Source organism: Acartia tonsa, chromosome 8 (assembly GCF_053477335.1).
Source record: "Acartia tonsa isolate MP-2025a chromosome 8, ASM5347733v1, whole genome shotgun sequence".
In the NCBI taxonomy this organism is placed as follows: domain Eukaryota; kingdom Metazoa; phylum Arthropoda; class Copepoda; order Calanoida; family Acartiidae; genus Acartia; species Acartia tonsa.
The window spans coordinates 1,894,588-1,966,676 of record NC_137267.1 but is presented as its reverse complement, the minus strand read 5'-3'; the positions used below and the strand labels follow the sequence as shown (position 1 = coordinate 1,966,676).

Below are 72,089 nucleotides of genomic sequence, written 5' to 3'. Positions count from 1 at the left end.
AAAAATTATGCCCAGTTGTATTTTAAAGTAAAGTTTCTTAGCTAGTAAAAATCCAAATGAGATATTATATGTGTTATACAATATATACAAACAAAGTCACCAAATCATCAAGCAACATATGACTTTAAAAAAATATACTACTTTTATTTAGTTTGGTTAAAATCTTGCAACAAAATTAGAACTGTCGATTGGCAAAAAGTTTTATTTTGTAAGATATAATAAGTTGATTCTATGTGTATATGCTAGGTAGTTCTATCTTTAAGAAATTGGTCTAACATAATACTTGAATATGAGACAAATTTTGCAGATTCATAAGTTAGCCCTGTGTAAGTAATATTAAATATAGAATATCTATCTATCTGTGTTCTATACATTTATATTTAGAAGTAAGAACAACTTAGCTAGGAGAAATAAAAACAAAAACTTTTTATACCACTTCTAATTTTATTTTTTAATAGAATAACAAAATTATAGAAAAACAATTTTGCTTTGAATGTTCAAGTAGAATATGAGATAATGAGATCACTTTTAATATTTTCAAATTATGCACAAATTGGTTTTAATTATGCTACCTTAATCTATATAACATTTTATACAATTTTTTTGAATTAAAGTTTCTCAGAAAAAATGTCATTACTTACCTCCCTAACAAAAATAATTTCCTATGTATGTTTATATATAAATTAAAAGTCTTTAATTTTTTTTAGACATTGTAATGCCATAATTTTACAATTGTGAATACAGAAATATATTAATATCAAAATAAATAAATAGAAATTTTAAAAAAAAAATTGTGTGTATTGATTATTTCCTAAAGATAAAAAGGTCGATATTTAGGTGGCTTAACTGAATCATAGATGAATTGTAAAGCCAAACTTTAGTTGATAACAAGGTATTGATAAACTTTTACACTCCACCATTTCAAATCACCAACCATAAGTTTGTAGAGATGTAGTTTGTAAGGGCATTCCCACAAAATTCCTGTAAAGCTCTAACCAACCCCTCCCCTAAAATTTTAATAATAAGTTTTACTTAAATGTGTAGGGGAGTTATTTTTCTATTTTTAACCCAGTAATCTACCATGTACCCTGTTTAACCTGACCTAAAGTAATTAACAATCAGATGAAAACCCCCTTTCCCCTTACAGTTAAACTTTTTTTTATATAAAGTATAATTATCTAATTAAAATGTAAAAAAGCCTAACATATTAAAAGACTGATCATTTATAGAATAATCCTAATTATTATTTATATTTTATTTGACCTCTTAAAGGTAATTCAAAGAATTTGAAAATTAGAGTAAAACTATTCCAAAAATATCTTTGTGAAAGTTTTTAACAAGATTGGTTAGAATTAGAATTGCAAAAATAATATCTAATTAAAAAGGTTTTATTTTTCACTAATCTTCGCTGAATAAAACAAAATCTCCAATGATAAATAGATAAACAATTAAACTATGAATAAATCAAAACTCAAAATAAAAAAAAACTTTATTCTTATATTTTTAAAATTTGATTAAATTTAAGATCTCAAAATTTGCTTATACTATTTTCAAAAGATATTTGTTTTACTGCATCTATCAGGTTACAGACTCTTTAACAAGATAACAAGTAGAGTAGCTATGCTGCTAAAATTTGTATTGAGAATATGAATTTTATGTAGAGGCATAAATTTGAAAACTTTCACATTTGATGACCCATAATCTAGAAAAGTTTAGATTTACTATCTATCTATCTATCCAGCTATTTATCTTTCCATCTACATGTCCATCAATCCATCCATCTACCTATATATCATTCTATCTATATTTCTTTGTTGAAAATGTGCACCCTTAAAGGGATTTCAGAAATACAGACAGAAACTGTTGAATGATAGACTATCTTCTCTGCTAATATTATATGTCCTTTGAAGTAATATTGTGTATGTAGTTTGAATGTTTGAATACTACCTTAATTATCTTCACAAGTAATATGTTATACTTTCAAGGGCGTATAACCATCTTAGGAAGGGGGTAAACTTGTCAACAAAATTTTCAACAAGACCCCAAAAAAAAAGTAGACTTTAGGGAAAAAGCTTGCTTATATATACGGTGTATTTAGATTAGGTTAAAACATTTTTTTAAGCTGAAAACAAAGAGTGGTGTTTCTTTGGTATAATACTAATAAGACTTAACTGATTTAAGACTATTTAAGATAATAACTCAAAACCAAACTAGTACCAGTAGGTATATTCCCTGCAGACTAGACCCTAATTAGTTTAGCGGTTACTGAGATCCTAAGCTTGAGACAGACAGTTAGGTGGATAGAAAGACATTGTTCTATTTTGTTTTATATATGTATTCCTGGATAATGTCAACCTTGTTAATTGTTAATTTCTTGGAGTAGTTATAGAATGCAAAGCTTTTCCACAATATCTTTTTTGCTGGCTTATAACTTTGTGGGATATATGAAATATTATTTAGTTTGGAACAAACTCCTAAAAAACTTCCCTACGAATACTTTTAATGTACATAAGAGGTAGAGGTAATTTTGTTTACTATAATTGGAGGTGTAAATCAATGTATCTTCTATTGGCTTTTTTATTACCTAAGGTCTTTTAATTTTCAGTAATAAAAAAGCCAATAGTTATTGATCTTTGCTTTTGTGGATAATGTCATCCTTGGTACTTGAAAATTAAGGTCGTGTACACTTATAGAATGTTTAATAGTTGTATATATCTCATATAATATTCTGAAAAGCGAAGATACTCCATGATTGGGCCATAATCTGTTTAGGCAATTTCTCATCAGCTGGCCTAAATAAGATAGCTAAATCCAGTTAAGTCGGAGTTATCTCGATTTTTTTGAAAATAATATTCATTTAAGTCGTCATAGCGGATATACTATTTTTTTATCTACAAACTTTGTGTATCATCATTTGGGATGTACATCAATTTATCGGTCATTCTCAAGATCCCTTATATTATACACATTTTTAAAAATATTTACTACAGTTATAATAAAAGAATAAAAAATTTATTAATGCTTCCAATGGTTCTACTTGTCCTTTATTATAAACAATATGAATAATAATGGATATATTATTACTTGGATCTTACACTAAATTTTATGTTCTCTAGTAAAGTTAAAGTTCTAGCTGGCTAAAACAATGATTTTCCCCTTCCACCTCATTTGCCCTAATACCCTCCCCTCTTAACTGATATCCATGTTAGCAATCTAAAATGACGACAATGTTTTCTTTGTCATAATATCCATGTATATTCTACATCCATTAGAATAGTACACATAATTCAAGTCTTTCATTTATGTGTTTCAACGATCATTGACCAAGATAAAGATAACCAAAAAGAATCATCAACTGTTTATCGAGATTATTTATGGGAGCATAGATTAAAAGTAACTCTGAGCAAAAAATGGTCTCAGGTTGGGGTAAAATCAGCGGGTAAACTGAGGATTTTGCAACAACCAGGTATCATGGGCGTCCGGAGTTTTTGGAGGAGGGGCTGGGTCAGATCACAACAAGATTGTGATGTGAACCAGCCAAAAATTCAATCTCTCCACGCGAGACTGGATAGGGAAGGAGGGGGAGATCCCAGGATTAAACCTAAACCTGCCTGAACTAATCATGAACCTACAAAGTGTTGTTGTTTTAATAGTGTTTTCATGTAAAGGGATAATAGGACCAGTTTCACACAGACCACAAACTAAAGAACGTAGGATACGAGTAAACGCAAGGGGTTTTTATTTTTATTATTCAAAGTCCATTCAAAAGGGTCAATGACAAAGGGAGGGAAATGTGAAAAGTTGATATATGTTTAGATGGGAGGTTGCGTGATCCATATTAATCCATTTACTTATATGAGGTTGCGTGATTTTTCCGTATAATATAATCAGCTGGGTTGAGTGTATGAGTGTGTGTGTCTTATGCATACGTGTCTGTATGAAACACGCATGTGTGTGTGTCAGAACTAGTTGTTTGTCTGTCGGTAGTGTACACCAATTTCAAACATCAAATTTTTCTATACAACAAGTGAATAATATTCTAAATGTGTGAAGCGTATATTCTTTTTAATCATTTTTATTTTTCTTTTAGGTTTTTAATAGTTTCTGCTGAGGCTAGTAGCAGCCTAAAACTATTAAAAATTTTTATTTTAACTAACACAGCTTTTAGCAACCCTGACTGATGCTACATCTATAATTTTTACTTTTTGACAGTTCATCTTTTATTAGGACTTTTATCTGGTTGTCTTTCACCTTCTGACTTTCACCTTTAACAGTAAATTTTGACCTACAATGTAAATTTTTAGGACCTTTTTCTCTACTTCCATAAGAGATAGATTCTTTAATAGCCTATTATTAATTTTTCTGATCTCTTACAGACCTTTTTACCATGTACGCTACACCCGAAGGAACTAGTGATGGGAGTGCCAGTGGAGCTAATGGCGCTGGAACTCTCGGGCCCGTCAAGGACGGAGCCTCAGCTACCGTTGGCCATGGAACGCCCCTTGGACCTGGCTATGGGGGCCCCAATGTAACGGCGAATAGTCAGGTAACCGATTGTCGTAGAGACCTATCGAAATCTTTCGACCAGGACACGACAAGATGCATTATGAATGGAGACGGCAGAGACCGGGGAAACCTGGACGCCAAATCCAAGATTGACATCAATGAGAGCCTAAATAAATTAAATTTTGGTGAAGAGCTATTAGATGCAGATGACGAAAATGACTTGACAATGACAGAAACGGACAAAGAACCGACAACTAATGAAAGTGTACTTGAAGATTTGGAAACGACAGGCAAGACAATGGACAGAACTTGGATAGGAGACAAGGAAACTGAGACCAAAAAGAAAAGACAGACGTGCGCAGAGATATGGGAGAAAATGAAAGACAATGAAGGAGAATGGACAGATATACTTAGTAGAGAAGCAAAGAGAAAAATGACAGAGAATAGGACACAAGAGTTAAATAATGATGATAATAATACTGATGATTTTGATATTTTTAAGGGCAGTAAAAGATCCATAGGATACGAGAGACGTATGAGACTCAAGAAGGCTAAGACCTCAAGGGAGATGGAAGTGAGAGCCGAGGATCCACTCCAGCAGGAGGTCATCGATACCTACCTAAGTAAGGAATCTTTCTCGGACATAGTCCGCAAGAAAGAAAGATACATGTTTGAAGTCAAAGTGCGATCTACTTATGCTATGGAAGAAGCAAAACTCACACAAGCACAGTTGGATGAGCTGGATCTCCAACTCCTTGGAGCATACATGGAACATATCCAGCAGTTTGGCGATAACTTTGAATATGATGCGGTTGCAGGCTATTCCAAAGAAACAGGAGTAGGCTGGCTCTCAGCTGGCACAAAAGACATGGCGGAATTCATCATAAATGTAGCCAAAACCCTGAAGTCACCAGAACAAGATGACGAGGTAGATCCCCTGGAATATTACATATACCTGGCGGAGGACCGTGTCTACAGGAACATGTGGACATCTGTCCACGGTAAGTGGACCAACTACACGCTGGAGCAGCTGACAATGAGGATAAAGGTATGCAACCCTATTCTCAAATACAAGGAGGATGGGGTAACTCGCTTCTACCACTTCAAGGTGCACGAAATAGGACCTCTGAACTCTGCTGGTTTCTTCAAGATTGGACTCCAGGTAGATGAGAGGATAATCAACAAGCTGAAAAACCCTGCTATCAACGGTAAGCTGAAATTAGGTTTTAGTGACCTACTTCTTCACGGGTCGAATGTGGAGCAGGAGGTCAAGGCAGCTATAAGACAAAGAATAGTTGATGAAATCGAGACTGTCAGAACTGGCTTTAAGGCTATAGCCTTAGCCCCAGGAAACAGCAGGCACTAATCAACAGCAGATAAGCCCTGACAATCAAGTCAGGGTCACCAGCTTGACTCAGATAAATCTCCACCACTGCTGTCAAGCAAGCCTAACACTAGGAGAACGAATAACGGACTGGACTGGACAAGACGATCAAGCCTCACGGAAAGGATGGGCGCGGGCTATTGCCCTAGTGCAAGAACCCTATCTAATTAAAAATAAGGTAAAAATGTTTCATAATGTTAATATCTACGAAAGTAAAGAGGCAGGTAATAGAGCATGTATTATAACAAACAAAAACGTCACAGGTATAATTTTAACACAGTTCACCAACAGAGATCAGGCAGCAGTACTTTTTAATCTTAACGGTAAGGATACTATTCTTGTTTCAACATATATGGCCAGCGATGAAAGGGTAAGACCAGTAAAACTACCTCCAGAGAAAATTACCAAGGAAGTCATAAGGTATGCCAGAGACAATGGTATAGGTATAGTAGTAGGCACAGATGCAAATAGCCACAACACAGCCTGGGGATCTACGGATATAAATCCAAGGGGAATAGCCCTATTGGATTATATTCTAGACAACCAACTCATGATTATGAACGAGATAGGTAAACCTACTTTTGTAACTAAATCTAGAGAAGAAGTTCTTGATATTACGATAGCCACACCTGAGATTGCAAATAAAATAGTTGGTTGGCATGTAAGTGAATATGACAGCCACTCCGATCATAAATACATAGATTTCATGTTTGAGTCACTACCAAATATTAATACTAGTATTTTCAGAAATGTCAAGAAGACCAACTGGCAAAACTATAAACAAGCATTACAAAGTAAGAGAAATGGTAGACAGAGAATAGATAGTGAAGAGATAGATATAGATAGATTAGATAATGAAGCAGAAGACCTAAGGAAAGACATAATAGAAGCGTTTGAAGAGAGTTGTAGAGAGTCAGAGAAAAAGGGAAAAGAGAAACCAAGATGGTGGGGTAAGACTTTAGAAAAATCAAAAAAAGAAGTTGAAAAGCTGAGGAGAAGGGTAAGAAGGGAAAAAACAGAAGAAAGGTGGGAAGAGTATAGACAGTTAAGAAACAGACATGCTAGACTAATACAAAAAGAAAAGAGTAAAGACTGGAAAAAATTCTGTGCAGAAATGACAAAACTGGACACGGCAGCAAAAGTGCAAAAAATCTTCAAAAGGGGTAAAAAACAACAAATGGGAACAATTAAAAAGAAAGACGGACAATTCACTAAGACGGTAAGTGAGTCTCTACAGGCACTGCTGGAGGAACACTTTCCGGAGGAACCAGAAGGTGACAATGATGTACCCATAGATCATTCAAGTAATAATAAAAGGATAGATATGGATAGTGTAATTAATGAAGAATCAGTTAGAGCTGCCATTAACAGTTTTGGTAATTTCAAATCCCCCGGGGGAGATGGTATTTACCCTGTTCTGTTAAAAAAAGGACTCGACTCAATCCTAAGAGACATTGTTAGACTGTACAGACATAGTGTAAGACTAAGTTATAGTCCTAAGTGTTGGCTGGACACAAAAGTTTGTTTCCTTGACAAACCTGGTAAGAAAGACTATACGGACCCTAAATCTAAGAGACCACTATCGTTATCATCCTTTCTACTGAAAGGATTAGAAAGATGTCTATATTGGAACCTTAATGAAAAAGTTTTAAGAAAGGAAATTTCTAGGAATATTTACAGTTACAAAGAATCAGTAGGAACAGAGGATGCAATACACTCTCTTCTCGCCACAGTTGAAAAAGGGCTAGAGCACAACAACTTTGTTGCTGTGCTCTTTTGCGACATGAGCGCAGCCTTTAACATGCTGACAGTTAAAAGCATGATTAAAAACCTGACAGATATTGGTGCAGACAGGGAAACATGTGCCTGGACAGAACAAATGCTCAGAGGACGAACAGTCACAGCAACAATAAATGGAGAATCAGCGAGCAAACAAACCACCAGAGGAACCCCACAGGGAGGGGTGGCATCAGTGGACCTATGGAACATGGCCAAAAATAATCTAGACCACAGATTTCCAAAAATACATCCCTGCAAAAGAAACATCTATGCAGACGACACACATGTAATCAGTGTAGGAAAAACTGAAGAGGACTGTGTAAGAAACCTACAAAACGACATTTACACACTAGAAGAATGGGCTGGAGAGCACGGACTAAGCTTTAGTCCAGCCAAGACAAAAGTCATGCTTTTTTGCAGGAAAGGCATGAAACCAAAATACCTGGACATAACAATGAACGGGCAGAAACTTCAGTGGGTGGATGAGTATGTATACTTAGGAGTAACCATAAGAAACAACCTGAGCTGGAGGAAACATGTTGAAAAAGCAGCAGAAAAAGCCAACAACACATGGGTACATTGTAACCGCATGCTAAACAGAACCTGGGGAGTCAACCAGAAAATAGGACGCTGGCTTTACCGCAGCATCATTAGACCAACACTCACATACGGATGTTTTGCATGGATAACAGCAATTAACACAACAGAAATAATCAACATATTAAAGAAAGTCCAAAGGAAAGCACTCATTACAATATCAAATGCCATGACCTCGACGCCCACAGCTGGGCTAGAGGTCCTGCTGGGCATTCAACCAATAGACATCTTTATTAAGACGCAAGCCATGGTGACATATAAAAGACTTGCTGTCAACGGAAGCTGGAAAATTCAACCAGGACAACTTCTTAGCAAAAAAAGCCATGCTGTAACACTCATGGACATGGCAAAGAACCTGAAATTAATACATGCCCCTAGAGACAAGATGAACCATACAATCAGCATACCAACAAACTTTGAAACCATCATAGAAAGGAGAGAGACTATCAACCAACAACGACTAAAACCTGGAAAAATTGACAATGAAGACATAATGGTCTTCACAGATGGATCAAAAAGCGAACAAAAAACTGGATATGGATATGTCATCAGTGGAGCAGGACTTAGACTCTACGGATGCAATAACAGTGGACCACTAGCCACTGTGTATCAGACTGAACTACTAGGAATACAAGAAGCAGCCTTCACACTGGTCAACACAGGTACAACAGGCAGGAATATAAGTTTCTACGTGGATAATCAAGCTGTGATAAAAACCCTAGGAAAATACAGATTAAAAGAAAATCTGGCATCAGAAACAAAAAAGATGGTTAACAGATTAGCAGAAACAAACAATATAACAATAAATTGGGTACCAGGACACCAGGGACACAATGGAAATGAGATCGCTGATAGGAAAGCACGAGAAGGAGCAAATATGGAAGTTCAGGGAACCTGGACACACATACCTATGGCAGAATCAAATATAAAAGCTGAAATCAAGAACTGGGGGATGACACTGTGGCAGAAACAATGGGAAGGATTAAGTAACTGCAGACAATCAAAGCTAATGATGCCCATAGCTAACACAAAAATCTGGAGGCAGGTAGCAAACCAACCCAAGAGAAACATGAATATGATAGCGCAGATATTAACAGGTCATACAACCCTGAACAAACACCTCAAGAACATGAAACTGGCAAACGTGAACCAGTGTGAACAATGTGAGGAGGAGGACACAATTGAAAGCATGGAACACTTTTTAGGTCAATGCCCAGCCTTTGCAAGAAACAGAAGAAACACACTAGGAAGTTTCTTTCTTAAAACAGAAGAACTTAACAAAATTAATATTAAGCGTATTTTAAAATTTGTTAAACAAACGCAAAGATTTGAGTACTTCGAATAAGGGAAGTTCTCAAATCTTTGCAAAAAACACCTTTTTTCTTAAGTGAAGGATTTTAATAAATCATAAGTAGCCAAAAGACATAAAGAATGAAAACATACATAAGTAGCGTATAATAAAAATGGATAGACTAGATTTTTATTTCAAGATATAGATAGATAGCAAAAGAAAATTAGATAGGAAACATTTTATCAAATCAAATATTTTGTAACTAAACCCTTCTTGAATCTAGGAGCAGAGATCGTCACCGCCGGAAAGAAGTAATATCTTAAAACTGCATGACTAACTAATATATTTCTTAAACCTAGGCAGAGTCTAACCTCACCGGAATGAAGAAATCTTAATAATATCTATTGCAATTTAGAAAAAGACCAGAGCAGAGTCTCCTCTCACCGGAATGAAGTAATACGTTTAATATTTTTCATATCTAGGACCAAGCAGAGACGAAATATCTCTTAAAACTAAACTTTCAATACTTTTATTTACCTTTTATAGTTAGGGAGAGTCACCTACGCCGGAATGAAGATAAAACTTAACATTTATATATTTTCTTTAGCTAGGCAGAGTTCACATGCGCCGGAAAGAAGTATTCATAATATTTAAGATATCTTTAACACTAGGCAGAGTCTTTTCCTGCCGGAATGAAGAAAACTTAACTAGAGCAGAGTCATTTCCCACCGGAAAGAAGAAATATCTTCCAAAACTGCATGATAAAACTAAAATATTTTATTACCTAGGTAAAGAACTTCTCTAGTCGGAACGGGGAAGAACTTTAAAACACACACGTTTAAAACAATATAGGTTGAGATTTAACAGACACATATTCAACTACTCTGGATACGAAAATAAACAAATTATTTTAGGAAGGATATTCATAAACTTTATTAAACTAGAAATATAACAAATGTCTGATACTAGTTAATAATTTATGAGGTGATTCATCTAGATGGCACGATACTCCTCCTCGTGCTGATTGATCTCCTGAAGCATAGTAGACAGCTCGGCAGCCTGAGCGGCAGCTGACCTCTCAGCAGTAGGGCGACAGTGGCGCAGGTTAGCCTCCACCCAACCATGGTGGTAGAGGCACCTGGTCAGTGCCCTCTTCAATTCGATATCATCAGTATTTGTAGCTCTACTAATCATTTCCTCCTTTATCAGATCCATACGACTTTCCAAAACATTGTACAACTCCTCATTGGCGGCAAAAGACATTTTAACTCTTTACTAGTGAACCGTTTATATCTAACTCTCTATTCAGCAACTGAAACCAGTTTCCCACAACTAGGTGTGGCAAACAAACAGTCAACCACCACGGGCAAACGCAGCTTAACCAACCAACCATATAATTAATCTTCTAAAAACCACTTTCAGTTACAGAGAAAAAAGGATAAATAAGTAATCTGAGCAGAAGCGATAACAGCCGGAGATGAAGAAATAATATCTTAACAATCTAATAAAATATAAATGTAATGAATTAAATACTGCCGTTATAACATGAATATTTAGGATATTTCATTGGGCGCATGAACGGATTTCCCCGCAGTCATTCACAAGCGAGGAACGGATCAAGGTCGCTGCTGAAGGAGACGAGCCTAAGGCAGCACCTCGCCCCCAAGAGGTATTTTCCAGGTAACTCTGAGCAAATAAATTGCAGTTTAAACTATCTTTTCTTTCAATCATATATACAGATTAATAAATTTATACGTTCTTTTTGTGGATGGACAAAGTCATGTAATTAAAGTGAAATTGGCTGATTTTTCTTCAGATAGCATATCTCTGCTTGCTATCTTATTTTGATACAATTTCAACAATGGAAATAATGCATTTGTATGCTATTGCTTTATGTATGGAAATCTCAAGATAACAAGACCTTCAGTTTATTACTCCCTTTATTTGTTACCAGCAGCTATACCCCTAGGCTTTTTAGCAGTAAGGGGGGGGGGAGGGATGTCACCATAACCACTTTTCTCGTATGCATTCGAATCCGGTGGATAGGAACCGGTTCTCATCCATACGAAAAAACTATGTCTAGCATCGTATTGTATCCAGCTTTCTACGAATATAGAAATGTACAATCATAAGATTAAAACCAGTTTTTTTAGCCGGTGCCTTCGGCACCTCGGGGCTAAAAAAAACTAGTTTTAATCTCATAATTGTACTTTCTATATCCGCGGACAGCCGTATATAATACGATGTGTGAAATAACTATTATTTATTTTTGTAAATGAACCAAGTATTGAGCTGCCCTTTTCACCTCGTAGGGCCGTGACTCCTCGTCGATTTTATAAACATCTGCTTATAATGGGTTTGTGATGCTATAACATCAAATAATCATAGGTTAAATAACACCCAACAGACAACTAACCCTTTTTCCGGAAGTCCTAACAGTGCATGTTTATGGACATTCTCCATACTCTCACTATCATTATAACCTGCTAGACATAGAAGCAGTAGGGTTTTAAATATCTTTAGTATAACGCAGTGCCGAGTTTTGAACACCTTTCCAACAATCAGCGGATGCACTACATGTTGAGGCAAAGTCCAGAGCTGGATCTTTAAATCATTTTAGTGGTGAGCCGGATATGGGTGCGCACCCCGATCCAGCCCACCACTAAATGATTTTAAGATCCAGCTCAGATTGTAATATAGTTATGCAACATTGATAATGAATATTTCACTAAAGAGAAAGATAGAAAGACATTAAGAGACAGACATGTTAGAAAAACCACAAACCAAAATTTCTTTGAAAAGGAACTCAGACTTCAAATATAATAATCCATTACTTCTTCTAAAATTTATTCTTTCAATTCCTTTTAATATAAAATTGCAAGTACTTCGGTAAAGATAAAAAAATAGGTTGGACTGATAGCTTTATTTCTGAGGGAATCATCTTTGCAGATAACCTATCCCCTCATCGCTATCCGTTGGCCTTAGCCGCCAAGAAAGAGAAAAAAAAGGAGAAAAATGAAAACGAGTTTAAAAAAATAAATAAACAAAAGCATATGATTTTAAGAGTGAAATAAGTATTAAAGATAAATAGAATTATCTGTAATACAAAGTAGTACGATGTCTATCTGTCTCTTTGTCTAAAGCTTAAGTTCTCAGTAACCACTGAACCGATTGGGCTCTACTCTTCAGAGAATGTACCTACTGGTCCTGTGATGGTTTTAGGCTATTTTCTTGGGGGGTTTCACACCCTTAGTCCCCCACCCCCAAAAAAATGAAAAAATACCTTTCCCCCCCCCCCAACTTTTTTTCTTTTTAAAACTAAAATTAAAAAAAAGGGGATCGACTATCCTTTCTCCTTAAAAAAATATAAAAAACAAAAACCAGTAATGAGGATGGGGGAACCACCACCCCACCATGGGGCAAAGCCCTAATAACCCCCCCCCCCAAAAAAAAAAAAAATATTGAAGGTTGTCGCAAATAAAGTTGTTAAATGTAATTGTCAAAAATTTCTATCAATTAAAAATTGTTGCTAATATAGGAATTATATACAATTGATAAAAAATGAAAGTTTCTGTAAAATGTATAAAATATGGTATTATATAAAATTTGCATAAGATTACATAAAAATCACAGAATACAGGAATAATTCCCATCACTTCTTTGGGCAAAGTCCCGAGAGGCTGAAAGGTTTAATAACGATTTTATGTTGGAGAGGGACATCCCAATACCTCTTTGGGCGAAGCCCCTAGAGGCTAGGGGCGTAGCCACTAGTTATATAGAAAGAGTGATCTAGGGAGTTAGATTGAAATAAGTATATCAAAATAATCAAGTAGAATACCAGATAGCTAGAGAGAAAGAGAGAGAGAGAGAGAGTAAAAAAAAAGGGAGAAAGAGGTAGAGAGAGTTAAAAGTGATAGAAGTAGATAAATAGGGAAGAAAATGTATGTATTAGAAGACAATAAAACAGGAATATACAGATAAAAAGTGATAAAAAGAGATAAAGAGAGAGAAAGAGAGGAGAAAGAAAGAGAGTGAAATAGAGAAAAAAAGATAGAGAGAGATAAAGAGAGAGAGAAAAAAGATAGCTAAAAGTGATATTAGTAGATAAAAAGGATAGAAGATGTATGTATTAGGAGACAATAATATAAGGGTGAAAAGATACATTGATAGATAAAAAGAGAAAAAGAGAGAAAAAAGTTATAGAGATAGAGAAAGAGAAATAGAGTTAAAAGTGATATTAGTAGATAATTAGGGAAGATGTATGTATTAGAAGATAATAAAATAGGAATAGGCCGATTAAAAGAGTTAAAGAGAGAGTGAAATAGAGAAAAAAAGATAGAGAGAGATAAAGAGAGAGAGAGAGAAAGAAAGAGAGTAAAGTGATATAAGTAAATAAAAAGGTTAGAAGATATATGTATTAGGAGACAATAAAACAAGTATAGATAGATAAAAAGAGATATATATAGAGAGAGAGAATGTGAGAGAGAGAGAGAGAGAGAGAGAGAGATTGAGAGAGAGAAAGAGAGTTAAAGTGATATAAGTAGATAAAAAGGTTTGAAGATGTATGTATTAAGACGAAAACTGTGGTTTACATTTCCTTTCAGTAGTAATGTAATAGATATACTAAAGACAACCAGAGATCTAAAGCGATAAGACATTAGCCGATATGTTGATATGCATCTCGAATGATGATACTCAAAATTATTCCTTCTTTAGATTACAATTAATGGTAGCAATGTTTGAACACTAAACTTACTAAACTAAACAATCAAAGCTCAATAAGAGTCCCCAAAATTATTTAGCCAACGAATAAGAAAAATTCATTAAAACTTAAGAGACTAGTGTCTCATTCCTTTCTTATATATAAAAGAAGGAAGAGAAAAACATCAAATGCTTTGTTAAAGTCAATGTGACTAAAATATTTTTAAAAGGTCTACCTACAGTATCCCTATTTTTGAAATATATTTGAAAAAAGAAGATGGGGGGGGGATTTGTATTAGGGTGGGTTCATATCGGAATTAGACAAAGAGGGGATGTGCAACAGATAAAACTAACTTAAATAAAAATTCTGACCGAAAAAGAATTTTAAAAAAATGATATTTAGAATGCGACCACTTAAAGATGTATTTCATTAATAAAAAATATGCAAAGACGACATTCAAGTCATCTCTACTTATTATCTCAGTTTCTATTAGTGCTAGAGGACTAAATATTTTTGTGCATTTCCCCAGTTATAGAATAAATTTCCGACTATAAGTCAGTCAAAGTCCTATTTCGCTTCCTTACCCTTTATTTACCAACCTTTTACCAACGACCAGTCATAGAATTGTGTAGCTATTTGCAAATGATAGTAAAACAAGGATGACAACATCCATAAGTAGCGAAGCACAAAAAATCGTAGATGGGAATACGTACAGGTAGATTTAAAAGGTTTTTACTAAAATCAAGAATAGATTTATTGGATAAAATAAATATGAAACCTTGTTTTATTTTATATGATGACGATGGTCAAAGTAAATTATATTAATGATGCTCATAACAATGGGAAAAATTATTTTGATACTGATATCCCATAAAAGTTTGAAAATTGGATCAAAATAAACAAAGATCTTGGGAAATATGTAAAACATATAAAAATAGCCAAAAACCTGATAAAAGGCAGTCTGGCCGCCATGGTTGTTTTCTTAAAACGACAAAAAATTTAATTTTTAAATCCTTAAAAACTAAAAAAATTTGGATAATCGGACCATATACACTGAAGATATGGAAAAAAGTGTTAAATATATTTATAAATAGCCTAAAACCTGCCAAAAAGGCAGTCTGGCCGTCATGGTTATTTCCTTTAAAGACGGGAAATTTAATTTTAATATCTACAACTGAAAAAATTTTGAAAATCGGACTATAAACACTGAAGATATGGAGAAAAATGTTAAAAATATAAAAAAAAAACAGCCTAAAACCTGCTGAAAGGGCAGTCTGGCCGTCATGGTTGTCTTCTTTAAAAGACGGGAAATTTTATTTTGATATCTATAACTGAAAAAATGAAGATATGGAGAAAAATGTGAAAAATATAAAAATAGCCTAAAACCTGCTAAAAAGGCAGTCTGGCCTTCATGATTGTTTCTTTAAACGACAGGAAATTTAATTTTGATACCTGTAACTGAAAAAATTTTGAAAATCGGACCATAAACACTGAAGATAAGGAGAAAAATGTGAAAAATATAAAAATAGCCTAAAACCTGCTAAAAATCGGTCCGACCTCAAATGATGTTTTATAGTCAATTGTGCTCCTTAATAATGGGAATGTTGTCAAAAAATTTCAGCATTCTATCTTTTATAGGAGCTGAGTAAATTCCATTTCCCCCATAGCGTTACGGACTGTCGGACTGACGGACGGACAGACAAAGTGAATTATAGAGTAGCTTCGCTACTAAAAAATAATTGAATCAGAATGATAGCTTCATGGTGCTCCTAGGAAAGGCTTTGAGGAGTAGATCAGGAACTTTTGTCCGTTTCAAAATATCTCATTCCTAGCCTTAGAAATGACTAAAAAAACACCATTTTTAAAGGTTTATTGAGAATTGTCCAATTTGTAGAGGTTTTTTGAGATTTTTTCAGACTAGGGACGAGATATTTTGAAACGGTCAAAAGTTCCTGATTCTACTCCTCAATGCCTTTCCTGGGAGCACCATGAAGCCATAGTTCTGATTTAATAAATTTTCGACACCCATTTACAAATAGCTATACAATTGAACGTCTGGTCGTTAGCGGTTTTAAGACTTAGGATAAATTTTAAATCATCCAGAGGTGTATTATACTCATAAAAATCGTTTGCAGATCCCCGCTTTGGTCTCAGAAAAAAAATTTTCAAAATCGACCCACCCTAATTTGTATGCTTTTATATTAATTTAGGTTAGGTTTTATCGGGTACAGGGTTGTCCAACAGAGTTAGATCACTATTAGGGCCCTGTTGTTGAACTCCTTACCCCACTTATCTATAGTTTTTTTTTTCCTATCTATAAGAAGGGTGTTTACACTCACTAGCTACTTTGGATTACGCACTAGTCTATAACTAAGAGGACATTAAACTTAAAAAGAAAACTGAATACAATCTTTACAAACACGTTTTCTTATTCATTGGTGTAAGAAAGAAAATGGGTAATAGAAACGTTTTAGCTAGAATCAAACCTAAATTTTCAAATTGTTGATTATGAACTGTAATTTCAAAATTCAATTCAAGGGTTGTTTGTCTTAAAAGTAACTAAAAAAATATCTACAATTAACAAAGTAAAATTTTTAAATGTATGAAAAATATTAATATGTCTTTTCCAAAATCTTTATCAAAGTCAGCGGTACTCTAGTATAAACTACAGATTATGTCAGAAAACATGTGTTTTTGTTCATTTTTCATTTATTTACATCATTTTTTTTTTCTTACTCATATCTAAGAAACAGTAGGGAGGAAGAGGGGCAAAAACAATTCTCCTTACTCTTTCTCTGTGCATCAATGAAAATTGATTAAGATTAACCGACCTGGATAGCAAGATCCTAACGATCTCATTATTAGTTGAAAATATGATTATCATATTGATATTTATGAGGTAATTTAATCCACGTAGTAGACCTATGCATATGGCCTGATTATCAGGTAGTGAGGTGACATTGGGTTGTTTATTTATTTTACTAGTCCCAAAAGTTGTATAATAACGTTTTTCTTAAAGTATTGGGGAATTTCATTGTATTTTGATTGGTTGTTTCAAAAAGTTGAGTTGCCAAATGTTTCAATTATTAATTGTAAGAAACAGAAAGGTTTTTATTTTGCATCATGATGTACATAAATTTATCGGCCATTGTCTTATCCTTTTTGATACTTACACCAGCAATAGATAAATAAAGTTTTAATAATTTTCTAACAAAGGCTTGTTAAAAACCTTGTAAAACTAAATCTATTGAAATAATTTTGGCAATGGAGAAAATCAATCTTTTTACACATACAAAAAAGTTTTGATTTCTTATAATGTAGAATTTATTGTGTTAGTTTGAAAGAAGTGTGTTCAGGGCAGGTTTTAGGCTATTCACAAAAAAGTATTTTATACACAAACTACAATCTATTACACTTTAAACTTGCGTTGAAAAATAGGTTTTGTGATTTTTATCATAGGGTTTATATGATTAATTAAAAAGTATATTTCAATTTGCAAATTTTAACATAATGTCGACAAAGTAAAATCCGTGAGGGAGGGAATATTCGATGTTAAATTATACTAGTACCCAAAGTTTAACAAATATAGGTACGTGTGCAATTGTTGATTTAAAATTTTAGACAATTTAAAAATCTTGCTTGGTTGCATCAAATTAAAAATGTCCATACTTTACAACCAATGATTTCAGTCTACCATAGGATAAATTTGTTTATCCTGATTTATATTAATGTATTATCCGCTAGCAGGTATGACACTAGATGCCTCTAGAGGCACCACAAGAGGTAGTTGAGGGTTGATTTCGACAAACAAATTATTTTACTTTAGTTTTGAAAAAAGGTTTTTAAAATTTGGAGGAAAGTCCATAACCCCTATTTTTAATTTTGGTTTTAAAAATAAAATTGTTTGGTTAAGGAATTTTTTCTATGGTAATTTCTTATGAAGGTTGCTGGTATCCGCCCACAAAATATTGATTTACCTTCCCATGATATAAGATGCTGTAATTGTCTTGTCTCTAAAAATCTTTAATGATAATACTAGTGCATCAGTTAGTTAATGAGGTTTCGGGTACAAGTTTTCTCCATTTCGCCTGACATTCGCTTCGAGATGAATATGTTAGTCCAAAAAAAGACTAACTAATATCTGCGAAATGTAAGGATTTCCAAACAAAGATCATATAATCAAAGATCTGTCATGTTTTAAAAAAATAAAATCCATGTTTATAAAGCATATCTTTATTTGTGAAACTTTCTTTTATTATAATATTAAATAACAACAATTTTATTATTACATTTACTAAATATTAAATTTAACAAAAATTTATTTTATAATGGTTATATTAACACATATTTGGAATGTAAATTTGATAGTAGCACAGCTACTCTACATTTAGGGTTATGTCCGTCCGTCTATTCATCAAAACGTAAAAATTATTTAGCTAAAATGTTTCGTGATTTTCAAATAAAGTAATAGTAGAAGTATTTTCTAGGGGTGATTTCTACTTATGATAAGCTTCACTGTAAAGGAGAACCATTTTGTTTCAGCGGTTAGCGAAATTGTTTGAAAAAACAGACAGACAGACATTCTTATACTTTTAAATGATAATGATGATAATTAAGTTATCTGATTATTACTGCGCTACTTTTGAACATAATTATTTCTATTTAACACAAATGAATATATCAACAACCTAAACAGTATATTTTCATCTTCTTTTTTCCTACTAATTTAATTTAAACTTTCTTTCATGTGTTTATGAAGATAAAAGTGAAAAATTACATAAATTTACTCTTTTCTGATACATTTCTGCTAGGTAAAAGTTTTTATAACAATATAAAAATTTTATTCTTTTATTTAAAAAAAAGTAAATTATGGAAAATTATGGAAATTTTTAATCTTTTATCTATTTATAATTGTAACACAAAAATTGGAATTTATCGAAAAATTTTACAAATATTATTTTTATTAATGTATAATTTTATTTGAAAACCTTGATTTAATTTATTACTGGGCAGTTAAAAGTGATTGGTTGTAATAAAAAGAACTTAAATTATTTCATCTGAAGTGTAAAAAATGTTGTTAAAAAGTATTAAATTCTGATTATCCTTATTTTGTTCCTTTATGTTTAAATTAAAAGACTTATTTTGATTATTTTGGAAGCTAATTTAACAGTAAATTATACAATAAAACATGATAATTGTTTTAATGAAAAAACATAAAATTTTGAACATTTCTTAAATAGGGTATATTTCTTAATCTTTGGTGAATTTATGAATAAAATTTGCCTTTTAAATTAGGTAATGATTATAATCAATATTTACAAATCTTAAATTTTTTGGGGGGTGTAATTCCTGAAATTGTTAGAGAACTTTGTAGGGGGTGTATTCTAGTATTTTTCACATAGGCCAACCTCGCTCTGCATACCAGTGTCGCTCTCTGTAATATCTTCCTCCTGGTAAATAGAATAATTGTCAGCGGTATAGATTTTACCCAAATAAAATTTTACATAAAATACACATAATTTGAAAAAAAATATTGAAAAAAAACAGTTTAAAAGTATATGTATTGATAAACAATTTTATTTCTTTTATCCTGTTCTATTATCTGTTTTTAAAAGAAGCCCTGCTTCCCACTCAACTCTTTACAAATCTTAAAATTTTTGTTAAATGAGCATAGTATTAGGTAAGGGTTTTAAAGGGTAAATTTTTCCAAAAAAAAAATACTAAAATTGCTAATTTCTGACCTTCTAAGGCTAGATTACACAAAACAATTTACATTTAAGACAACAGAAAAGGGAAAAAAAGTATATTCAGATGCTTTTTAAGTAAGTTGCATATAAAACATTTAGGTTTTTTGCACAATTATTTTGGTTCAAATATTTTAGAATATTTCTAAAAAAAATTAAAAATTGGCATCTGAATATCCTCTGTGAAACAAAACAAAAATGATCTGACCTTGGAAGGTCAGAAGTCAGGCTATTAACAATTGATCCCTCCCTTGTCCCTGCAGGTTCGGGTACAGGTGCTCATCACTCATCCATTTATCCTGCCAGATACAAAGATAGATAGTTGGAAAGATAGATAGACAGATAGATATGTAAATAGATAGTTGGATAGATAGATAGATAAATAGATATTTGGAAATATAGTGTGAAATAGAGATAGAGATATATGTTTATATTTTTATATCAGGAAAAGATACAGTCTTGCAACTACAGGAATATGAAGTACATCTTGTAGATAGTTAGTTAAATTCTTAGACATTGAAACTAGGTATCTAGTGGTATATACATATTATGAAAAATGAAAAATAAATCTTTTTTGATTTTAAAATATAGCAGTTTAATTTATTGAATTTTCATAAATACATTGTATCAACTTACTGGTGAATTGCAAAGAACCAAATTGTGCTGTTCATAGTCATCCCTTCCCCCTCCCTGTCCTCCTCTGTCTCCTCCCCTTTCCATGCCGTGATGACCGCCATTTTGAATCAGCTGTTCCTGCTCCGGGTGTGTGGGGGCTGTGTTGGAGGGAGGGGGTGGCAATAGGTATCCCCCACCCACACTTCCATTCCTGCAATTAATATATTAAATTTCTTAAGTTGCTGTTTCATGTATGAAGCTAGTAAATGTGGCGGGACAGATTATGTCGTCAAAAAAATTAAACAATGAGAGGCCACTATAAATTTTACCATTCGTCAATTACAGTGTATACTGGCCTGTCATTGGTTAATTTTTTTGACGTCATAATCTGTGCCACCACTTATACTAGCTTCTCATGTATAATTAAATATGTTTCCTAGGTATCAAAAAACCGTCTATCTTTTCTTTTTGATAATATTATTTTATTAGATTTTCATTTTTAAATCTAAAAAAAATACCTGCTGAGACTGTAGAGGCTTGTCAAACCAGTTTTAGCACTCCCATTAGAAATTCTGGGAATTGTCTGTGAGTGGTTGATCATACCAGGGTGTAACATCACAGGGTCTAGCATAGATAATTAGATAGATAGATAGATAGATAGATAGATAGATAGATAGATAGATAGATAGATAGATAGATAGATAGATAGATAGATAGATAGATAGATAGATAGATAGATAGATAGATAGATAGATAGATAGATAGATAGATAGATAGATAGATAGATAGATAGATAGATAGATAGATAGATAGATAGATAGATAGATAGATAGATAGATAGATAGATAGATAGATAGATAGATAGATAGATAGATAGATAGATAGATAGATAGATAGATAGATAGATAGATAGATAGATAGATAGATAGATAGATAGATAGATAGATAGATAGATAGATAGATAGATAGATAGATAGATAGATAGATAGATAGATAGATAGATAGATAGATAGATAGATAGATAGATAGATAGATAGATAGATAGATAGATAGATAGATAGATAGATAGATAGATAGATAGATAGATAGATAGATAGATAGATAGATAGATAGATAGATAGATAGATAGATAGATAGATAGATAGATAGATAGATAGATAGATAGATAGATAGATAGATAGATAGATAGATAGATAGATAGATAGATAGATAGATAGATAGATAGATAGATAGATAGATAGATAGATAGATAGATAGATATATAGATAGAAAGATAGAAAGATAGAAAGATAGAAAGATAGAAAGATAGAAAGATAGAAAGATAGAAAGATAGAAAGATAGAAAGATAGAAAGATAGAAAGATAGAAAGATAGAAAGATAGAAAGATAGAAAGATAGAAAGATAGAAAGATAGAAAGATAGAAAGATAGAAAGATAGAAAGATAGAAAGATAGAAAGATAGAAAGATAGAAAGATAGAAAGATAGAAAGATAGAAAGATAGAAAGATAGAAAGATAGAAAGATAGAAAGATAGAAAGATAGAAAGATAGAAAGATAGAAAGATAGAAAGATAGAAAGATAGAAAGATAGAAAGATAGAAAGATAGAAAGATAGATAAAGAGATGGATATATATGACTGTTACTGGTTGATCATAGCAAGGTGCAAAATCACAGAGTCTAGCATAGATAGATAGATAGATAGAGATATAGATAGATTTATAGATATGATTTTGAACGTTTGATCAGGACTGTATCAGTTTGTTGAAAATATAAGATAGATAGATAGAGATATAGATAGATAGATGAGAAAGAACATTGTGAATTAATATAAATATTTAAATGGATGGTGTATACCTCTTTGATTAGAAACATAGATGTAGAAGTGACAAAAAATTAGACAAATAGATAGAAAGACATATAGAAGGATAGATACATAGATATACAAATAGATATCTTCTTGTTTAGAAACTGAGATGTATGAGAGATCATTGCGAATAAATGGATAAACAGAAGGATATACATATAGTTTTAAGTTAGATGGATAGATAAATAGACATACAATTAGTTTTTAGATAAATAGATTTTTACGTTTTTTGTATAGAGAATAATATGTAGGAGAGAGCATTGTGAATTAAAGAATAGATTGATAGACAGACAATTAGATAGATAGATTTTAGATGGATAGACATATAGATAGAGAAATAGATAGATAGTTCACCTGTTTGTATAGAAACTGAGATGTAGGAGAGAGCATTGTGAATTGAACATCCCTTCTGCCTCTGAAATAAAAGAAAAAATTGGTGTACCCTAAAATTATGATGACTTTTTGAGAATTGCTCCAATTATTTCCTCTAGGGCTATAGGGCAATTAAGTGACTTTCATGATTGAATATTTGTTCTTTTATTGTTCATATTTCCCCTGATATGATGTCTATAAAAGTACTAATCTTTTTTGCAGAAAAATTCTTGTCAAACAAATTGGATGTCTAACTGCCAAAGAAATGAAACTATATGGCTCATGGGTTAAGATATAGATAGTATAGAAATTAGATGTGTTGCAAAATTATTCTTCGAATGGATATTAAGATATATGCTGATATTATGACAGGGTAAAAATTGTCGTCAAGTTAGGCTGCTAAAATGGACATAATTCAGAAGGAGGAGGTGAGTGGATTAGGTAAAGGGAGTGAATGGTGGCTTTGTTTAATTTAGGCAGTTTAGCTGTGAGCAAAACTTTAGGATATTACCTGAAAATTTAATTCAACATCCAAGTAATAATATATCGATTATTCTATATTTACAATATGTTTTGGAGATATCTAAATATAAATATAAACTCCATTTTTTCGTATTCATTCGAATCCGATGGATAGGAACCGGTTCTTGTCCATATAAAAAACTATGTCTAGCATCGTATTATATCCAGCTTTCTACGAATATAAAAATGTACAATCATAAGATGAAAAGTTGTTTTTAGCCCGCGCCTTCGGCACCTCAGGGCTAGAAAACTGGTTTTATTCTTATAATTGTAAATTTTATATCCGCGGAAAGCGGTTCATAATACGATGAAAGAAATAACTATTACCTTATTTTTAAAATATATCTAAAAAAGGGGGAAGGGTAGCTTAGGTGAGTACAGGCACTGCATGGGTTAGGAATAGGAAAGAAAACTAAACTGTATACTTTTTTTAATTTGTTTTAAAAGCAAGAGGAAGAATTTCTTCAATTTGTAATCAAAATTTGTATAGGGAGTTTTATAGATTAATAGCAATTTTGAGGAAAAGTACGAAGAATTAAACATGGCACATAGCTTTAGATAGTAATAAAAATAAATTTTTTTTTTTTAACTTTTAATTTTCCCAATATCCCTATCTTGTCAAAAAATGCAATACAAATGTTATACAATGTGTAATGTCAAAAAAGTTGAGTTTTAATTTTTATGAAGATTCTTATAGCTATTTTGTTTTAAAATACGTTTGGTCATAGTTATTTTTTATATAATCTGGATTTTAAATACGTTCCAAATTTATCAGGGATAAAATTTATAAGTAAATCTTTTATTTATTAGAGTGAAATTTTAGGTTTTTATTTGCATTTTTACACAAAGTGACTGCTGATCATTGATCACTTTTGATCAATAAATAAACATGGTGTAGGGGATTTTAAATTTGTGTGTAAACTTGAGTTTTGTATCTTGTCCAGTTCACATGTTTTCAAGTGATTAGATTTGGACAAGGGTGATTCAAAAAAATATATAAATCTCTAACAAATTAAAGTTATAGCTGTATAATGGGACCAAAAAAGATCCCTAACAAACCACCTCAAGTGACTCAAGTAAAATTGGACCCAGTCACTAGTGCATTTTTAAGTGAGTTAAAAGTTGATGTAAATAAATTGACATTAAATGAAAATTCTGTTAAAAGTGTTTTAAACACCCTAATTAAAACTATCGGTCAACTTAAAAATGAAATTACCCAGCTTAAAGAGTCAGGAAGTGAGAGTTCAAGCGACGAGGAAGAGTGGGAAGTAAAGGGTGGAAAGGGGAAGAATGGTACAAACTTGCCCAGAGGAGGGGGAGGAGATAACAACAGATGGAAAGGAAATGGTGTTCCCACCAACATACAGGCACAGGTCAGATATAACAGCGATCACATTGACCAGAACCAACAAAGAGCAATGAAAGGTACTTTATTATTTGCCTCACCAGAAAATGCAGCCAAGAACCTTAAGTCTATTCTAAAAGAGCCAGAAGAAATTGGAGAAGAACTATACACCCAGCAAATATGCGACACTATAGAGAAGTATTATGGTGTTCATATTGACCCAGCTCTGGATATTGAAGCATGCCACCCTACATCCAAAGGTTGTGGTATTATAAGGTTTAATAATCGAAGGATGGGCTCAGCATATGCTAAACTATGTTCGGCGATTTTGAAAGGGCCCAAGCCATCACAGCCCAGGAAAGAGGAGGAGATTGTAAGTCAACCTGGGGCGATGGAGGGGAACGAGATGGAGGGAGGAGCGATGGAGGGGAAGGCATCAGTGCAAGGAGCCCAGAAAGAGGAGGTGAGAAAGGTAAAACGACCTAACTTTTGGTTAACTTTCCAACTCACAAAAAGGCGTTCAGATTTAATCAGAAAACTAAAGGAGCTTAAAAGGGATGGAAAGATAAACCATTTTACTTCTAATGAAAATGGTGTTATCAGTGTCACTTTGAGCAAAGGAGCGGCTCCTAAACGGCTTACTTTGGATTACAAAAATGACAACTCTAAAACTTACTATGTGGGTGAGTTACTCCAACTTGTCTCCTGTAAAATATGATAAACAATCCGAAAGTGAATCAAACTAGAATATAATGGTGTAAAAATGGGATGAATATTTTATTTTTGAAAAACCCGAATTTAAAACTAATCTCTATCTGTTATCACTTAATATTTATTTTACTATGTATATGTTCTGTGTAAATTATCATAGCATTGAAAATGGGTTGTTTAATGCTTTTTTTTCTTTGGTACATTTAAACAAAAATAATATAGGCATTCAAATTAAAAATGGATGATGAGTTAGTTAATAATCTTGGACATAATTCTTTGCAATTAGATTCAAATTTAAATCATTCGTGTTCTTACTTTGAAAACCATGAATTTGTAAACTTCATTGGAAAGAGGGAGGAAAAGTTTTCAGTCTATAGTCAGAATATTAGAAGTATAAATAATAAAATCGACGATATACAAGAATTATTATCGGAGATAGAAACTGAAAAATTTTCTTTTAGTATTCTATTATTTCAAGAAATTTGGGCAGCAAATAACGCACAGACCACTAGATTAGAAAATTATCAAGATATTATCTTACAAACAAGGGAAGGAAAAAGGGGTGGGGGTTTAGGAATATATCTTAAGCAAAACTTAAGTTATGAAATTATTGATGAATTATCATATATTTTAGAGGGCGAATTTGAGACTCAATTCATAAAAGTATTTTTTGGTAAGAACAAATTTAAGATTATAGGCAATATTTACAGAATTCCTGGTGGTAACTTAAATAACTTTATAGAATGGTTTGGAGAAAAATTAACATTTCTTAAAACTGACCCAGTTTTAAAAAAATCTGATGAAATTATATTTGGGGGTGATTTCAATGCAAATTTTCTAAACTTTGATTCCCACAACCAAACAAATGATCTTTTGAACCTATTAATATCCACTTCTTTTCGACCAATGATTACTCTACCTACTAGAATTTGTCAAAATTCAGCAACTCTCATTGATAACATATTTAGCAATAAAAAGCAAGAATTTTATGAAAGCGGCCTAATTATATCTTCTATTTCTGATCATCTCCCAATTTTTTACTTAAATGTAACTTGTGAAAAAAATACTTCAAACCAAAAACAATATTATTATGATATGAGTCCAAATAACATAGAAAACTTTAAAGAGAAACTCTCTTCACAAAATTGGGAAGGTGTTAATAATGATAATATTCCGAAAACTGCCTTTGAAAGTTTTGGTAACATATTAGAAAAGTACTTTAAAGAGAGTTTCCCTTTAAAAGAAAAATGTGTAAACAAAGGAAAAGTTCCTATTAACCCGTGGATGTCACAGGAGTTATTAAAAATCAGAAAAGCCAAAAATAGGGCCTTTAAAAACAAACTTAAACATAGGACTGAATCTGCTGAAAATAAATTTAAATGCCTAAATAATAAATTCAAAAAACTTGCTAGAAAAGAGAAGAAAAAATATTACCATGAAAGATTTAAAGATTGTGTTACTGATATCAGAAAGACTTGGTCGCTAATTAACTTAATAGTCAAGAAAAAAAAGTGTAAAAATGACGTGCCTTGTGTTTTTACAGATGCACAAAAATCCTATAATACTTTCTCTGAGATAGCCAATGGCTTTAATGACTTTTTTGTTGATGTTGGGCCAAGACTTTCTGAATCAATACCTCAATCTTCTAAATCTTTCAGGGATTTCTTGGGGGATCAATATGATGAAGAATTTAACTTTCAGGAAGTAAACTCTTTTATTATCAATATAACTTTGTCCAAATTAAAATCAAAATCAAGTGTAGGTAATGATAATATCTCTATGAAACTTTTAAAAGAAATAATGCCAATAATTGTAAAGCCTATCATTCACCTGTTTAACCTCTCTTTAAACACTGGCTACATTCCTGATAACTATAAATGTGCAAAAATTATACCTATTTACAAAGCTGGTGAAAGAGATAGATTTGACAATTATCGTCCTATTTCCATACTTCCAGCCCTCTCTAAATTACTTGAGAAAATTGTTGCTTTTCAAATGATTAGATATCTTGAGGGAAACAAAATGTTATATCAACATCAATATGGCTTCAGAAGGTCAAGAGACACACAACAACCACTGATACATTTAATCAACAAAGTTTATGACGGACTGAATAAGCCCCAATCAGAATACAGTGCCTGTGTGTTTCTTGACCTTAAAAAGGCATTTGACACGTGTGATATACCAATTTTACTATCCAAACTAAAACACTATGGTTTTAAAGGTGTATCTGCAAAATGGTTTGAAAATTATCTAACTAATAGAAAACAGTATGTTGAAATAAATGGTGTAAAGTCCAAAGAAAAAGTATTAACCCATGGAGTACCACAGGGCTCTGTCATTGGACCAATTTTGTTCTTGTTGTATATAAACGACCTTCCAAATTCAACAACCTTATTTTGTAGCCTTTTTGCAGATGACACAATATTTTGTAAAACCTCAAGTAATTTAGAAACCATAAAAACATCATTAAATGAAGAATTAGATAAGGCATCAGTATGGTTTAGGGCAAATAAACTTTCTTTAAATGTATCTAAAACAAAATACATGGTCTTCAGACTTAGCAGTATGCAACCTGTCAATAATAACTTTAGAATCTTCATTAATGGGGAGGAAGTTGAGAGAATCAGCAATGAAAATGAAACAAAGTCTTTTAAATTTGTTGGGGTACATCTTGATGAATTTCTCAATTGGAATGAGCATACAAAAATGGTAAAAAACAAAGTTTCTAGTTCTCTATATGCATTAAATCAAATAAAAAATGTTCTCCCATCAAAAACTTTGAAAACGATTTATTCCTCAATGATTTTGCCTCACTTAAATTATTCTAATATCACATGGGGTCTCTCTAAAAGTAAAGATATTGATCAAATAAGAAAACACCAAAAAAGGGCAATAAGGATTATTGTAGGTGCTAATTATAATGCACACACTGAAATTTTGTTTGGACAATCTAAAATCTTAAAATTTGATGATTTGGTAAATTTAAACATTTTAAATTTTATAAGTAAATTTTTTCATAAGAAACTCCCAGAAAGCTTTGATAACATGTTTAAAGTTCTTTCTTCTCAGAGATCAAAAAAGTTACTGATAAGTATACCTAAAACAAAACATCTTGAATATTTTCCAGCAGTGTCATTTCCAAAACTTTGGAATAACTTGAGAAATGAAATAAGGCTTTCAGACTCTGTAAAGAAATCATTGTCCATGATTAAAAAAGATTATCTTTTAAATTATAAATCATTTCATTGCAACAAAAGAAAATGCTTTTCCTGTAAGAAATAAAATCTGTACCAACTTCTGTAACTGTAAATAGTTATTTAGTCAACCCACTTAATTATTGATCTATTAAATTCGTGTAAATATCTTTATATAATAAATAATTTTTGTAATTTCTGGCTATAAATAAAATGATAAATGAAATCAATTAAAGGGGTAAATTTACGGCCTACTCCAAGGCTTAATTACTCCTTGCTATGCAATTTTTAAAATATGATTTTATATGTATATTTAATAATTTAAATGTATTGCATTAGTTAATAAATTCTATTCTATTCTAACTTTAGGTCAGATTAGTTAGAGTTATATTAGGTATTTGATAGCCAAACAGAGTTAGGGCCCTGCATGTAATGGCCCTGCAGATTTATTGCGTCTCCAATTTTATAATAATAGAATAATTTTGACATAGATTTTATTAAAGATGATGTCATCCTTGTTTTGTTAGAAATTAGGATAACAGAAAAATCTTCGAATTTTAAGATTTAGATTTTAATAGCACAGATAATCTATCAATTATACACCTTTTTATTTGTGGATTAAAGACTTGTTCAGTATAGGTTAAATAAGATACAGAAAAAGTATTAAAGTTTTTATATTTAAAAAAACGATAATATTCATGAATTGTAAAATAGGAGAGGTATCTTTTGTACCATAACCAATGGAACTAGATGTATAAGAAATCTTCAACAAAAAAATCAGCCTTTTTTAAAATCAACAAAAAAGTTTTCCATTTTCTGTTTCAATAAGATATGTATACAAATAAACTTTTTGAATTTTAAAGTAGCCAGCCTACTAAAAAATATAAATCTGTAGTATAAATATTGGTCAACTATTTCAGATTTTAGTTTTTGACTTTAAGATTTGAGATTTAAGTTCACATATTTTAAAAACTTTAATAACCAGTGTAATTTCAAATTCAATTTCCTCTCCCTCACTTGGTAAATAAAAATTATCTAAATCATAAATCAGACTATAAATAAGGAAAAAGGGTAAACTATACACTATACAGGATAAACAACTATTTGCATTTTACATAATTTACATCAGTTTATGTAAAAATAGCTAAAAATTTATATGATAAAGTAAAACAACGGATAATGCTTTACCAGTAACCACAAAACCTTTCAGTAAACTTTAAAACCTTTTTGGGGGTATTTTTTTACCTCGTAGGGGGAGGGCGAGGACCTCCTTGACGTCGATGAAATAATCGTCAATTAGTGCCCTAGTGCTTAAAAATAAGGTGTACTGAACCATGAACATGCCCATCATTCCGGGGTTACCCAGTATATAATATCACATTACCTTAAATTAAGGTTTTTGTTTTTGAGATGATATAAACAATGTCCTCCATCCATGTTATGCATATATTATATAGGTATAGGAAAATTACAAAAGAAAGACAGTACTATAAATTTCCATCAAAACGAAGACAAGAAACAATAGATAACTAAATTCTTATATAGATTAACAGGATGTTTGTTTGTCTCTCAACCGTCAAATCGATATAGTTTGTCATAGGTCCAGGGAAGGTCTATAACTATTTTTGGGAAAGGTACCACCAACCTCCTGGGAAAAATTACCCCTAGACAAACTTTTCTACAATAAATCTTTTCAAAACTGAAATTGAAAGTGGATAGAGGGCGATTCTCCAACAAATCTCGACGAAATCAGACGTAGTAAACACTTTTGTAGAATGTCTGAACTTAATAGGAAGAATATAAATTTCTAAGTCTAAACAAAATTGTATACATATTTATTGTTGCAAAATTGCTTAAATAGAGGATATTTTTTTATGATATTTCTTACTTTTTTAGGATTTGATTAATGAGATGCTTCTTATAGTATTGTACCTTGGTGTCCTAGGAATCATTATTACATAAGTCAGATAAGTAGGATGATTACAGTATGAAAAAATAGTTGTCAATAAAAGATAAAGAACTTGTTTTAAAATGGAGAAATAGACTTTCTAGCAATATAGTTGCTACGATTTTAAATAGTACCTAACTAGAATCAACATGCCATGATTGATACAACTCGAATAATTAAACATGCCTAAATTAACAGTAAGAGCTATCCGTCATGAACGGACCTAGCCTAATTATAGATAATCTTTGCTTTTTAAAAAGAAAAGAAAGGAAACAAAGTGTAGATTTCTATAACCGTGAACATTGACAGGAATCTAAAGGGATAAGACAATGGCTGATAAATTAAAGTACATCCTTAATGATGTTACACAAAATTACAATTGGTGGTTGAAAAGTTTGGACATTCAACTTAATGAAAGTCCCCTAAGTTGTTAGTCCAAAAAATATTAAAAAGTTATCATAAAACTTTGGGGATTAGTTCAATAAATAATCCAATGTCCCCTTCCTCCCTGTAACATTGAACATTAGGATTTTATCGACAGAAAAATATTTAAGGTAGTAACAATAAAGGAGAGAATAGGAGTGAGAGAGGGAGAGAGAGAAAGAGAGAGAGAGAGAGAGAGAGAGAGAGAGAGAGAGAGAGAGAGAGAGTAAGAGAAGGAGAGAGGGAGAGAGAGAGAGAGAGAGAGAGAGAGAGAGAGAGAGAGAGAGAGAGAGAGAGAGAGAGAGAGAGAGAGAGAGAGAGAGAGAGAGAGAGAAGAGAGAGAGAGAGAGAGAGAGAGAGAGAGAGAGAGAGAGAGAGAGAAAGAGAGAGAGAAAGAGAGAGAGAGAGAGAGAGGAGAAAGAGGTAATAAAATGTCGTGCCGGTAAGGTAAAAATACATTTTATTTTTCGAACTTCGACTATTTTTCTTTTTTGCATTTTTTATCATTAAAGTGATAATCATGTTGTGTTACTTTACAGTTAGGGAGTTGAATCCATTTTTATAGAAGCAGAAATATAATCTATGATTATGGTTTGAACCCTCTAAAACTGTAATCTACCTTTCCACTTTCCCCTCTCTTGGTGAAGATATCTTCAACGCCGATACGATTTTGAAATGTAAGATTCTACTTTCCCTTCTCTTGGTGAAGATATCTTCAACGCCGATACGATTTTTGAAATGTAAGATTCCACTTTCCCCTCTCTTGGTGAAGATATCTTCAACGCCGATACGATTTTTGAAATGTAAGATTCTACTTTCCCTTCTCTTGGTGAAGATATCTTCAACGCCGATACGATTTTTGAAATGTAAGATTCCACTTTCCCCTCTCTTGGTGAAGATATCTTCAACGCCGATACGATTTTTGAAATGTAAGATTCTACTTTCCCTTCTCTTGGTGAAGATATCTTCAACGCCGATACGATTTTTGAAATGTAAGATTCCACTTTCCCTCTCTTGGTGAAGATATCTTCAACGCCAATACGATTTTTGAAATGTAAGATTCTACTTTCCCTTCTCTTGGTGAAGATATCTTCAACGCCGATACGATTTTTGAAATGTAAGATTCCACTTTCCCCTCTCTTTGGTGAAGATATCTTCAACGCCGATACGATTTTGAAATGTAAGATTCCACTTTCCCCTCTCTTGGTGAAGAAATCTTCAACGCCGATACGATTTTTGAAATTTAAGATTCCACTTTTGCCTCTCTTGGTGAAGATATCTTCAACAAGAGAGACAAAAGTGGAATCTTATATTTCAAAAATCGTATCGGCGTTGAAGATATCTTCACCAAGAGAGGGGAAAGTGGAAGGGTAGATTACAGTTTTAGAGGGTCCAAACCATAATCATAGATTATATTTCTGCTTCTATAAAAATGGATTCAACTCCCTAACTGTTTTAAATGACATTTTAAAAAATACACAATGCTTTATCTATTTTGAATACAATTCCCTATAAATCACTGGGATTGTTCGTATTTAATGCATTTATTAATCAGTTTTCAGAGAGAGGAGAGAGAGAGAGAGAGAGAAGAGTTAGAGAGAGAGAGAGAGAGAGAGAGAGAGAGAGAGAGAGAGAGAGAGAGAGAGAGGAGAGAGAGAGAGAAGAGAGAGAGAGAGAGAGAGAGAGAGAGAGAGAGAGAGAGAGAGAGGAGAGGGAGAGAGAGAAAGAGAGAAAGAGAGAGAGAGTGAGAAAGAGAGAAAGAGAGAGAGTGAGTGAGAGAGAGAGAGAGAGAGAGAGAAAGAGAGATAGGAAGAAGAAAAAAAAAAGGACATAGGTAGAGAAGAGAGGAGGATAATCCTTAATTCTTGCTAGAAGATGATTAAGAGAGGTAGAAATGTAAAAAGAGATAGAAGGAGAAAAAAGTTTCAATAGGAAAGAAGAAAAAAGAAAGATCTAATAAAGAATAGATAAGAATGGTGCACTAAAAGAAAAAAAAGGGTGAATTTTTTTGTGAAGTTTCTTAATACAGCATTCAGTATTTAAATTACTTTGTCTATCGAACTGTCATATAAAAAAAAACTGAAAATACTGAAAAAATTTTCGTTATTATTTTTTTCAAATTTATTTCTCTTCTTGATTTTAACAAAACATAAAATTCTGTTTAAAACGATGATTTTTTGTGCTTTGCTACTTATGGTGATGACATCCTTTGTAAACAATTTGTCTGTAGATTACAGTTAGTGGTAGAAAAGTTTGTACACTCAATGAACTCAAGATTGAATAAAATTCCGCAAATAATAAAGAAAGATAGAAAGTGACATAAATAAAGTAACTGATAAATAGAAAGAAAGAGAAAAAAAAGAGAAAAAGAACATTAGGATCAAACCCTTGAAATAGATAGAGCTGGTTTATCCTTCATCTACCGTTCTATGCCATTAACTCTTTTCATGCTATATCATAAAACTGAAAAACAAAGTATGTTTAGAATGTTATAGAGATCTGTATGTTTCAAACACATCAGACCCTAATTATTCTCATGTATCCTTATAGTAAAGTAACAGGATCTATGTATGACTGTTTATACTGAAGGATATCACCCGATATGATTCTCCTTTACAATATAGCCAAAACTCAAAAAGTGTGCCAATACTTTTTCTTCAATAAAACTTCAATTAGATATAGAGTGGTTACACTACCCCCTTCTGCCTTCCTTCCTCAAACCTCAGGTGTTATTATTAAACTGATTACCATAGCTGGATCTTTAAATGTGTAGCCGTTGCCGTTGACGCTGCTAGAGTTACAGCCGCTAATCTAATAGCGATCTTTAAAACAAATTAGCTATGCGTGGCTACTGCTATATGCGATCTTTAAATCACAACACATTTTTTGTATTTTAAGTAAAAATATGAAATAAAATAAAATTAATAATACGCAAAGACTTCAAACATTTAAAAATCCATATTTTATTGGCAGCACTGGCAGTGGCGACAGCTACGTCCATGGCCACGACTATGGCCACGGCTACGGCAACGGCTACACATTTAAAGATCCAGCTCATGCAAAGTTAGAAATCTGAACTATTTAACTATTATCTTCTGCTTATATATGAAATGAAGGCTATTATCTGTAAGAGGAGGGAAAATGCTATTTGCAGTGCTAGTTAGGACTTTCACAGAAAGATTTTTGCGTGCAAAGAGTAATATCATTATTTAATCATTTTAATCATAACTCATCAAAACTACACCTTATATTTTTTTAATGTCTGTTATGAGCTTAGCTTTTATTGAAGTTCTCATCCTTGTTTTAATATTTATTGAAGAGGACCGAGTACTTCAAATTTTCAATTAAGAAAAATTAATCAAAAATTATATTCTTAAATATTAACACTCTTATGGTTAATCTAATGCATATAAATGTTAAAATTTTGACACCCAAGTTGAATGAATTGTTAGAATCTCAGATGTAGCTAGTGGACCATCAATATCATCCCCCCCCCCCCCCTCAAAACTTATCTCTCATGTGAAAAGCGATGAATAAATCTTTAATATTTTTACACTATTTGTCTATTTGAGTTGCTTTAGTTTTTATTTTATTTTGAAACCCTTATTTTAAATTAAAATGAAGAGGGGTAGGGGCTTAATAACAGTCCACTTTCTACATAAGAGATGTTTCTGATGAATTCAATTATCCCAAATGTTATGCAAATGTAATGTTAGAACAATAATTGTTGCAATCATATTTGCAGTTACACTAAAAATTGGATGGAGTTGTCAATGGAAATTTAATAATTATTCCAGTATGGCTTGGAAACCCATTGATTTCCGCTGAATTATAACCGGTTTCCAGCCATACTAAAAGATCATATAAAGCATCATGATTTTCACGAGTATAACAAAAATCAATACCAATTTTGATTGCCCAAGCGGACCCCTAAGGTTTAACAAAACTGGTTTAAATCTTATAATTTTTCATTCTAATATCAGCGGACAGCTGTCTATGATACGATTTATAATATCATATTTAATTAATCTAATTACAATTCAAAAAGTGATTTTAAAAAAATATGGATGCTATTTATTTTAGAATTCAAAGATTTAAACATTAATATATAGAGATACTTAAAATTAGAGAAAAATGGTTCTTTAAAAAGAAATTATTTTTTTCTTGATGAGGGTCGGTCCGTGCCGCTATAATAGAGGCTCTTATCGTTAATTTAGGCAAATTAAAAATGTCCTTATTTATGGAAGCAAAGCATCTTTATAATGAAGTAAACAGGAAATACTATTCTACTTCTTAGTAACGTTAATAACTCCGCTAAAGATAGAATATTCTAATGCCATCATTGGTTTGTGGCTATTTTTAACATTTTATCAAAAATATTCTATCTTCCGACATTGAAAATTCCGCAAATCCTCATATTCTTTATCTTACACTCACCTTTTTAATATTATAGAGGATATAAGGATAAGTTTATGAAAATAGTCTTTTTAATAATCTGTAACAATTGACAATCTTATTGTATACAACCATTTCTTTCACAATAATGGTAAGATTAATGTATATTCCATTGATCTATCTATCATATATCCCTCTAGAATGAATTTATTATTACTAGGATCTTACACAAGATTTTCATGTTTTATAATAAGGTAAAACTCACAGCTGGCTCACATAACGATACCCCCCACTCAATCTCTTCGCCCCATTCCCTTCAACCGTACTGGATGAACGAACTGGCCAATAAATGAGTTCCATTTTGCAACCTGAATTAACAACAATTTTTCCCCTGACATAATATCCACGTATATATTGTACACATCTATTATCCCTAGTAGCTAGCTCATAAATCTGTGGGAAAAGAGGAACACTAATTGGATCAACATTCCTTTTTCTCCTGTTCAATTTATCGACTATTGTCCTTCCCCTATATCCCTGTTAGCTGACTTATAAATGTGGAACGCCCTCATTTGAGCGGAGAAATGGCTTGGAAATACTTTTCTGCAAAACGCTGATTCTAAAATGGTATTGACATAATAGAATTACATTAAGATAAAACCTACAGACTTTTAATAATAAATTTTAAACTGTTTTGTACTGCGCTAAGCTAAAATGTTGTCTAATGGTTGTCATTTGATCTAACAGAGCTGGATCTTTAAATCATTTTAGTGGTGAGCCAGATCGGGGTGAGCCGAATTTCAGCCAATCACAGCGCAGCATTTCATAAAATGATGTGCTCTCATTGGTGGAAAGTTGGCTCACCCATTAGCAAAATGATTTAAAGATCCAGCTGAGGTGAGGTAAAAGAGAGAGAGAGCTTTTAATTAACTAAGCTATTGTATTACTTACGTTGTCCGTCAACCCTTTAATGAAGAAGGAAGTTTAATTTTCTCAGCTGCTATTTGAGATATTTTTTGTAAGATACTATTTAATGTAGAGCATCCAGTAAACACATTAATTTGTTCGTCCGTCTGTCGGTCATCCAACAAATGACACTTGTTGATGTTTGTTGTCATCCTTGTTTTTTGTTCAATTGTTTGACGAAATGTCCTATTTCCTCTTCCAAAACATAAACTCTACTCTAACAGTATACAAATTGAAGATTGTAGAAATTGCAAAAATCTTTTGAGAAAGTTGTAGAAAGAGAAAACTATGCTATCCTTTTCAGGGTTTCATGGATGGGTCAACAAAATTTATGTATGATATGTCCATCTGGCTGTCTGTCCACCTGAAGTTTAAGAACTCGATAACCACTGAATTGATTGGGCTCTACTCTTCTATGAATGTAGTTTCTGGTGGTTTTATTTTCTAAATCGAAGCTTTTCTATAATTAGGGTAGGCCCGTCAGTACGTCCATCTGTCTGACCGTCCGTACGTCCGAGACAGATAGAATTTTAGTTAATTTAGGCATTTTAGAATTGTCTTATTGATTTCAAACTCTAAATGGTGATTCCTGTATTAGTTAGGTACGATTTAAAAAGCGTAGCAACGCAATAGTCATTACCAGAATGTCCGTAAGTCCATTTTAAACATGTTAACTTTTCTACTTTTTAACAACAAATGTTTATGTGATCTTATTATCCGATTGATCTATTTTTTGGTATATTAATTCCTGAAACAACAAAGTACAATATTATAAGCGAAGCAATCTATAATCAAGTTCAAATAGGTAATTGTGTCTATAAACATTATCCTGTATCAAGCAGTTCTTCAACAAATTTACTTACAATTTTGCTTCGACTCTTATACATTTATACTCTGATTATTCAGTTCTGACTCTATACAAGTGTTAAAGTCCGTTTGTACTTCCGTTTTAGAGCTTCGCTTTTATGGATGTTGTCATCCTTGTTTTTTTTAGGGTGAGGAGATAAATCCTTAACTCCCCATTTTGTACGACCTTGGTCAAGTAACTTTTGGAAAAAAACATAAAATTTTCTATTTCAACTTTTAACATTCAAACTCGACTTTGATTTGGGTTGTAAATACAATAATTTTTTTTACCTATATTACAAACTATATCCTGTATCTATGCGGCTAAAGAATAAATATATAAAATCTTGTTGGTTTTATCATTTATAATACTTTCTACCACTTTTCATTTTCTTTTACTTTTCTAACAATAACAATTTACAATTGAGACTCTAGCTACTACGCTACTAGAGGCCTCAAGAAGCATTTGAACTAATAGGGGCTTGAATTTTAACCACACCCCTTATTCTTATTTTAGAAAAAACTAGGGAAAAATAGCTATATACCTTCCAAGATATATGAGAATCTAGAATCTAAAGGAGAACCCTATTGGTTCAGTGAACGAAGAGATCCTTCGTAACATATATCTAAAAACGGCGTTATCCTCTTTTTTAAATTCCCTTGGATAGTAAAATAAAAATAGAATAAAGTTTTGTTTTATTTGATAGTAGCGGCTTCGCCCCTAGCCTCTAGGGGCTTTGCCACATGAGGTAGTTTTTAAAAAAATAAAAAAATTTCTGGTGCTCCGAACCATACTCTCCCCCCCCAATTTTTTTGGGGGGTTGGGGGTGTCCCACCCCCGAAGAAAATAGCTTAAAACCACCACAGGACCAATAGGTATATACCCTAAAGAGTAGAATCCGATCGGTTCAGTGGTTACCGAGATCTTAAGGGACAGACGGGTGGACAGACAGACAGACAGACGGACGGACGGACGGCCGGACGGACTGACAGACATCAAGCTACTTTGTATTATAGATAAAACAAAGCGACACATTAGTTTTCAATATGGCGTAGAACAGGTTTTAATCCAGCGGAAAATAATCGGACTCATGGCAATACATTAAAGGGAAGTGGTTTTACAAGCACCTCTATTCAAATCTTGGGGATAGTGTTTAGGCTTTCAAGACAGTCTTTAAGATTAATGTTACAAATTAATCAAGAAAGCAGCAAGGGTAGAGTAAATAAAGTCACAAAATTAAGGTTGCAAGTTAGAAAGCTTTTTATAACACGATTCGCCTAAAAGTATTATCAACTATGGAAAGTAAAATCTAAAAAAAAATGTTAAATTCATCAACTATGGAAAGTAAAATCTAAAAAAAAATGTTAAATTGCTTTATAATTTATAATAATTATTCTAAACAAATCTTTTTTTTTGAGGAACAGCTATATAATTCTGATAATATTAAAGCATATCATACTCAATAAATAATTTGTATATTATTTGTGTATGTTAATAATTATATAACATGAATCTAAAATTTCTTTTAAGCATAATAAAAACTAGAACAAATTTTTGTGTTTTCCAAACTATTTATCCTTTCCTTACACCCTACCCAAATTTCACAACCCTATTTTGAAATTCACCCAACCCAAATTCCACATTATCTTTATGAATATCTCTTAACAAATTTACTAGGTTTAGTCATGTTTACAATATTTCAACTTGATGTTCTGTTAATTCATGATATAAGGTCAAATGATAAAGAAGATAAATAAGAAGTATGCTTTATACAGCTAAAAGTTGTTCATATTATTGTAATATCTGAAAAGTAAACTTGGTTGTTTGCAGTAGATATAAAAAATAAAGAAACTTCAAACATGAATTAACTAGGTAAAAGTTTTTGTTATTTAATTGTGATCAATTTTCAAAAAGCAAACCTTTAGTATGTTGTTGCTCAAAATGCTTAAAAAAATAAAAAGTGCCTAAGGAATGTACAAGAGTGACATTATACTTCAGGGATAGATATTTCAATAAGAAGATTTATAATCTACATATTGTACAATATTCACAATACCTTCTTAAACTGACATGTTTTACTACAAGACAATTTTTAAAAATGTAGTAGGCATTTTATGAAAAAGGCGTTTTTTGAGATAGGCGTTTTCTGAGATGGGCGTTTTTTGAGATAGGCGTTTTCTGAGATAGGCGTTTTTTGAGATAGGCGTTTTCTGAGATGGGCGTTTTTTGAGATAGGCGTTTTCTGAGATAGGCGTTTTTTGAGATAGGCGTTTTCTGAGATGGGCGTTTTTTGAGATAGGCGTTTTCTGAGATAGGCGTTTTTTGAGTATAGCCGACTATTCGTACTAGAAGTCACCATTTAATAGGACAACAATGTATACAATTTTTTTTTTGCAGAATTACAAAATTCCGGGATTCTGTTAAGGACTTGATAATAGAGATGACTCGCTTAAATATTGTATCTTATTGTCCCAGGATACATATATATTACTAAACAAAAAGTTGTTGTCAAAAACCCTAAAAATTACCATTTTTAAAATGGACGTACAGACTTTCAGGTAACGGTTTCAGAGTTTCTACGCTGCTTTCTAAATCGTACCTAAGTGTTACGAAATCATCATCAAAGTTTGAAATCAATAGAAAAATTCTAGCAAGCCTATATCATCGAAAAGAACTGCGTAGGGACGTACAGACCATAATTATAGGCATTTGGACACTTTTTTTTAGCTTTGGAACAAAAACCCGTGTATATAAAATGAGGACAAATTAAGTGTAGGAAACCTGTAAAACACAATTTTGCCTTCATGTGTTGCATCATACACTTACATTGAAGTAGTTCGATGATTGTTAATAGTTATTTCTCGTATCTTATTATAAACGACTTTCCGCGGATATAGAATGTACAATTATAAGATTAAAACTAGTTTTACTTATGATTGTACATTCCTATATTCGTAGAAAACTGAATATAATACGATGCTAGACATAGTTTTTTCGTATGGATGAGAACCGGTTCCTATCCACCGGATTCGAATGAATACGAGAAATGTTATTATGATCTTTAAATAAAATAGCTTTTCTTTAAATATATAGGGACAGAAATATTCATAAAATGCCCTTATGATATGCGTGGATATATTGACTTGAATAATTTGCCATCACTTTAGCTTGTATATATGGACCTGATTTATGGTCAGTTCGTTTATCTCTTTGGAGGGGAGGTAATTGGGTGAAAGGAATTCATGTGCTGGGTAATTGTTTTAGCCAGCTGGGAGCATCACTTTATCAGAGTACATGAAAATCTTGTGTAACATCTAACCAATAGTATATCAATTACTAAGGAATAAGAGTAACATAATGAACGATGATTTCATATACATCTCTAATATGTTAAATATAATTAAATTTTCAAAATAACAAAATAAATAAAAATCAATAAGACTGCAAAGTTTTTGAGCCGACGAATAAGATTAGATGATTATAAAACCTTGAGTACCAGTGTAGTTTACAGTCCAATTGCAATGTCTCTTTCCGCACCTGGTTATTGCCCATGAAAAAAAAGTATCTTACTATAAACTTTAGACGAACGGACAGACGGACAGACTTAATGAGAAAACTGCAGCTTTTGTGTGTTACAAAAAAGAGTATTAGAATTTCTGTTTATTGAAAGAAACTGTTTTAATGTTTAAAAACATAAAATGAAAACAAAACGCAAACTTTTTGAAAGCATTTCTTTTGAAATGTTTGATATCAATAAGTTTCTGAAACTTCATATTTCATTTTCATATATTTTTCTAGTTTTTATTCAAATATATTTTTTAAAGGAAAATTTATCTTAATACAAAATATATGTATAGTGGCTTTGTCCTTATCTTCTAGAAACACTTCACTTGAAGGGTAGAGAAATGGAAAATAGCCTAACGCCATACCAGGACTTAAACCTTTTCTGAATGGTCATACAGACAGACAGACAGACAAAGTAAACAATATATTGCAATTTGCCATGAGATTCTTCTAAATCAATTTCAGACATTCATCTTTATTAGCAGCAGAGAAAATAATGTCAGGAATGTTAAGGGATGTACCTCTCAAATGTTCATACACAAAACTACTCTTTTTGTAAAATTAGTAGTTAAATCTTTTGCACACTCAACTTAAAAAAAAAATAAAAGCTCAATTAAAGTTCCCAAAGTTTTTAAGCCAACGAATAAGAAAAAGTTATCATAAAACTTTGGGGACAATTGTAATACACTGCCCATTGTCCCCTTCCTTCCTGAGTGGCTTCGCTACTTAAAAAGTAGCTGGACAAAATGTCTCAAAAATCAGCCATGTGACGTCATAAAAATGAGGGAGATGAGAGGAGAAGCGGGAAAGAAACCCCCTAAAAAAGAGATGGATAAATAATAAGACGTTTGAGACCCTTTTTCCAGTTTCCTAAAAAAATAAATGTTTACCTGATTTCTTTTTTTGAGAAAAGTCTTTTCACATCTGTACAGTACAAACCTGAAAATAATTTAAATGAATATTAGAATAGCGTTATTCATGTATGAATAATTTTCTTGAAATATGTTAACACAAACCTTTAAACCTTTATTTATCGCTTTTTATTATTGTCAGCTTTCCGCGGATATTTAAATGATATAGGGTCCAATGGACTTGGCTACAAAACTTGTAATTCTGTGTAATAGGAAGCCATATAAGATTTTTCAGAATGGTTTAGGACCAGTTCTAATCCACCGGATTTTAATCGGTTTTAAAGCCATACAGGAAAGCAATTTGACAGATAAAAATAATGTTTAGTCTATGCTGTTATTAATTTATGATATTATGATTCTATAGTTTTTTTCTATGTTTTTCCCATGAAAATAATAATCTCAAAAAACCTATTAATTCTGTTAATAATAGTTTCGTACAAAACATTTTTGTAATTTATCAAAAATCAGGGGTGGGGGAATAAACAATCATAAGGACAATTATGTTCAAAAGTAGGGCAGCATTTACAAGCTAAAACAGTTAAATACTATTAAATAAGACTCACAAAATGTTATGATTATGCCGTTAATTAGCGATACAATAATGATATGACATAGTTAAAAAGTAATACAAATAATTTAATAATAGCCCAATATGCTAAACATTTTTAATTTTTTTTTCGGGTTTGGTTAGGTTTAGTAAAGGGTTAGCGCAAAACCCTGAGATAAAAACCCCAGCCAAGCTAGATATATGTTTGTCAATGTTTCATTCAGCTTCATTCAAAAACTTTTTTAATGTGTAATCTGTAATTCGCAGCTGGCAATGCCAGTATAAGGGATAGGGCCGCCCTTTTAGCATTTATTAGTTATATACAACATTTGATAATTTCTTATCTTTTTTTTAAAACATCCTTTATCCTGTAAAATAATATTTCATCTTTAGAAATAAAAACATTTATTTGTACAACTATAGGAGGGATCTTAATAATTTTGTTTATGTTTTTATAAAGTTGTTGAAAAAATGATAAACAAAAACATTTTGCTTATTATTATCAGAAAACACATACTAAAATTGAAACCGCATTGATATTCTGTTGAAAGCAAGGGATTCAAAAGGATAAGACAATGGCTAATAATTTTAGTTATACAAAATTTCCTATTTGAAGATTACAATAATTAGATGAAACGCTTGGACACTTAACTAAAAGAACCAACCAATCATAATTTTAAAAAGTCTCCAAAGTTGTTAAGCAAAATAATAAGAAACCTTATTATAAAACTTGGGGGACGAGTGTAATAAATAGCCTAAAGTCCTTTGTTAGTATCTACATTCATGTTATTCTCCTTGTTACACTAAAAAAATGACTTCATTATATTGTTTTGTTAAGGTTTTGATAAAAATTTGGGGCTCTATGAAAACATATTTTTTGAGTGGGGGAATTACAACATTCAATTACATAGGGATCTTAAGGGATAAGACATGATAAATTGATGTTCAACCCCAATTACGATAAATTAAACCCTTTTTCTGTTGCCACAAAAATATTGGTGAAAAAGTTTGGGCATTGCTAGTGTGTACATTCCTATAAAGATCTAATGAAAGTCCACTAAGTGTAAATTGTACTGGTTCCCAAGGTTTCTGAAACGCGTTATCTTATTCGTTGGCAAAGAAACTTTGAGTACTTTCTTTGAATTATGGTTAGTTGGTTACCAGATAGAAATGTCCAAACTTTTTAAACAAATAATTTTAATTTAATAATTTTGTAAATCATCATTGGGGATGTATTAAGTTAATTTTTCGTCCATTGTCTTATCCCTTAAGATCCCTGATAGAACCGAACAACAAGGAAGGCATTGTTCATAAAAATGTATGGACCCATCACAAACATAAACAGAAATATGAGAACTTTTTAATTGATTTTTGTAAGGCGGGGAATTATAATATTCCTTCCTATTATATAAAATAGTCAAGTTTTTTTTGTTTTTAGCTTAAGATTACCACTGAACGAGACCTCACATATATCCCATGGTAGTTTTAAGATATTTTATTTTTAAATTTTAGTTTTTAGGCTATTTTCGTCTTTTATTTGGTTTGTTTTTTAACAAAAAGCGTACATCAATGGAGGAGGAATAGAGAGGGGGGATATAAATTTTGCAACAAATTTACTTACAATTTTGTTTCGACACATACATTTATATTTTGCTTATTTAGATCTGACACTCAACAAGTGAATTGTTCGTTTGACACACCCTTTCAGAGCTTCGCTTTTATGGATGTTATCATACTTGTTAAGTATGACAACCATCATTAATAAAGGTAAATAATGTATTAATAGCTTTATAACACATCTTACAAATGTTATCATAATCTTTTTTCAGTGAGGGACATTTGGCTAGGCTGTTTATAACAGTAGTGCCTATCCAACCAACTATCGGTCTGTCAGTCGGTATGAATCTCAGTAACCATTAAATCAAATGAGCTTTACTTTTCAGTAAATATGTCAACTGGTCATATCATGGAATAGTCTATTTTAATCTCCTTCAATCCCTAGATGCTAGAAGCGTTGCCACTATTCAGTATTAGTTAATTATTCTACATAAATTATAAGTAAGGCAAATTCATGATTTTATATAATTAATCAAAGAAATAAAAGGCAAAGAATCCCCAAAAATAATAGAATTATAATTGCATACTGTTATGTCAAATTGGAATATGTAACAAGGATTGTGTTGTTCATAAGTAGTGCAACAATAACAAGATAACTTTATGTCAATGTAAAAAACAGTAGGGTGTTATACATTAAAATAAGAATAAATTAAAAGACGGTCAGGCTAACAAGTTTTTTTAAACATTATTTATAAGTTTGAAGAAAAATTTTATTTAAATTTTTTTAGGCGTTTTAGGAATTTATATATCAAAAATCAAGGATAAATCTATAATGTACAATTGTTTTTAAAAAGCAAATTGCTGTCATGTTACAAATGGACAAACGAACGGAACAACCCTTTATGCAGAAAAGCTTATTAAAACGGACAAACCCTGGTTATAGAGTAGATTATAAGGAAGGAAATACATTAAGAAATATAATAAATATTATCATATGACATTATATAATATATAAATCAAAATCTTTTACATGTTATGTTTCATTTACTTAAAAAACTTTAGTATGAAAAAATGAAAAAAATACAATTAAAGCAAATCACCACAAATCCAAAGGACAACAAAAATTAAAGTTTATATTTTTGATTTTATAAAAAACAAAATATTATTTCGAAATTTGATTAAAATGTAGACGTACTGTTGTTTTTAGACACTTTGCCTAATCGCCAAAGGAATCACCTTATTATAAATTGAGGTAAAAGAACAATTTGATGGACTAAACAGTCTCCAAAACTGAAAGTCTTAACATGAACATGGTAAAGATTTTAAATTAGTTTATACCTATATGTTTCTGAAATTATTTACTGGATTAAAGATTTAAATCAATAGGTCAATTCTAACATGCTAAAATGCAACTTTAATATAAGCTTTGCTATGGATTTATATATTTTATATCCAAAAATCTTGTAAAAATATGGTTTTAAAATATTTGCCTTAACAAAAAAAGATTATTCTTAAAGACTTATTTACAAGTGAATCTAATGAACCATGTTGCTCTAGTTATGAAAATATTTATCATTGTTTTTTTTATACAAAAGATTAAACAAAGTGATAGTTGACCTAAATGCTTAATAATTATGAAAAATATATATTCTTTTTATCTTTACACACCCTTGTGGCTTTTCCCCTAGACTCTAGGATTTTTGTAACGTAAGGAGATACAGGTTTCTTTTTGTGTGAAAAAAAAAATATTTAAAAAACTAAGAATTTTTGTTACTTTTAGCCCTAAAAAGACTTAGTGAACTAAAAGATGCTGTCCTGTAAAGAAGAACAATTTAAAGCTAGTAAAGATGATATTATTATTTTAAAACTTCATTTTGGAAATAGAATTGAATTTCAAAATCCATCATTAAAAAATAAATTAATGCTACTGGTTCAAATAAAAGTTACCAATTAATATAAATGTTTATTATCTAATCATAGAAGATAGTATTTTAAAAATTGCCAATACAGGGCTATATAAAAAATGCACAGAACATCAAAGAATGTGTTTATTTATTTTTATCCTCTATTTGTGCCACTCCTCCTGGTTTCACGGATCATTAAGTAAAAAGCTATGAGCTATGAATAAAATGTCTATAAACATACAACATAATCTAAATATACAGGATGTCTCAAAAGTAGTCTTTAAACGAACATAATTTAATATGATATATTCAATATAAAGTTAAGGTATGAGGTATGAATTAAATATTCATAAACATAATCTAAATATACAGGGTGTCTTAAAAAAGTCTTAATACAAACATAATATTAACATAAGTTTTGATACACCCTGTATTTATGATTACTTGACTAAACCATTATTATATAGTTGAATGTAAATAATAATAGTTTTGGTACACCCTGTATTTATGATTACTTGACTAAACCATCATTAGCGTGTGTAAATAATAATAACAACAAATCATAAATAGTTTTTTTTTCTTTTTTTATATGCAAAGCTACTTTATAATTATGTGAGTAAAAAAAACATAAATAAACATAAAACTTTAGCAGTTAGTTTTTTACATAAAGCCCTCAATAGGGTTGGTTTTTATATGAGAGAAAAATGGTTTTGTCTGCTATATCTTGAGGAATCAAAGCTGTTATAGAACTCCTATATGCGTATACAAAAAATCAATGGGTCGTTTGTATGAAGCTTTTAACTTTAACAAAAAGTAAATAGTCTAAATATAAAATAAGAAAACAATTTTATTTTATAAAATACCAAAAATATATTTCTTTCAAATATGAAATAACAAATAAGAAAAAATATTTTGATATATTGAATAAAAATATTTTCTTAAAGAATTTTTGAAAAAATTACAAATATCTTTACAAAAAGATTATCTTTATATATGATTTTTTTTAAACAGTTAAACATATCAATTTTGTTGATTCTTAGTTGTAAATCCTAACGGTAGAATCTCATTAAACACCCTTTATGTTCAATAGGGGTAAAGGGGTTATTAACCCCTTCCCCTTAAAATAAACTTATAAAAATTTATTAGATTAAATCCCTTACCCATCACCCCGGATGCAAATATTACCTCGTAAGTTTAGACTCCCCTTTTGACATTTTACACCCAAAATGTTGGTTTTCATTTTTTTTTTTTTGGGGGGGGATAACCTAAAGGCTTTATAATAAATATTTGGTACTAAAACACTAACTATCATGGGACCTACAGACAACCTAAATTATTGAGTAACTTCCCTCCTAAAATATAAAGTTTTGACTTACCCAAGGAAAACAAGAATAACTAGAAGTAGAAAAGTTGACGCCAATACTATTTCTGTGCTGAAATAGATAGATGGATAGTTAGTTAGATGAATATATACATGGATAAATAGATTGACATCTATATGTAGATAGATGGATAGGTAGTAGAATATATTGATATATGGATGGAAAGATTGATAGAAATATAATATATAGACTTAATAGATAGATAGATAGATATATTGATTATTGACAGATAGATAAAAAGAAAGATAAGTACATAAAAAAATAGAATGATGGATTAATGATTTTATGGTTAGATGGATTGATGAATTGATGGATAGATAGATAGTTATTTAGTTGGATAGACATATAAATATATAGATTATTGATAGACATATGGAATTATAGATAGGTAGATAGATAAATAGTTAGACAGATAGATATTTTAAAGTATTACGTGGATTGATATATTGATAGATTGACAAGTAGAAAGATAAATGGAAAAATGGATATCATAGAGAAATAGTTTAAATTTAAAAAGCAAAATGAAAAAAAAAATAAAATAAACTACAAAAAAACCAAAGATTGAAAAAGCAAAGAGTAATAAAATAATAATTCCGGTATTGGCAAAATATTGTTTCAAGTCGGGACAAGGAAAAACTTTCTTTAGAAAGATGTAACAGGACTGATGAATAAAGAAAGAATTGTGAATTAAATAAAAAATTGTTTTATTGCGTTATAATCTAACGAGCGGCTTAGCCCCTGGAGGCACTTGAAGGGAAGGGGGGCGAAGTCGATACTATCTCTTTTATTTTTAAAAAGAAAAAAGTAAAAAAAATATTTTGGGGGAAAAAACTTTTTCTAACCAAACTGTAAAAATGTTAAAGTTACTCTTTACTGGAGAACTTAATTGGTTAAGTGGTTTAAGAGATATAAGCAAACAAGAAAAAATCTTACTATTTTCTTAAGAATATTGCAGCTAATACAAAGTTAAAATTTTACAATTTAAATGTTTTGGTCTTTTTGCCTTTTAGCTATTTTCCTAAGTTTAATTTTTTCAATTTTGTAGATTTATTTTCCCTTTCCATGTTTAGAAGTCAATATTTTAATTGAATAACTGCCAATTTTATACCAACATTTTTTCAACTTTTCAAGGACAAATTTCCGACAGTTTTTTCTTTCAAGATGCATTTTTAAACAAATAGCTAGATAGACAGATAGAAGGACATACTTTTATTATGGATGGATATGAAAAGTTATATGAATTGAATAGTAAGAATCAAATATGAAGAAGAAGTTGTTTTTAGTAGATATAAAAATACATAAATAAAATTTTGATTGTATCCTTGAAAATAAAATAACTCTTAGTGAAAAATTCCTCCAATCAAAGAAAATCTTGTTTAAATTTTTTCTTCTTGAACTAAAATTAGAAATGGAGAGAGAGATGGACGTGGACGTTTAAATGGGTTTTATCACAAAGTTACATGAAATACCAAATGCTTTGGTTAGGTCAAGGTGACATTAATAACTTATTGCATATTTTTTTTAAGCACCCAAAGTCCGAATAAATCGACTTTATTGCGCCAGTTTATTTATTTTTATATTATCTACATTAAAAAATTAAGAAAAAGTATTTTTTCCTGAATTAGCTTTTTTTTCCTAGTAAAATATATAGGGGAAGCTATAAATCAAGACAACAATTTTTGTTAAGCAAGCAGTCTTATATTAAAACAGACAAAGATAGATAGAATGATATATAGAGAGAAAGATAGATAGATAAATAAAGCATATATATTTAGAGAGGGTTAAGGAAAAGTTAAAATTAAATGGATAATATGAAGAATTTTAGAGAAAGAAAAGGAAAGGGGATAGAAATTAAAAAGATAATAGAGGGAGATAAAGAGATCATTGAAAAAAAAGAGATAGATTGAAAGAGATAGAGAAAAGAAGCAATTTTAGAGAAAAATAGAAAAATATTATGATACTAATTGAAAAAGGAGATATTATTAATTTTTAAAAAGGAGAAGACAAATTACACCAAATAGACATGTATGCTAAAAAAGATAGATAGCCAAATAGGGATTGATAAGAAGTAAAGTTGATAATAGAAACAATCATGAATGTAGTAAATTAGTAGGAGAACAAGGCTGAAAACATCCATAAAAGCGAAGCCCTAAAACGATAGGACAAATGAACATTAACACTTGAGTAGAGTGTCAGAACTGAATAATCAAAATATAAATGTATTAAAGTTGTACGAAACAAAATTTAAGTAGAAAAACTGCTTAAATACAGGATATTGTTTAAGGATATAATTAAATTTTTAAGACTTGATTATAAAGATGTACTTTATCACATACAAATATTTTGTTAAAAAAGTTAAAAAGCAACATGTTTAGAATGGACGTACGGACTTTCTGGTAACGATTATAGAGTGGCTTTGCTTTCTAACTGAGACTGAGAAAAATAGAAAATAAAATATTGATACTAATTGAAAGGGTGGAGATTTATAAAGACGCAATAAATTAAACCAAATATGTACAACCATAGGCGTGCTGAAGGGGGTGTAGGGGGTAAATCAAACCCCCTTTCAAAATTAAGTTGAGTGTATCCAACCCTCTTTGAAAAATTCACCCAACCACAACCCTCTACACCCTACACAAGGGTATATACCTTCCTGGTTCAGTCTCGTAATGTATCAAAGAGGGGGGGGGGGGGGGGGTGCGCCACTGGAATTATATTGCCTAAAAACATCCGGTGGCCTGCGTAAAGATATTCAAACTCAGTGTTGTTCACGAGATTTTAATAAACAAACGTACAAAAAAACCTACTATTTGATATAAATTGATAGATAGATCTAAAATGAAGAAACTAACTCACTTTATTTTCTGTGTTCAATTAATGTTTTTGCTTCAATATATCTTACAAAAGTACACTCATAGATTTTACTTTTTTTGAGATTATCAAGAATACTAATTTTGATAAGTACTGCAACAATATTTTAAATGATATAAAAAAGTTAGCTAAAACAAAGTAATCGAGACCTATAAAGAATTATAAAAAATAACGGTAATGTAACGTTAAAAATATATAGATTTTTGATTCATAATGCAAAAAGTAAAGAGGGTTATTTTTTATCATCATCACTAGCTTAATATGCTAAAAGTAATATTAGTTGTTCAAAGAAGTAAAATGAGTTGAAGTCCTTTTAATATATGTATTTTATTTGTCTGTATGTTCTTGTGTTTTCCCCTTTTTGGTAAAATCTGTTATTATGTAAGTGGAACACAAAAAAATTCTACCCCTTCGAATCCTCCAAAATTAAAAAGGAAATAATAATTTTGATTTCCAGTCTACATAGACCTAAAATGGGTTTCAGTATTGGCATCAAAAATAATTTTTAATCTTTATATGGGATTATTGTCTGCTTAAAGCTAGTTAAAAATTCAAGAAAGAATTATTAAATTAATTGAAACCTTTCTGATTTTTCAATTCGACCTACTTTGATTTCAGTTTGTTTTAAAATCTCTTATGGTTTCTCTTATAACTGGGGGGGGGGGGGGTAGTCGTTAATTAACCTCTTCCTTCCCCAAAATTAAGAAATTCGGAATGAGGTTCATCAAGATGTCATAATTACTCAAAAATAGTATACAGATATATATATGATTTAGAATTGGAGAATTCTCAATATACAAATTTGGGATTTATCCCTTCTCCCCTCCACCCTTCTTTTTATACATTAAAATCTAGGCTATTAAACCAATGCAATATAAAGAGAAAAACATTATTTAAAAATAAAGTCGGGATTTTAAATGGGTTTCCAAATAGATTTGTCTCAGGAAAAATTGAGATATATCAATAGATGGTAATAGATAGAGAGAGATTGATAGATAAATAGATAGATAATCAAGGTTGTATGTAGGTTAATTATTAAGTAAATGATAGAGAGATAGATGATGAGATGTATAGATGCACATTAGTTATAGAAAGATAGATCTTAAAAAGTATAAAAATCAAAAATTTACAAATTTGAGAAGAAATTTAGAAAAAAGATAAGTGGATTGATTATTAATGACTTAAAGACACTACCTGCCGTCTAGAAAATGTGATCCCTTGAGATTTGGTTTGAATAATGAGTCCTCTACTTTGTTGATGTGGGATTGTGCCTGCTTGTCAGGATCCAACTAGACAGAAGGTCCAGGTAGCAAAATAATACAGTCTTTGAAAAGCGTAGCTTTTCTACAATTAGGGTCAATCCGACAGTCCGTACGTCCGAAACAGCTAGCTATTTTGTTGTTTAAGAAATTTCCCTATTACCTTATCGAATTTAAACTTTACATGCTGATTTCTATATAAATTAGTTATATTTAACTTTAAATTTAACATTTGACAACTAATTTGTTTATGATATTATTATCCTATTCATCTGATTTTGTAATAATGATTCCTTTGCATATTTAGTTTGACATTGTACAATAGTTATTGCTCTTTTGTCTTTCCTTCTGATCTTAAGGCTTCTCTTTAATGAAAGCTGTCATCCAAGTTTTTCATATAATCTTATTTTTAATAATTCACTGTGATAGAAATCTTTTAAATTATATCTTAGGGATATGATTTATTTTTATTTTTGTTACCTTGACCTGAGGAAAGCATTTGACAATTCTTCCCATGTTATCACAAACACAAGTTATCCCCTCCCCATAGGGGTAACATAACTATAAAGTTATTAATATCATACAATATCTATCTATCTATATATGTTATCATAAACACAAGTTATCCCCTCCCCATAGGGGTAACATAACTATAAAGTTATTAATATCATACAATATCTATCTATCTATCTGTATATGTTATCACAAACACAAGTTATCCCCTCCCCATAGGGGTAACATAACTATAAAGTTATTAATATCATACAATATCTATATATGTTATCACAAACACAAGTTATCCCCTCCCCATAGGGGTAACATAACTATAAAGTTATTAATATCATACAATATCTATCTATCTACATATGTTATCACAAACACAAGTTATCCCCTCCCCATAGGGGTAACATAACTATAAAGTTATTAATATCATACCATAAATATCTATCTATCTATATATGTTATCATAAACACAAGTTATCCCCTCCCCATAGGGGTAACATAGCTTGTATTGGAAGTATAATAGTATGTTTCGTTTGTGAATTCGAACCTTTATCCTTTCTTTCTTTTCCTTATCATTATTGGGTAGTCAAGAGAGCGCCTATTTTAAATTTCATAATTGCGCACGGCATTCAAAACAATAAGTGCGCACCAAGCCAAAACAAAGGCTGCGAAGCCATCTTAATTTTTTCTTTCAACAAGCGCGGAGCTTCTGTGTGATGAAAACCCATGTATAGTATTGAAATGTGGTGTTATCCGTGCTGAATATACCTTTGAGTGCTTCCCAGCTTGACATGATCAAAGACTTGCTAAATATTTATTCCTTTTAAGCATTTTAATCAGAATGGAAAGATATTTTCAAAGAAGGCAAATTAATTTCTTTATTTTCATTAGAAATAGACCAAGTAATTGATTTATTTTGTATCAGAATATTTTTATAGTAGTCTATGATGATTTTATCTATAAATTATAAACTAATATAAACTATAATTATAATATAAATTATATGTTTTGATTTAATTTTAAAGAAAAAGAAGCCTAAACTTTTATACGCTTTTGAAATGATAATTCGAAAATCACGCAACCTTTTTTAAAGACAATTATGTCCAAAAGAAAAAAGATTTATTTTCTTTTATAAACAATTTAACATTTTAATATATCTTTATTAATTCTGTTATTTTTTGTTTCAGTGTTCACCGTTTCATACAATAAATTGTATTCGTAACTGCACTAGTTTGATTCATGTGTAGCAGGTTTAAGTGCGTCTGCACTATAAGATCTCGTACACGGCCAGGCAAGAGCCGGTGTACCGAAACATAGCTATAAAGTTATTAATATCATACTATATATATTCTATCTATATATGTTATCATAAACACCAGTTGTCCCTTACCCTATCTATATTTCCATCTATCTATCTGTCTATCAAAAAAAAATTTATTATTATAACCACTTTTGTAGATTTTTACTAAATCTAATTTCTAATTAAATATCTTTAGTTGTTTGTAAACGTAATAATTTCTTGATAAAACAAGTTTATCAAGATTTTACTCTTTAGAATTAAAAAATAAAAATCTTATTTTGTCTTTGTAAAAACTTCTTAGAAGTATGGACAAAAGAATTTTATGTTTTTTTAGTTTTCATATTGAATTTTATTTTCATTAGTAGAGCTACCATTTTCTGTACATCTGTCTGTACAGCTCTTGCAAAAAAAAAATGTCTTGGGTGCTATCAAGATAGTAGGGTGAATATTTTTGTCCCTAAGACTAAGCATTCAATAAAATTTAAAAAAACAAAACAATGTTAAATATTGGATTTTTCCCCTTAAATACCCTCTAAACTTAATTAAACACAAACCTAACATTGAATTTGTAGTAAAATCTTTTTCTTACCCTCACCCTATGTTTTAAACATACATAAGTCTAACCTTTTTTATGTTTTATTGGTAGAATCTCTTATACTGCTAATGGAAAACTTAGGAAACTCCTTTTTATTTCCATTGGACAGTTTATCCAAAAATACTGCAATATCTGCACTATAAAAAGACATTCCCATATAAACAACCCCTTAAATAGTGGATGTAAATATTCATTTATTTCCCTGGTATCTCATTTATATCCCTGGTATGATTTTAGAAGATTTTAAATTTTTTTTGGAAGATTTTAGAATTTTTATTAATTACTAAAAGAAAGAAAAATTATACCAGGGAAATAAATGAAATTTAAAAACCAAAATTAAACCTTATTTTACGAGCATAAAAATGAGTTTTTGTTTAAATGAGAATGATATTCCTGTCCAGATTTTTGTTTAGGAATGAATATTTCTTACCCTCGTGAATAAATGATGACCTATCGGTCCATCATTTATTCCCTCGGGTAAGAAATATTCATTTCTAAACAAAAAACTGGACAGGAATACCCCATTTTATTTAAATCAGGTATAACAACAAAGTTAAACTACTGATTGTTAGTTCATTTAATTTGTTTGTTTTTTTATAAATCCATCTCCATCTGTAAAAAGGATTTTAGTGAATTTATTTAAATATTTCTTACTTATCAGGTGACACACAAATACATAATACTAGTTACAGAAAAGCAGTGTTTATAAAATAGATAACTTTGTGCAGTATAGGTAAGAAGGTTAATGGTGGTACAATTCTGAAATAAAGGAATATCTCACATAAGTGTAACCTTTTTATAACAATTTATCAGTTTTATTTGATTGTAAAATTATTTATTACAAAAAGTAAAAGTCAAATCATTGTAAAAATGTCTATGAGAAATTTTCCTGGAACAAGTGTTAAATATAATTATCAATATACACATATCTACTACATGTTTACTGTTATCTACATAAAGGCTCTTAGTTAGAATGTTAGAGGATATCCAATGAAACAGTTGTTACACAATCTATGTAATACTAATCTATGCATTTACAATATACTTATAGATAGAAAATTTTCAATATTCTTTGGTTTTTATTGGTGGAAAATTGGTAATTTAGATATTGATATGAGCTTCAAACTCTTTCACTTTTTAACTTTTTTCCTAGAAATTATTACAGCACTAAAGGCCTCAAATATAAAAATTGGGACATTCATTATGCCTTCAATATTATTAAAAAAGCAAAGTATAAATTTTACATAAAACATTTTAGTTGTGTGTTAACCAAATGATTGAACAGACTAAAATCTTTTTCTTAACTTGTTAACCCTATATTCATGATTTATATTGAAACAAAAAGTCTATCTTGAATGATAATAAAACATAGAAAAGACCATATTTTATAATCAGAGTTTTACACTTTCTTATAAAATTTCCTTTGGTATAGATAACTACAGAAATAAAGGTGATTATTGTATAATTTTCATTTTTAAAAGTTTTGTAATTTTCATATTAGTAAAGGCCAAAAGGGCTAATAATCAATTTTTTACACAAAGATTGAGTGACGTAATATTTAAACCTTGCTTATGATTCCTAAATACCTGAATCAATTCTATACAAAAACACATTTATCTTGATTCTGGAATGATAATAAAACATGTAAAAAGCATATTTTATGGTAGTTTTTTACACCTTTTTATACACTTTTCCTTCAAGTATACTCCAGCTTGCAGAAATTTAGGGAAATATGCTGTAAGAAATTAATTTTGATTCTTTTACCACTAAGACACAAATTTTGTGTTTTAACTTTATAAGTGCAAATCTATAATACAAAGTAGCTTGATGTCTGTCCGTCTGTCCGTCCGTCTGTCCGTCCGTCTGAAGCTTAAGATCTTGGTAACCACTGAACCGATTGAATTCTACTCTTCATGGTATATACCTATCGGTCCTGTAGTGGTTTTAAGCTCTTTTCTTGGGGGGTGGGACACCCCCAACCCCCCCAAAAATGAAAATTTACCCCCCCCCCCAAAAAAAAAATAATTTTCTTGTGAACACATTAGACTATGAGCAGCACCAGTAGTAATTTTCTTGAGAACACATTAGACTATTTTTTTTACGAATTTTGCGAATTTGTTATTTAAACAAGAAAATGTTTTCCTGCTGGGTAGGTGCGAAAATTTGCGATCCGTTCTGCTGGGTAAGTAATAGAAGATATAATTATACCTCTTGGGGCAAAGCCCCTAGAGGCTAGGGGCGAAGCCGCTAGTAAATATATAAGGAATAAGGATGTCTGTTTAAAAACTGTTTTAAATACTTTACATTACTCTGCTTTTTATTCCTGATAGGAACTTTACTTGTCATATAAAACACTTTTATTCTCTCTTTCTATCACTTTGACTTTAAAAAAAATCTAGTTATAGTCATATGAGTTATATAAACAATGTTTTTTCTACTTTTACTTGAACCATAACAAATTATTTGTCATACTTTTTAAATTTTCCTTTTGTTGTAGGATTTTTATCTTCAATGACTTTATTATGCTTCTTTTCTTAAATATATATTATAATGTTTATAATAAATTTGGTTTGAAAAAAAATATCTAGTATTAAACTATGCCTCTATTCTCAAATATCTATTATAATATTTGCAATGAAAGTTTCTGCTGTAAAAACTTTACTGGGTCACCCAGAAAAAAATGGCACTAACTGTAAGAGAGATAAAAAAATCATATTATTTAATAATGTGGTTTAATGATATTCATTTGAAATATTTACTGTAATATAAAAAAAAAATTTGTGAGTGAAGTTAGACTATGTATTTAACAATACGTGCAATAATAAGTGCAAAATTGTAACCAATTTAAAATTTTCAAATTTATCTTCAAGTTTTTACTGGCTCACCCTGTATATTTAGTTTCCTGTGTAAAAAGTATAATATTTCAATATCTCAGTTGTAAGCCTTCTTACAAAGTCACAGTTATTGAGATAAAGTAGCAAACAAAGTAATTGATGCAAGTAGTCAAATAGAGCTCACAGATTATTATAATAGGAATATTTTAAAGCTATATTAGTTTACAATTGTCTGCTACAATCTTTGTTCATATTTTTAATTATTCAGAAAATTTATATATTTTAGTAGTTTTCAAATAGAACATTATTGATTTAACCTTTATCATTATTTTTGAAGTTCTTGCATACAATTTTTTGATTGACAATAAAAACATGTTCTACTTTACTACTCTAATATTTTTATGTTGTAAGAAATTTGTTTTCCCCTTTCAGCCTGCTGTGTTAAGCACACCAGTTTCTTTGATCTTTGACATATTGTTACAGCTACTAACACAAAAACTAAACAAGTATGGTAATATCCACAGGGAGTTCATATTTTCACATTTCCAATATATCAAAAGTTATTTTTTTAAAAATTACTTGAGGTGTAAAGGGGAAATGTAACAATAATTTGTGATCTAATATTATTTTGTCAGTAAAAAATAACTTTTATATAAGTGTATCTAAAAGTTGTGTTAAATACAATATGATATTAATATAAATAATATCAAGCTGCTTTAAAGATTCAATATTTTTGGAGACTAAATAATGCACATGGCAATTACAACCCATCCATACCAAACATATCTCAATATTTTTGTTGTTGTTGATACAGTTTAATTTGTTGAACAAAAACTAATACTACATATCTCAGAAACTATGCTAATCAAAATTTTACCCATAATATTAAAAATATGCTATATCTAAATATTTTATCGTTCTAACATTTCTACTAAGTATATTTGTTACTTAGTTGCAGTTTATGTTTTGACATGTCATAATAAATTATCATTTAGTAACACCATCAATTAATCTTTGATATTAATAAATTCCTGAGACATGGTATCCACTTTGGCGGTTTTCTGGAGAACTTTAACAACAACAACAACAGGAAGCCAACAGCTGTGGCTGTGTAGTTGGAAGAATATTAGCAGCTGTAGAGAAAATTGAGTCAAAATATGACAAAGATTTGTTGATTACATTCCATCAAAGTTTTGAGATTCATCACTTTATATTTTGTCTCTCTCTTTCTGTTCTCTCCTCCCCTCTCTATGTTCGAGTAACTCACTTTATATTGTTTCAACAAGGTTATTCATGCAGGCTGCATAGTTCATATTATTCAAGATTGTTTATTTTTCAATACTATGTCCAATAAATACCTTTCTAATGATAATTTATGAATAATGGCTTTATGATTTAAAATTTTTACCTACTTACATAGTGTTACGCATTTTCAAGCGTATATATGTAGGATTGATGATTAATAATACCTCTTATTTTAATTTGAAGTATAAAAAATGCTGTGATTGTATCCAATTGTGTAAAACCCTAACAGAATGAATGACTGACATTGGTACCTAATTTCTGTCTTAAAGAATTATATTTAAATTTATTATAATGCTTACAGCATGATCTATTGTTATGTCAGTATGTACAACATTAAGTTAAAATTCTATTTGAAAACAACAATTTATAATTTTCATTAATGTGTACACACAGCAAGCTCTTTTCCGATTTATCTAATTTTGTGAAATAATCATCTTATATAATAATTGGCATTATTTCTAATTAGTAGTGCAGCATATTCTATTTGAATACTTGTATGAATAACCTTGACCTTTGAAGCTTATATATGTTGGAACAATGGTTGTGTTGATGAAGAAATTCTTCTTTTCATCTTCTTGAAAGAGGAAATTCAACACAATTCTTCAATCCACTAGAAACACAAGGATAAAGGTATGATCAATTAAAGATCAAGAAAATTTTAATTTAAATCATCTCAATACAAAAATGATTTGTTATAAGAATCAATAAATATTTATAATGGACCTCGGAATAAAGAGTGTGATAACCCATAACAATTTAATCTTTTAGAGGTAAAACTGGTTTTTCTTGTGTGGGTTACCTTTCCTAAAAACACAGCCCAGGATATGTATGAAGCTTCCATACAAGTAAGAATTAAATATACTTTCTTGTCATGGAGATCTTAAAGTAGAGACAGACATACAAACATACTACCTATTATTAAAATTGTGAATACATTTATTTCCTGATGAAGAAAAAACTTATTACAATTCTCCACAAAAATTAATACTGCTCAAACATTACATAACATTCTAGTTTTCTGAAATTAAAATTAAACAATTATTCCAAATATTATTCTTAAAAGTAATTAAAAACTATCATAGACAAACATTAATGGCTTAATTTTTGTCTTTTTGTTTTTCTCTTAAACCACAAAAATAATAAGTCTAAATTCGTGAAAGGAAAGCTTTGCATTAGCCTTGATTATATTTTATTTTATTATTTATTTAAGCTTCCACTTCCCCCAAACTCACCCATTTACCATGCACAATACAACTGAATGAAATTCAAATTTATTATATGGAAATACTGAACGACGGTTTATGAAAAATTAATTTTTGGTGTTTTTAAAAATCAATTTCTAAATTGAAATACTTAATCTTTATATGTTTTTCCCCTAAAGACAAAAAAAATAATACAAATAACTTCTTAGTAAATGTCAATATACATTTTTTTAATAAAAGGGTTTATATTTAAGTACCACTTGACTTAAGATGCTACTTATAACCTTTTAATTTAACAAAAGTATTTTAATATTACTTCAATTCACAAGGATGAATAAATATTTCAAAAAATAATATTACTAGGTTTACTCTATTCTATATTATTTTATGATTGGGGCATGATTCTCTTTCGATCTCAAGTGATAATCTACAGAACATCCACTTGGGATGCGATACTCTAACACCCACTGCACTGGGGGATATTAGGTTAAGTGATCTCCAACAGACAACCAACCCTTTGATTGCACGATCTTTGTCTGAGAAGTCCTAACTGTATATGGTACTTAGTTGCGCCTGTTTATGGGCCAAGTCATTTCCTCTACTCTAATTAATAATTCGTGTAACTGACAAAGCCGCGGTAGGGACCATGTTTTACGTCTTTTGTTATGCTGCTGTGACGGGCCGAGATACGAACCTAACACCTCCCCGACTAAGAGCGGGTGCACTACGAGTTGAGCTACGGTCGCGGGAATTTAAAAAATCATTTAGATTGTTCAAACAGTTCAACCATTCATTAATTAAACTTGTTAAAGCAGTATTTTGCACAATTACTTTATTCAATTGCGTAAATTTTTAGTCAAGTGGGTAAATATGTAAGCTTGATCTGTACTATCCTAATCTAATTGAAAAAAGTTTTATATACATTTAATTTACTTCAGAAATTGACTTTATAAGACTTTATTTAGTACATGTAATCAATTATCTTTATGTCTCTCTAACTATCTATCCAACCAAATACCTTAATATATATCTATAATCTCTCACAAAGAATCCTGACCTTAAAAACAACAAACAGAGCTCTTGACAGTTCTCTAGTAGTGCAGCTACTATAAAACTAAGATATCTTCCTATTCTTCTGCTCTTTACAATGCAAATACATTTAAAGTATATGAAACAGCTTGATAATCTATTTAAGTAACATAATGTTTTTCTGTAGCATAAGAACTTGCTATATGGTAGACCGATATAGTTCTCCTTTACAGTGAAGCTTCTTATCTGTCCAGAGAAAGGTTATTATTATATGTGGGAAGGTTACCTCCACCAACCTAGGATAAATCACCCCTAGAAAAACGTCCCTACCTAACCTTTAAAGATTTAAAGTAATGTTTTTACTTTCCAGTAGTAGGGGCGTAGCCACTATTTTGAAAATGTACTTTTGTTGTTGTTTGTGTTGACGATTATGTGCTTCAGATTTGGCAGGCAATTTTACCTAATTTTATACCACTTAACCTTCTATCTATCTAGCCAGCTAGGTACACCTATCTATCTATCTATTGATTATGTGATCCAAATTTGGCAAGCAACTTTTACCTAACTGAACTTTCTACCTATCTAGCCAGATAGGCACATCTATGTATCTATCTATTAATTATTTGCTCCAGATTTGGCAGGAAATTTTACCTAATTGTATACCACTTAACCTTCTATCTGTCCATCTAGCTATCTATGCGCACCTATCTATCTATGTATCTGTCTATCTATTGATTATTTGCTCCAAATTTGGCAGGCAACTTTTACTTAATTTTATTCCACTTAACCTTCTATCTATCTAGGTTTACCTATGTATCTATATTTTTATTTATACATCCTCAATATAAATAAATCTATCCATTATATGTTTATTTGATATAAAATTTGTTATCTATAATCTTGATTTCTATCTTTATTTCTACCTATAAATCTAAATATCATTTATCCTGTTTACAATTATTTTCTATTTTTTGGCAGCAATTTTTACCTAATTTTATACCACTTGACAACTTTGCTTTCATACAATAATACCGAAAATATTAAGTTTAAATGTCATGAAACTATTCAACCATGAGTCAAAAGATCATTTGAAATATGTTTGTATGTAGCTGATTATAAATGGATTAGAATCTACGTGGTTTTAGAAAATTTGTCGTCAATTTAAGCTTACCAACATGTACTTCATTTATTGGTCAGTTCGTTCATCCAGTAGAAGAGGAGTGGATAGGATTAAGGGGATGGATTTGATAATTCATCACTTTAGCCAGTTACAAGTTTTATCTAATTAGAGTACTCGACAATCTGATGTAAGATCCAAGTAATAATAAACCCATTTATAATATGACATTAAAAATGGAAATGGCTGACATATTAACGACATGAAGATCAAGTAGCTAGTAAATATAATGTATACAATCTATTTTTAAAATTTTTTTTAGGAAAGCTATACTTTAGTCTAATTTTAGTTGTAATGTAAGAACACCAAAATACTTCCTTCCTCTAAAAACACAATCATTATAGAAAGGTTAAGAATTGTAAGAGCAAAAGTAAAAAAAAATATTAGATAACTAGGTTTTATATTATAAGCAAGGATGACAACATTCATAAGAAGCAAGGCTAATATACAGGTAAAAAAAACCATGTAAATGGGAGAAAAAAAAAGAGTAAAAAATCGATTCTCATTGTAGTAAAAAATTTTCAACAACATTTGAAACATTTATCTTTCATGCAACTGTATACACTTTTATTTTATTAATCTAAATGATTATATAAATCTTCACACAATATTTAAGCAGTCTATCTTTTAAAAACAGAGAAAATACACATTTCCAATAAAATCTAATGTTCGTCATACTTATTAACCAAGTAAATCAAATACTGGATTCTCATTGCTGGCAAATCTTCAAACAAAAAAATATAGTAACAGCTAAGAAATAACCATAATTGTTCTAACGGACATAGTGACAGACTGGCAAACATTTCGAATATTAGAGTAGCTATGCTAACAAAAACATCTTATCAGTTTTGATATTGATAATAGTTTGACAGGAAAATCAGAATACAGTAACTATTTTAGTTAGGACAAACGTAATGTGAGAAAAAACCTAAATGTATATAGAATAGTTTTTCTTTTAATAAGACAATTTCTACAATTCTATTTTCCCTTTGAAGATTTTTGTTTTGCCTTTTTAGTAGGTAGGTAATTAATGATTCTTAAGCTAGAGTAATTCTAAATTTCCATATAAGTAAGAAGTCTAATTTTAAATCATTATTGCTATTCAAAATATTTTTATCATAAAAATAATTTACAAAATTACCATCTGTAGACTACAATTAGTGGTTGCAACGTTTGGACACTCAACGTAATAAACCAACCTATCAAAATTCAATAAATATCCCCAAAGTTGTTAAGACAACAAATTAACAGCCAAATCTTACTACCCTTGTATTTTAATGAGATCTAATCTAAAGAAGCTAAAAGCTTCATATATCCCCATATAGAAGTATAATTTCTTAGTTACAAATAAATCTTTTATTATCAGGGATTAAGGGATAGGCAATTTATGTGCTAATATTAAAAATTTTAGTCTATGTCTGTATATTTGCTCGTCACTTTTAATTTTAATTAAATTTATTATGATTTATTTACAATGTCTGCCAAAAATTGTAAAAATTACTTTCTTTTTGCAATAATTATATAAAAATAAAAGGAAGTGTCTATCTCTCTTTGTTTGCCATTGAATCTCGCTAACCACTGAACCGAAATGGTTCTACTTAAGAGTGTAGATTCTCTTAGTTTTGAGAATGTTCATAACTATTTTAAGGAAGGGTAACGTCTCAAGAGAAAACATCCTTAGAAACAAATGAGCCCCCAAAAGAAATCATATTACTTTTTTAACAACTGAAATTAAAAATGAGCGAGAGTGAACTTAACCCCACTCAAACCTCAAGTACCTGTAGAGGCCTCTAGGAACGTATCCGCTAGTCAAATATATAATCTTTACTGTACTTTTATTTCCCTGTATCCCATTTTGTCTCCCTCTCTTCTTAATGTGGTTATGTTTTGCTTATTTTGTACCTGGTTTTCATAGCCATGAATATTAAAGTATGACAGTGACATTTCTGCTAAGACTACATATGTATGTATTATAAACAGTTAAATTGTTTGATATACACATAGACATAAAATTTAATAGATGGCCAGAAAAATATATATTTTAATTATTTAATGGATTGGTTATTGAATCAGTTAATTGATTGATAGATCAATATATGGATAGATAGATGAGTAGATAAATGACAAGTCAATAGAATTTATGGGTATTTGAATAGATGAACAAATAGAAGGAATTGATAAGGATGGATCCATGAAAAAATAAAAAGGAGACACAAAAAGTTTCAACCTGCTATTATGTTACAGTACTGAGATATTAATACTATGGAAACAGCCTTTTTGTGTTTGATAATTAATGATTCTGCGTCCAAGCTTTTGGTTAGCTTGACATAAAACAGAAAATTTTGGGGCAGGGATAAGTTAATAGGATATAAAATAGAGAGGAAAATAAAGGAAAGATATAAGATACTAATAAAAATAAAAGGATGATAAGTAGTAGTTAACTTAATAACTGGTTATCCATTGGACTGACATAGTCCTCCTTTGCACAAAATCTTTTTAAAAATCTAGGGAATGTTTATTACTTGTTTTGGAAAGGGTACATTCACCATCCCAAGAGAAATCGCCACTAATAACCCTCGGGCCTCCCCCCAAAAAAAATACTTAAATAAAATTAAATTGAGAGTCGACCCCCTCTTCTTGCTACGAGTGCCGCTAGATGTCTGTAAGTGTGTATCCTCTAGAAATACATAAACATGTAATAAAATTCAAAATTTATATAAGACTATTCCTAAATCCCTATTAAGAGACAGAGCAAAAAATAACAATTACATTTATTTCTTACATTAAGCATAATAAATTAAATATTAGCTGTAGAAAATTAGAAAATATACATCTATATACTTCAACAAAAGCTAAGATTTAATAGTTCATTGGATATGTTAACAATCCAGTAAATAAAATTCATAGGTATTTTGTTTTAACTAAAAGTTGATCTTTCTAAATTTAAATAGGTATGCTAAGTATAAGTTGAAGCTACACATATAAACCACAAAAACACTATTTTTAAACTTGACATTAATAGTGGGGTGGGGGGGGGGGTGCGAAGGGGTTCTTGGGCTGGTTCGAGGGAAATTTTTTTTGTTTTGATATGAAAGTTTTGTGATACAAATTACAAAGTTGGATTAAAGATAACAAACACCCACCCATCCATCTATCCATCTATGTAATCTTATTTCTATTTTATCTATCTATTTACCCTCAAAGCTATCTTTATAATCATATTTCAGTTACATATTTTATGATTTGTCCAAATGTTTGTTTTAAATTTAATTAAATCTTAAATACAACTTACACATTATCTAACTATTTATGTGGCTAAATATCTAGATGTTAAAACAATTGTTCCTAGCTATCAATCTTAATTACAACTTATAATAACTATCTATTTACCTATATATCTAAGCTGTATAAGTAACTATCTATCTTCCAATGTTGAACATTTTTGTATTCCTCTATCTAGCCATATTTGTTATTTCCTAGCTATCAATCTTAAATGTAGCAACGTATATAATAGAATGGTATATGCAATATGGTTATTATATTTCTACCTAGAGAAAGTGATATGTTTTCAACACAAAAATATAATATTTTATACTTTTTTGTTTAAGCTATCTATTAAGCTATAAAAATTGGAAAGAATTTTAATGAATATAATAGATTTGAAATATGCATAAAATTTTAAGGATTTTTAAAAAAATTTGTTTTTTATATGATTCATTATTTAAAAGCGCAAATCCAATTTAAGTTAATACATTTTGACCAATAGGATAGGTGGATTAGAAACTACCTGCGCTCTAATTGGTTGAATGATGTACGTCACTTAAGCTTCTCCAATCAGGGCGCAGATAGTTTTCAATCCACCAATCACAGATGTCAAAATTATTTAACTTAATTTGTATTTGCGCTTATAGATAAAGAATTATACAAAAAACGAATTTTATAAAAAAAATTCCTTAAAATTTTATGTAGATTTCAAATCTATTATATTCATTAAAATTCTTTCCAATTTTTATAGCTTACTATCTATGAAAAGATATTTGACTATAAAATTTGTTAAACAAGCTAGCAGTGTATATAATTTTCAACCAATGATTGTAATCCAAATAAGTGTAATTTTGTTTATCTTTATTGGGGTTGTACATTAGTTTATCATTTATTGTCTTATCCCTTAAGATCCCTGAAGTATATATATAGTAACATCCGGGATCTAAATAGCCCATTGATTGTATATCTTTTATCTGTAAGTTTTAAGTTGTTAAATACATATTCTTATTTTGTTAAGAGTTATCACGGAGGTGGGGGTCATCTGACTTTAAACACCTACTCATTTTTTGGCTTAAAAACTATTATCAAATCTTGATTGGTTGGTTCCAACTAACCATATAAAAAAATTTCAACCAATAATTTAAATCTGCAGAAGGAGTATAACTATACATGGGTATCTCATCATTGTTTTATCCCTTAGGATCCCTGATAGGTATACAATATGTGGAAGATATGATATTTTTTGCTGCCTGCCTCTTCACTGTTGTATATGGTAAACCATCATTTACACAAGACATTTTTTTAGTAAAAAGTTTTCAAATTGTTACTACAGCAAGAATTTGCTACTTGGCTTTAGGGATTTTAAGGGATAAGACAATGTAAAATTAACTTGCTTGTAACACAAATTTGATAAATAAAATAACTGCTTCTGTACATTAACATTATTGATAGAAGGGTTAAGACACTGCCAGATTGTATAACCTTAAGAAGCCTAGAAAGGAAACAAACTTTGGGGACCGTTATGATTTACAGTCAAATATCCCCTCACACTCCATGTTCCCCTATCCTTGCTGTTATAGTAATAAAATTGCGAATGTGGTAAATATTGCAGATCCCGCAAATATAAATCCCGCATTCGCATGATTTTATGCATTGGAGAGATAGGAGTTTGAATTGAAATATTGTAAACTATCTATCGATAATTATTACATTTTTATGTATCTATCTGTATGTAAGTCTTTATAATTATCTATCTATCAATAATGTATCCGATCAATGGCGTGCAGAAGATTTTGACACCCCCATTAAACCAAAATCGAGGGAAATTGTAACAAAGGGGGTGTATTTTAGTGTATAAACCCTCCCAGCCCACTCAAAAGTGTCATTAAATTGATCAATTTTTACACCCTCTCAAATTAAAGGTAGCTGTGACTTTACTTTTTTACCTTAACTTACACCCATAGACGTCCAAGGGGTGGGGGGGGGGTAATGGGGCGATTACCCCCCCCCCCAAACGATATTAGGGATGCCCCCAATTTTTTTTTCATTTACCCCCCCCCCCCCATTCAAAATTTACCCCTACCCCGGGGTTTCCCATAGGCACCCCCAACCATTTAGGAGGGGGTATTTAGGCGCCATTTTACCCCCAAAAAAACGAATTACCCCCCCCCCCCCCCTTAAAAAATGTTTACCCCCCCCCCCAAAAAAAGCTTGGACGTTTATGCTTACACCCCACTTCATTTTACCATGGAGGCGGATACAACCTCCATTTGCACGCCTCTGCAACCAATAGACCATCAAAAAATAATATTTTTGGTTTGATGTGCAATCAATTCCGCATTTTCTCATATCCGCAAAATCATTCATAATCACAAAAAAGATACAAGTTAAAGGATCTTAAGGGATAAGACAAAAGTCGATAAATCAATGTATTCGCCAATGATGATACACAAAATAACCCTTCTGTAGATTACAATTAGTGATTAATGCGTTTGGACACTCAACTTAATGAACAGACCAATCAAAATCCAATAAAACTCCTCAAAGTCGTTACGCTTAAGAATAAGAAAACGTTATTATAAAACTTTGGAGACTAGTGTAATAAAAAGCCCAATGTACCCTATTAGGTAATAATAGACACATGCGCGGAAGTGAATGCGCTCACTTCTTTGGTTTACTTATTACTCCGTATTTACCATAGAATAAGGAGGAATAGAAATGAAAACCTCAAATATTTTAGGGAATATTGAAGAAAAGTTGCGCTTGCGCAATAAAAACATAATATTAAACTTGAATGGTACACATGTCAAGTTGGGACAAAACTGAAATAATATCTTTTTAATGAAAATATATCGAAAAGTATCAGATTTTTCCTCTAACTTTATGTCTCTACTGCATAGAAATTAAATTTATATTTATCTAATATTGTTTACATTTCACCACTGTCAATGTACTTTATGACGCAACTTGCGTAATCACTCGATTACAAAATGTTAGCGTAACTTGCTTATAACTCAACAATTAATAAAATAATTTATGATAATAATTGAAATTAAAATACTTAAAAATATATAATTGGATATAAACATCTTATACTCTCAGACCTTGAAAGAATTAAAATTCAGCTGCTAAGGATTTTTTGTAAACAAATTCATGCGCAACCCTAATACAAATGCCGTGATCATTATTTCTTAACCAAATATTTTTAAAGTCATTTTTTACTAAATTCGTGTTGAAATGAATTTTTGTTTAAAGTTTTGCTCATACTATAAGGTTTTAATCCATTGTGAATAGGACAAATATGGCTGGACGATTGGCTGTATGGCTTTTAGTATACTATTAAAAAAGGCATTTATTTTTCATATCATTTCTCGATAATATCTGAAATCATGTGATTTTACTACAAGCCTTGTAGCCATTTAGGGCTTTCAAAAGTTCCAATTTTATTTCAGGCTAGCCAGGCAGAATCTCCTACCTGGATTCTATTCTATACTTTATCTTCTTTGGTATTTACTTAGTTATTATACATAATATTGATTATCTATAACTATAACTTACCATTGATAGCAGGGATAAGGGATGGGAAACGTAGGAAAATATTATTTCAGGCCTATTTCAAGCCTTTGCCTAAAAAACCAGTTATGGGAAGGTGCATTAGTTTGTTATCAACGCTAATGAAATAGCTGCGTGTGTGTGTGTTGATAAAGAATAGAATAAAATTCAGTTAACTAGTCTAAAGTAAAATTAGAACTTTTTAGAAACCACTATATTAATGGCTTTTTTTAAATCACGTTTTGATGTTTTTTTGTCTCCCAAAATTGTGTTATCTTTTACTCTAGTAATTTAAATTTTTCTGTAAGCTATCATTGGGTTTTATTAATTCCTATTTTTATTTAGAAGCAGACAAGATAAATTTTTTTCATTGCCGCATTTAATTATATTCTCATCCGCCAATTGGTTATTGGTTGATACAAAACAGGCTGATCCTTATTGGTTTAGAGCGATATCGTGACGACATTTAATTAGGAATTGGTAAAAGTTGCAATATCCCTTTAGAATCTAGGCCGGGACCTAATTAATGGCCATGTTTCTTATCCCTTATCCCTAATTGATAGAGGGATAGATACATCGCAAACAATAATCATCTAAGTATTCTATCGATACAGGAAAAGATTCATCACAAAGTATCAAAGTAAGCCTTAGCTATGTAGGAATGGATATAGGATATACGTAGATATATTGACAGGGGAACATTAAAAAAAATTCATCGATAAATTTCATTGCTAATGTGGATATTATTTATTGGTTAGTGCATTCATCCAGTAGAAGGGGAGGGTAAGGGATACAGAGGGTAGATTAGGGGTATCGTTATTTTAGCCAACTGCGAGTATTACTTTATCAGAGTACATGAATATTTGGTACAACATCCAAATAATAATATATCGATTTAGAGGGGCAACAAATTAAACTTAAGCTTTCATGGTCTATACCTTGTATCATCAATGATAAAGAATGACAAAAAAAAGATTCATTAAATATCCATTAGAGCGAGGCTTAACAAATCAGACAGAAGAAAACATATATAAAGCACAATAATAGACTAAGAAACGCTTTACTACTGTAACAGAAATCTTAATATGTTTTAAATGCATATTACTTTTCTTACATGCCAAAAATTTAATGCCACTCATCCTAAATACATAATTACATTATTTTTTACCTCCCCAGCATTTAAATCTATGTACCTATGTGAAGCTTACCTAAAATCGAGAACTCAATCAGTTGCCTATCTATAAAAAAAATAAGCTCCAGACAAAAAAATTATATAATAGGATAAAAGGACAGTTATCTTTTATTATGTATTAAAATCTTGATTATGTTCTTTGTTATGTGATTTAATGTGAAAAAACTTCTCAGGATTTAAAATCCATTCATCCGTTTAAAATAAGGAAAAAATAGCATTCTAAAAAAATAAATAAAATAAGTCGCATAACAGAAACAGCATTAATATTATACACATTTAGGTTTTTTTTCTGCAAGCGAAACTACTCAATAATTTACTATATATTGTATGATTACCAACTATTAGCTCTGTTGTTTATAATCAAATCAATTTAAGGCACCTAACTTATACTTCAATGAAAATGACAAAATAGTTTTTTATTTAGAAGAAATATTCCCTCTCTGGGTTTTGAAAAGTCTCGTTTCGCCTCTTAACTTAACCAAGCTAAATTCACAAAGACAGAAAAATAAACAAGAGAGATATTATTAATTCTAAGCAAAGCACAGCCAATTCCAAAATTGGCTGTTGAATTTTCTGTTATACTTAGTCAAGGTAATGATTTTATTGAGTCTTAGCAAAAAATGCCTTTGACAGAAAAGGAGCAAAATATATAAAATGCACTGTTTGAACTTCCAGGCAAAACCTCTAGGCCTCTAGGGGCACTAAAAGGAAATACAGGGGAGAAGGGAGGGTTAGTCTACCTTTATTTTAATTTTTTTAGCTTGGGGTAAATTTTTCCTTTGCAGGGTGGAGGTATCTTTCCCTAAAAGAAGCTTAACTCTAAGGTTTTAACTTTAGAGAAGCTATGCTACTTTCCAAAAATATAGAAGAAGGCGGATTGTGTTTTGAATTTAGGGATAAAGAGAAAAATAATCAATTTTAGATTAATGACAGTTTATCTTTATATTTGTCAGGTTTTAAGCTATTGTTTTCATCAAGATCAATAGAATGATGCTCGAGAAAAAACAATAACAATATCCCAAACAGATATGTTTTAATTCAAAATAAACATTTAGATTTTTAAAACAGCTTCCTTGAATTTGTTTTTTTTACAATTTTCAGGGATAGTTATTGGGTAAAAGTATTAGATTGTTATTTATCGCATCATATTATATACAGCATTCCACTGATATTAAATAAAATAGGCCCTGGCTAACAAAACTTACATTATTATTAAGATGTTATTTGAATATTCGTGGAAAATTATCTACACTATGAAGCTGTATGATTTTTCATTATGGCTGAGAATTGGTTCTAATTCAGGAGATATTAATCGGTTTCTTAGCCATACTGGAATAAACTTTACTTATTTCTTATTCCTGAAATCCTAGATGTAAAAGTTTAGTACGCAAATTTTATTCAATGGTTTTTCTTTGATTTAAACTTTTACAAAAATTTCCGCTTCTTTGCATTTCTATCCTTCCATCTGTCTGTCTGTCTAACTTATTTATCGTTCTAGCTAATTATATCTACATCTTTATACCCTACTATCTATCTAATCGTATATTTTTTTCTAGGGGAGATTTATCTTTGGAGAGTGTTGATATCCTCCCCAAAATAGGTATAACACTTCCCGGGACCTATGAGAAGCTACAGTTCAGTTCGGTTCAGCAGTGTTAGGGATATCCTTCGATACAGGCACACTGATAGACGCCCTGTTACTTTTATGTAAGGATAACCTAGCATCTGTGTTTTTTATTTTTATATGTTAGTTATTTTGTGTATTTTTTCAACATATTTTATTATTCTATCTATGAATCTTTTAAACTTTAATCATTAATGATTGTAAATCATCTATATAATTGAAATATCATTAGTTTTATGAAAGAAAATTGTAATACTATAGCTAGTGTTTTAGCCGCGAGCTAACAAAACTGGTATCAATTTTTTGATTATATAAATATTTGTAGAAAGTTGTCTGTAATACGATGTTATTCAAGACTGAAACCCGGTTTTAATCCAGCGGATATTAATCGGTTTCGAAGCCATACTGGAAAAGTTTTAAAAAAACAATATATAATCCCAGAATAATATATTGTTAGAAATTTTAAAATAAGACAAAAACTGACTAATTATCTTATGATTGTTTAATGACAGCATGTACTAAAAATATGATAAAGCCTAAGTAATGTCTTTGAGCAATCTAAGACACAACCCAATCTTTCCCGATTTTTTATAATTTTTACGGAACACGATTCCAGTGGCGTCATATTTTTCTTTCCCAAAAAATGTAAGGGGGGAAGAAAAAAAGAGATGGGAGAAAAGGGGTTTTTCCCCGTCTCTTTTGAAGAGATTTTCTTCCCCTTAGTAATTTTTTTCTATTACATTTTCTGTACGGAGGGTAAAGGTTCCAAACAAAACCTTCCCAGAATCGTCACAGTAAAGGAAAGCCATATTGGTCAAGTGGCTTTCCCGATTTTGTATAATTTTTACGGAACACGATTTAAGTGACGTCATATTTTTCTTTCTCGAAAAAGGGAAGGGGGGAAGAAAATCTCTTCAAAAGAGATGGGGAAACCCCCCTTTTCTCCCATCTCTTTTTTTCTTCCCCCCTTCCCTTTTTCGGGAAAGAAAAATATGACGTCACTGGAATCGTGTTCCGTAAAAATTATACAAAATCGGGAAAGATTGGGTTGTGTCGCAATCTAAATGTGATATCTCTATTAGTTGAAATGCAAAAAATTAGTTTGAAATATTTGTGTAAAGTTTGAGATGAAGAAAAGCAGAGCCAATTTATTTAATCAATTTCGGAAACAAAAACTTTATAACTGCTCAGACATAAAGGGATAATTGTAATAGATATTTATCTGTTTTTGTCTGCATTAGTTATAGCGGATCTACTGCAGTTCACGGTAAAATATTGCTGGTAACGAATATTGCCTAACGGTTGAACA

General features: G+C 30.7%; 1 protein-coding gene across 3 annotated transcripts; it reads right to left on the bottom strand.

Moving 5' to 3' along the window:
* Nucleotides 1-18,476: 18,476 nt before the first annotated feature.
* On the bottom strand, nucleotides 18,477-58,760 carry LOC145325347 (uncharacterized). Of its 3 annotated transcripts, none has more exons than XM_080168347.1 (12): nucleotides 58,675-58,760; nucleotides 58,252-58,350; nucleotides 57,469-57,701; nucleotides 51,683-51,765; nucleotides 51,138-51,232; nucleotides 47,067-47,123; nucleotides 41,662-41,710; nucleotides 22,836-22,896; nucleotides 21,137-21,242; nucleotides 20,640-20,829; nucleotides 20,212-20,302; nucleotides 18,477-19,709 (listed from the first exon to the last, which is right to left on the bottom strand). In XM_080168347.1, the coding sequence occupies exons 3-11, from the start codon at nucleotides 57,473-57,475 to the stop codon at nucleotides 20,228-20,230; spliced, it is 723 nt and encodes a 240-aa protein (XP_080024473.1). In that variant the 5' UTR covers nucleotides 57,476-57,701; nucleotides 58,252-58,350; nucleotides 58,675-58,760; the 3' UTR covers nucleotides 18,477-19,709; nucleotides 20,212-20,227. The 3 variants fall into 3 exon arrangements, with proteins under 3 accessions (XP_080024473.1, XP_080024474.1, XP_080024475.1); XM_080168348.1 differs by having other exon boundaries at nucleotides 51,689-51,765; XM_080168349.1 differs by lacking the exon at nucleotides 20,212-20,302.
* Nucleotides 58,761-72,089: the final 13,329 nt, after the last annotated feature.

Bases quoted from the DNA above. Each gene is read 5' to 3' on its own strand.
- LOC145325347 (XM_080168347.1), bottom strand. The intron at 47,124-51,137 runs GTAGTGTCTTTA...TATCTATTTCAG, and splicing joins TCACATTTTCTAGACGGCAG to CACAGAAATAGTATTGGCGT. The intron at 22,897-41,661 runs GTAAACATTTAT...CTTTTATTTCAG, and splicing joins TTCTCAAAAAAAGAAATCAG to AGGCAGAAGGGATGTTCAAT.